Source organism: Myripristis murdjan, chromosome 12, assembly GCF_902150065.1.
Source record: "Myripristis murdjan chromosome 12, fMyrMur1.1, whole genome shotgun sequence".
Taxonomy (NCBI): domain Eukaryota; kingdom Metazoa; phylum Chordata; class Actinopteri; order Holocentriformes; family Holocentridae; genus Myripristis; species Myripristis murdjan.
Genome location: NC_043991.1, coordinates 2422171 through 2483118, shown reverse-complemented (window position 1 = coordinate 2483118; position 60948 = coordinate 2422171). Strand labels below are relative to the sequence as shown.

At 42.2% G+C, this 60948-nt stretch overlaps 2 protein-coding genes across 2 annotated transcripts; both read left to right on the top strand.

The window, feature by feature from the left end:
* Nucleotides 1-4274: 4274 nt before the first annotated feature.
* Nucleotides 4275-15533, top strand: LOC115369194 (NACHT, LRR and PYD domains-containing protein 12-like; the record flags this gene model as incomplete). Its single annotated transcript, XM_030065762.1, has 7 exons — nucleotides 4275-6265; nucleotides 6667-6840; nucleotides 8452-8622; nucleotides 9661-9831; nucleotides 10855-11025; nucleotides 12572-12737; nucleotides 14576-15533. Coding segments are annotated over 7 exons (3387 nt in total), but the record flags the coding sequence as incomplete, so codon positions are not given.
* A 14781-nt stretch (nucleotides 15534-30314) lies between these two features.
* On the top strand, nucleotides 30315-32878 carry LOC115368739 (protein NLRC3-like; the record flags this gene model as incomplete). Its single annotated transcript, XM_030065066.1, is given in 4 exon segments — nucleotides 30315-31756; nucleotides 31856-32206; nucleotides 32598-32678; nucleotides 32680-32878. Coding segments are annotated over 4 exon segments (2073 nt in total), but the record flags the coding sequence as incomplete, so codon positions are not given.
* Nucleotides 32879-60948: the final 28070 nt, after the last annotated feature.

Genomic DNA, 60948 nt, shown 5'->3' with positions numbered 1-60948 from the left:
GAACAGGTGCGCCACCAAAACTACTGAAAGAAAGATTTGCAGGTTTCATGACGACACCAGGATTTGCTGGTGAGCGCAGCGTCTGGAGCGCAGCCTCTGGACTGAAACAGAAACAGGGAAACATGTCCATGAGCTTTGCTGCATTCACACTCTGTCATTTGTGCTTTCCTAAAGGGAATTTGTGCTTCAGAAATTATTTGTGAATCTGCATTTATTTGTGCAGATCATCAGCGGCTCCCGGCTCCTTTACAAAGACCAAACGCTGCATGCATGAAACTGGTCGCCATGACAAATTCAAATTAAAATGTCAAATTTCACTGTAAGGTTCGGGCCTCAGTGTGTGTGTGTGTTTCAGTGTGTGTATTATTAACCCTCCATCACCTGCGTAAATTACAGCAAATTATTAGCAAGACATTAATAACAAAAAATTACATGAGATCCATATAAAGAATGACCAAAAAATAACAATAATAAAATAAAAAATACATACGTTTGCAAAATAACAGTATTTGAAATGAAGAAGAAAAAAACAACAAAAACCTCATTATAAATATACACTTAATAGTAGTGATCAAACATGGGTCTGCAAGTGTGAATTAATAATTGTACTTTATATTATGGGGTGGGTGTCACGATGTCTAATTAAGTATTTTTCTATGATGTTTTCTTTTTATGCTATTTTCTCTGATGTTTTCTTATGCTGTGTTTTCTGTGATGTTTTTATGCTGTGTTTTTCTCTGTCGTTGCTGTATTCTGTATTTATTTTTACTGTAAGGCGACCTTGAGTGCCATGAAAGGCGCCATAACAAATAAAATGTATTATTGTTATTATTATTAATATAAAATAGCAACAAAATAAGTGACGTTTCCACAAAAATATGTTGAAACACACATTATTTATGTGCAGCTGCACTGACTCGATTTAATACAGCTAATGCCTGTTGACCATTAGGAAACTAGAACATTAACCCATATATCATCCCTTTGGTGTGTGTGTGTGTGTGTGTGTGTGTGTGTGTTTGCACCTCTTAGACTGACTTAAATCAGAAGATGAGTGACTGTGTGGAGGAAGAGGAGGGCAGAGCAGAGTCTGCAGTGTCCAGCTGTCTGTCCATGAAGAGTGACTGGTCTAAAGGAGAACCTCCAGCCTTCAGTGCTGAACCTGGACCTTCAGACACAAAGTAAGACAGCTGTTAGAGTGCAGTGTGTGTTCACTGTTTTCTTGTGAAATCTGTTTGTGGTGCATGGAGAAAGTAGACGTGACCCCAGAACTGATGCATCAGGTCATGAGCCACATCCGCTCTTTTAGCTGGACCCCCCCTCACAAAAAAAGGGTGCCACCAAATCATGAGCTGCTGGGAGCGACTGGGAAAGCTGGGAGCACCAGTGCTGCCAGTGGAAAAGTTAGTCTGGAGCCCTGATTTACAAGAACTAATAACATGTTTCAAACATTTGTGTTTCCAGAGGTTCCTGCCACAGAGCAGAGTCTGCAGTGTCCAGCTGTCTGTCCATGAAGAGTGACTGGTCTAAAGAAGAACCTCTAAGATTCAGTGCTGAACCTGGACCTTCAGACACAAAGTAAGACAGCTGTCAGACTGTGAGCCTGATGGAATATGATGACATGAGATTATATAGCAGAGCAAGTAGTGAGGATATCAAGAAAAGAGACTGCAAAGAGAGAAATGACTGCTCCCTGCTCTGCAATCCAGCTGTTCAACCAAAACACATCTGGGTCTGTGCTGTTTTCCACAAACTGTGATGCTGTTTGATGTTTTGCACCAAAACACCTGAGAACGTTTCCACTTGTACCTGCACTCACAAGGTCTTCACACACCTGTGTCTGAAGTTTAGATTCACATTGACTGACAGATAAATCTGATCCTGTGCTGCTCAGACTGATGTGGATGTGATGCACCATGGCTCACGTCACACACACACACACACACACACACACACACACACACACACACACACACACACACGTCAGCATGGAAGTGCTTCACCGTGAGCAGTGGTGGCCAAAGTCCACAAGCCCATGACTTGAGTTAAAGTGTAGATCCTCCTGGTCAAATATTACTGCTCTGCCAGTGGAAGTTGCTCAGTCAAATGTTTTACTTGAGTTAAAGTAATCTCTTTTAAAAATACTTAATTATTCAAAAGTACATTTTCATTTCAACATCAAGGTTCAAGGTAAAAAACACCAGGTTCAACACATTGCTGTATTATTTTCACAATGCATTTACAGAACCTGAGAACTCTCTGAAAAAAATATTGTTTCTAACTTTGGCTAAATGTTAGCTTTTTTTAACCTCTGACCTCCAGATGTGTGAATGAAAATGGGTTCTCTGGGCAGCCACGGCTCTCCCCTCTGGAGAAAATGACCTCTAGTGACCTCTAGGAGAATCACAGCCTCATCAAACTTTACAGACACAAACTAGAGAGCGAGGCCGTTCAGAGGAGCTCTGCTTCTCCAGCTGGACTGACAGTGAGGGCCAGTTTCTGACACATTTACACAATGAGGATAAGAGGATTCTTAAGAATTGCAATATGTATCAGTCGGCTCCCAGGTGTCATGATAGTATCGGATCAGGAGATAAGCATATTGTCCCAGCCTGAGTGTTGTAATACCTGACTTCTGGTCCTGGAAGCAGACAGGAGCACTGGAACCCAGCATGAAAACCCACTTGGATGTGGAGGGGATTCAGACATTTGTGATGGGGTCTTCACTGGAGTCGTAACCATGGTGACTAATCTCAGGGTTGTCAAAGGGGTGTCGCCCTCTTTTGCTTGTTGAAAGCTTGTTGCAGTGAGTTTCCTCCTCACTCTGTATTGTGGAGATTTTTTGCTTTTGTTGTTGGTCAACTTTTCTTTTACGGATTAACAATAAAAAATAAAAATAAAAAAATAAATAAATAACAACTAAAAAACATGAACTGTCAAGGTCTTGGATTGTATTTGTCATAATCTGCTGCAAAAACTCAAAGTGGATGTCATGCTGCTTACATGGACATTTAGGGCCCTATCTTGCGCCAGACTCCCTAAACCCGCTATTTGCAGGTTTAGGATTTAGGAAGAGGCGTTCCCCCGTAAAAGTTGCTATCTTGTGCACCTCCCGCTATCCGCAAAACACCTGCGCTACCCGCTATATTATGCGTAGGCGTGTTTTGGGCGTTACGCCAGTTAAACCAATCAGTGTGCCAGGTGCCATTGCCTTTAAGGGCAGGCTGCGCTATCCTAAATCCTAAATCCTAAACCCGCGATGGAGAGAGGGAGGTCGATTTTCTCAGGGCTTCTACTGAGGCTAAAGCAAGTTGGCTTTATATATATATATATATATATATATATATATATATATATATATATATATATATATATATATATTATATTATATTATATTATATTATAGGCGAGTTAATTCGGGAGGTGGAGCCACATGTGTCCAAGTGGACGTGTCACAAGGTTGTACTGATTGAGTAAAATCCCCGGGTCACACCACACACACACACAAGAGGCAGAGGTGGAACTATGTGTAAACTAATTTATTGACAAGGTAGATTGGGCAAATAAAATATTAAAAATAAAAATACAGCACAGCTGCTGGCTTATGATAAAACAATAAAACGTGCTGGCGTAAGTGTCCAGTTAAAACAGTCTTTCCTCTAAACAGTCTATATGAGTAATATACTCAGTCCATTCCGGCGGCGTCCCGGTATCAGTCAGACCGTGTGTGTGGCGAGGCTCCGTCGGGGCGCGCATTGAAGCCGCCTGGGTGCGCTCTCCTAACAGCCCAAACTTTAGGGATAGCGGATAGCGGGTGGTCAGGACCACCCGCTATCCGCTTTCCCTACAGTGTGTGCGCAAGATAGCAACTTTAGGGATAGCGCATGAAACACGCCCACGGACACACCTCCAGGCGCAAATGACGGAGTCGGCATAACGGATAGCGGGTAGCGGGTGGCGCAAGATACCGTTTAGGGATAGCGGAAGTTCCTAAATCCGCAATTTGCGGGTAGCGGGTAGTGGCAGCGGATACCGGGTGGCACGAGATAGGGCCCTTAGTCTTCTAAATACTATCTTAATTGCATTAATATTAGAATATTGCAATCCATGTAAGTGTAGTCACAGAAAGTGATGTAAGAGACCGCTTATGGCATTTTAAAAAAAATGTAAGATTTCAGTTAAAAGGTAATGTTGTCTAAACATAAACAAGCTGCTTTCATCTCCACAGGGACAGGAAGAGGAGTCGAGGTGATGAGAAGGAGCAGCTGTCCTGCTGTGCTTTGTGTCTGGAGCTCCTGAGGGATCCAGTCTCCACCAGCTGTGGACACTGGTTCTGCAGATGGTGCATCACCTCAGACTGGGACCAGTCTGATCCATCAGGAGATCCTGCCTGTCCCCAGTGTGGAAAAAGATCCAGAACAAGACCTGGACTGTGGACACCCAGTCAAACCAGCCCAGTGGATGGCGGTCTGCAGGAGGTTTTAGACAAGCATAAGATCAGTCTGAGGAGGAGATGTGAATTTGTGACAGAAGGAACTACTGCAGCTGGAAGTGGAACCCCCCTCAACAGGATCTACACTGAGCTCTACATCACACAGGGACAGAGTGAAGAGGTTAATACCCAACATGAGGTGTGGCAGCTGGAGACAACATCCAAGATGGAGACCCTCAGTGACACTCCAATCAAGTGCCAGGACATCTTTAAACCCTTACCTGGCCAGGACACACACATCAGAGTAGTTGTGACGCAGGGCGTTGCTGGCATTGGAAAAACCTTCTCAGTGCAGAAGTTCACTCTGGACTGGGCAGAGGGCTTGGAAAACCAACATGTCAGTCTTGTGGTTCTGCTTTCATTCCGGGAGCTGAACTTGATCAAAGATGAGCGCTACAGTCTTCTCCAGCTGCTCCGTGTTTTCCATCCAACATTACAGACGGTCACAGCAGAGAAGCTCGCCGTCTGTAAAGTCGTGTTCATCTTTGACGGCCTGGATGAAAGCAGGTTTTTATTGGATTTCCAGAACAATGAGGTCGTGCCTGATGTCACACAGACATCATCAGTAGACGTGCTGTTGACAAACCTCATCAAGGGGAATCTGCTTCCCTCAGCTCTCCTCTGGATAACTTCCAGACCTGCGGCGGCCAATCAGATCCCTCCTACATGTGTTGACAGGGTAACAGAAGTGCGAGGGTTCACTGACCTCCAGAAGGAGGAGTACTTCAGGAGGAGGTCCGGTGATGAGGAGCTGTGCAGCAGAATCATCTCACACATCAAGGTGTCCAGGAGCCTCCACATCATGTGCCACATCCCAGTCTTCTGCTTGATCACTGCTACAGTTCTGGAGCACATGTTGACTACAGAGCAGAGAGGAGAGCTGCCCAAGAGCCTGACTGACATGTACTCACACTTCCTGCTGGTTCAGACACAGAGGAAAAAGAACAAGTACGATGAGAGACATGACAGGAGTCAGCAGGAGCTGATGGAGACTGACAGGGAAGTTCTTCTGAAGCTGGGCAGGCTGGCGTTTGAACATCTGGAGAAAGGCAACCTGATGTTCTACCAAGAAGACCTGGAGGAGTGTGGTCTTGATGTCAGAGAGGCCTCAGTGTACTCAGGAGTGTGCACAGAGATCTTCAAAACCGAGTGTGTGCTCTTCCAGAGAAAAGTCTACTGCTTTGTTCATCTGAGCATTCAGGAGTTTCTCGCTGCAGTCTACATCTTCCACTGCTACACCAACAGGAACACAGAGGTACTGGCCAGAGTCATGAGAACACGCAAGAATAAAGGTGTTGACAATGAGCCATCGCTGGATATCTTCCTGGAGACAGTCATGTCTGAAGCCCTGCAGAGCAAAAATGGTCACCTAGACCTCTTTGTCCGTTTCCTTCATGGCCTCTCACTGGAGTCCAGCCAGAAGCTCTTAGGAGGCCTGCTGGGTCAGACAGAGAGCAGACCAGAAGACATCAAGAGAGTCATCAACAAACTGAAGAAGATGAACACCAGTAGTGTCTCACCTGACAGAAGCATCAACATCTTCCACTGTTTGATGGAGATGAACGACCTCTCAGTACATCAGGATATCCAAGAGTTCCTGAAGTCAGAGAACAGATCGGAGAAGAAACTCCCTGAGATCCACTGCTCAGCTCTGGCCTACATGCTGCAGATGTCAGAGGAGGTTCTGGATGAGTTGGACATGAAGGTATACAAAACATCAGATGAGGGACGACGGAGACTGATCCCAGCTGTGAGGAACTGCAGGAAGGCTCGGTTAGTCCTAATGTGAAATCAACATCATACAAACAGTGTATAGCTGCTTCCATACCTGACACCATCAGAAATACATTAAAGATATGTAGTTCTCTAAATATTCAGGATAAAGGATTGATTCTGTCAGAAAAAATATACTTCAGGAGGTCCAGGGTAAAAGGAGGCAACATGATGGTGATGCCCAGAGCAGCTCACCCCTACAATACCTCAAAATCAGAAGCAAGTTTTTGCTGTGTAATTGAACTTGAGCATCAGGTTTCTACTGATTGGTTTCTTCTGATATTATACATGAAGCACCTTTCAAAAAATTTGTATCCTGTAATACAATTTAATATTATTATAATATAACACTATATAAACTCAAGAAAATCACAGACTTGACATTAAATCTGAAATTACAGATTTTCTGGCTGTGGACTCTCAGAGACTCACTGCGAAACCGTGGCCTCGGCTCTGAAGTCCAACCCCCATCTGACAGAGCTGGACCTGAGTGAGAACCACTGGCTGCAGGATTCAGGAGTGGAGCTGCTGTCTGCTGGACTGGAGAGTCCAAACTGCAGACTGAAGACTCTCAGGTCAGACTGCACTTTTTAATGATGTGTGAACATGTAATATTCTGTTAGCTGAACAGGAGTTTTACAGGCTTACATCTCAAATTGTTGTCAAACTGTATTTTCACACAATTCTTTTGTGTTGAAGTGAAAAACTGTGAACTTCAGTCGTGATATTGTACATTATTTCAACATGCAGGGGTCCAAATGGCCTCCCTCTGTGGGAATCTGATATTTATTGTGCTAATTCCACAGAACGTATAGAGGACACCATCATGGAGGTCTTGGTCCAACTATGGATTCACAAAGGATTCCAATATTTTCTTTGATGAATCATCAGGGACAAAAATCCCATGTGGGCATATCAGAGCATTCTGGTATCTTTCACAGATTAGGCATGATGGTATGGAGTCTAATATTGGGGGTCTAAACAAATAGTACTTGCATATGTTCCGTGCTTGAATACAGTACACTTCCCCCACTCTGGCACGGTTGGAAGGGGTGTTCTCCAGCACGGTACGGGCGTTCATGCACGAGCACATGCACGGTCACGCACGCAGCGCGTGAACGTGGATACAACGTAAATCATGCAACTTTCCTCCTGCCTCTGCAAAATCGTTTTACACGATTACCGGCAAATGGCCGTGTTGTGCAATCAATAATCAACCATGTTGTCTGTGTCGCTGTCCATGGTGCTGCTGCAACCGCATATAAACAAAAGTTGATTCATGATGAAAGGTATATATGGCAGTCTGTGTGTGCGGCACACCTGTCAGATCCAGCAGTCCTGACCGGGTGGGTGCGGTGCCGGCCGGCATCAGGTGGGCCGGCCGGTGTGCGCCACCACCCGGTTGAATGTTGGACGCTTTCTGAAGTTACCTCCGAAACTGTCAAGGTAAATAAACATCCCTTAACCTGTGTCTGATTAAAAGAAACAAAAACGTATTTTAGTTAAAAGGAAGACATGATGAATGTATTTGAACTATATTGATTTATGATGACGTCGGACCATGTCTGTTGTCATATTTCAACGTGATGAGGTGCATACCGGGGGCAATCGCGCTTGGGTGCGTTTGGGCTTTAGGTAATGTGAGTGCAGGCCAGCCAGGGACTGGGGAGGGGGGCATTTTTGCTTTAGTACTAGGGGTGTCACGATTTCGATTTTTAATCAAAATCGATCGAAATTACATGATGGTCTTGAGCATCGAAATCAAAGAGAGGATCAACGATCGTGGTCCACAAACTGGTTGATTCAACGAGATTGACAGGAGGGTGTACGATTTTGTGAATGAGAAACGTAGTGAAGGACTGCCCATTACGAGGGCTGTGATGCAGCAAAAAGCACTCGAAGTTGCCACAGAGCTCAACATACCCCACACTGAGTTTAAGGCTAGCATGGGCTGGTGTCGCAGAATGTTTATATAAAAAGCATTTTTCCAAAAAAGGGTCTTGAAAAAGAGGGGTCGTCTTAAAATCAGGGTCGTCTTTTATGCAGGTCAATACTGTAATATAATTGTTATAATAACTATTCAATTGATTTGTCCTGCCTGCCTTTTTGAATATTTTGAAAAATCTCTGACTGATAAATATCCAAAACACTGGAAATTATAGTTACATATTTTATTCTTTATTCAGATTGAGGCGCTGCGAGTTGTCAAAGAGCTGCTGTGCTTCTCTGGCCTCGGCTCTGAAGTCCAACCCCCATCTGACAGAGCTGGACCTGAGTGAGAACCAGCTGCAGGATTCAGGAGTGGAGCTGCTGTCTGCTGGACTGGAGAGTCCAAACTGCAGACTGGAGACTCTCAGGTCAGACTGCACTTTTTAATGATGTGTGAACATGTAATATTCTGTTAGCTGAACAGGAGTTTTACAGGCTTACATCTCAAATTGTTGTCAAACTGTATTTTCACACAATCCTTGTTTGTTGAAGTGAAAAACTTCAGTGATGATATTGTACATTATTTCAACATGCAGGGGTCCAAATGGCCTCCGTCTGTGGGAGTCTGATATTTCTTGTGGTATTGTTAGGATCTGAGGATATTGTTAGGATGACTGGTTGGTGCTTTCATGAAAGTGTAAATTAGTGCTGAACAGTCATTAGTAATATGGATATGATGAGCGAGCAGGCTGAGGCCAATAACAGAGCAGCGAGGAGCGTCTAATAAGTTGAGAAAACTGCATCCCTTTACTGTAATGCAGCCTTTAAAAGCAGGAGAGGACAACACTGATGCCACAAGATATTACCATATCCCAAATCCCACATGATATCTGATCTCATATCACAGCATCATATTATATCAGTATATTGATGGGCCCACCTCTACTGCCATCACCTGGTCAGTCTTTTGAAATGCTCATAACTTTGGCCCTGATTGGTCCAGAGACTGGGTGCTGGTGTCATGTGATGCAGAAGCTCTTGTTCTCCAGTTTTACTCTGAGAAGATGGTAGACTGCAGGCATCTGAGGACTTTTCACTGAGCCATTCATTTGTTATTTATGGACGCACCTATGGCTGTTTTCACATCTACCGTATTTAGCACTGAATTTGAATCATTTTGGACCTTTTATCATTTCTTGCTTTCATTGTCTGTTTATTTGTGTTTTTAATATTTTATCTTTATCTTTTCATTTACTCTGATTGTTTTGTAAAGCACTTTGGAACTTTGCTGCAAAGGTGTAATATAAATATAAATTAGTGTAATCATTATTATTATTAATATAACTGTTATAATAACTTTTTCATTGGTTTGTCCTGCCTGCCTTTTTGAATATTTTGAAAAATCTCTGACTGATAAATATCCAAAACACTGGAAATTATAGCTCCATATTTTATTCTTTATTCAGATTGAGTGGCTGCGATTTGTCAGAGAGCAGCTGTGCTTCTCTGGCCTCGGCTCTGAAGTCCAACCCCCATCTGACAGAGCTGGACCTGAGTGAGAACCTGCTGCAGGATTCAGGAGTGAAGCTGCTGTCTGCTGGACTGGAGAGTCCAAACTGCAGACTGAAGACTCTCAGGTCAGACTGCACTTTTTAATGATGTGTGAACATGTAATATTCTGTTAGCTGAACAGGAGTTTTACAGGCTTACATCTCAAATTGTTGTCAAACTGTATTTTCACACAATCCTTGTTTGTTGAAGTGAAAAACTTCAGTGATGATATTGTACATTATTTCAGCATGCAGGGGTCCAAATGGCCTCCGTCTGTGGGAATCTGATATTTCTTGTGGTATTGTTAAGATGTGAGGATATTGTTAGGATGACTGTTAGTTCTTTCATGAAAGTGTAAATTAGTGCTGAACAGTCATTAGTAATATGGATATGATGAGCGAGCAGGCTGAGGCCAATAACAGAGCAGCGAGGAGCGTCTAATGAGTTGAGAAAACTGCATCCCTTTACTGTAATGCAGCCTTTAAAAGCAGGAGAGGACAACACTGATGCCACAAACTGGGTTGCATGATATCTGATCTCATATCACAGTATCCATATTATATCAGTATATTGATGGGCCCACCTCTACTGCCACCACCTGGTCAGTCTGTTGAAATGCTCATAACTTTGGCCCTGATTGGTCCAGAGACCGGGTGCTGGTGTCATGTGATGCAGAAGCTCTTGTTCTCCAGTTTTACTCTGAGAAGATGGTAGACTGCAGGCATCTGAGGACTTTTCACTGAGCCATTCATTTGTTATTTATGGACGTACCTATGGCTGTTTTCACGTCTACTGTATTTAGCACTGAATTTGAATCATTTTGGACCTTTTATCATTTCTTGCTTTCATTGTCTGTTTATTTGTGTTTTTAATATTTTATCTTTATCTTTTCATTTACTCTGATTGTTTTGTAAAGCACTTTGGAACTTTGCTGCAAAGGTGTAATATAAATATAAATTAGTGTAATCATTATTATTATTAATATAACTGTTATAATAACTTTTTCATTGGTTTGTCCTGCCTGCCTTTTTGAATATTTTGAAAAATCTCTGACTGATAAATATCCAAAACACTGGAAATTATAGCTCCATATTTTATTCTTTATTCAGATTGAGGCGCTGCAGGTTGTCAGAGAGCAGCTGTGCTTCTCTGGCCTCGGCTCTGAAGTCCAACCCCCATCTGACAGAGCTGGACCTGAGTGAGAACCTGCTGCAGGATTCAGGAGTGGAGCTGCTGTCTGCTGGACTGGAGAGTCCAAACTGCAGACTGAAGACTCTCAGGTCAGACTGCACTTTTTAATGATGTGTGAACATGTAATATTCTGTTAGATGAACAGGAGTTTTACAGGCTTACATCTCAAATTGATGTCAAACTGTATTTTCACACATTCCTTGTTTGTTGAAATGAAAAACTGTGAACTTCAGTGATGATCTTCTACATTATTTCAACATGCAGGGGTCCAAATGGCCTCCATCTGTGGGAATCTGATATTTTTTGTGGTAATTCCACAGAACGTATAGAGGACACCGACATCGAGGTCTTGGTCCAACTATGGATTCACAAAGGATTCCAATATTTTCTTTGATGAATCGTCAGGGACAAAAATCCCATGTGGGCATATCAGTGCATTCTGGTATCTTTCACAGATTAGGCATGATGGGATGGAGTTGATATGTCCAACTTTTCCCATCCTGATCACATTCCCTCATGGTAACTGTTGTCTTGTAACTGTTCTGAACCTCAACTAAACCTTTAGGACCTCTTGTTTTTCATTGATTATTATTTTGATCATCTTCACACACTTTTTCACAGCTCACCTACTTCCCATGCAAAACTTTGTTTAAACTCTGCAGGCTGACAGACGACCACACCAAATGAACATTTTGTATATTTCAGGATATTTTCTGTCTCTAGTCCCTCAGACTGAGCCATATGAACACAGTGGACTGTCACCATGTTTTTGACTGAATACCGTGATATCCATATTGTGAGGATCTTGTCAGGATGACTGGTTGTTGCTTTCATGAAAGTGTAAATTAGTGCTAAACAGTCATTAGTAATATGGATATGATGAGCGAGCAGGCTGAGGCCAATAACAGAGCAGCAAGGAGCGTCTAATAAGTTGAGAAAACTGCATCCCTTTACTGTAATGCAGCCTTTAAAAGCAGGAGAGGACAACACTGATGCCACAAGATATTACCATATCCCAAATCCCACATGATATCTGATCTCATATCACTGTATCCATATTATATCAATATATTGATGGGCCTACCTCTACTGCCATCACCTGGTCAGTCTTTTGAAATGCTCATAACTTTGGCCCTGATTGGTCAAGAGACTGGGTGCTGGTGTCATGTGATGCAGAAGCTCTTGTTCTCCAGTTTTACTCTGAGAAGATGGTAGACTGAAGGCATCTGAGGACTTTTCACTGAGCCATTCATTTGTTATTTATGGACGTACCTATGGCTGTTTTCACGTCTACCGTATTTAGCACTGAATTTGAATTATTTTGGACCTTTTATCATTTCTTGCTTTTATTGTCTGTTTATTTGTTATATGATATTTGATATTTTGATGTCTTTTCATTTCAGGTGTTATCTTTATCTTTTCATTTACTCTGATGGTTTTGTAAAGCACTTTGGAACTTTGCTTTAAAGGTGTAATATAAATATATATTATTATTATCATCATTATTATTAATATAATTGTTATAATAATTATTTCATTGGTTTGTCCTGCCTTTTTGAATATTTTGAAAAATCTCTGACTGATAAATATCCAGAACACTGGAAATTATAGCTACATATTTTATTCTTTATTCAGACTGAGGGACTGCAGCTTGACAGAGAGCAGCTGTGCTTCTCTGGCCTCGGCTCTGAAGTCCAACCCCCATCTGACAGAGCTGGACCTGAGTGAGAACCAGCTGCAGGATTCAGGAGTGAAGCTGCTGTCTGCTGGACTGGAGAGTCCAAACTGCAGCCTGAAGACTCTCAGGTCAGTAGAGGGGTGGAGTCAGACCTCTCAGGTCAGTAGAGGGGTGGAGTCAGTCCTCTGAGGTCAGTAGAGGGGTGGAGTTAGTCCTAGAGGGGTGGAGTCAGTCCTCTGAGGTCAGTAGAGGGGTGGAGTCAGTCCTCTGAGGTCAGTAGAGGGGTGGAGTCAGTCCTAGAGGGGATGGAGTCAGTCCTCTCAGGTCAGTAGAGGGGTGGAGTCAGTCCTCTGAGGTCAGTAGAGGGGTGGAGTCAGTCCTAGAGGGGTGGAGTCAGTCCTCTCAGGTCAGTAGAGGGGTGGAGTCAGTCCTCTGATGTCAGTAGAGGGGTGGAGTCAGTCCTCTCAGGTCAGTAGAGGGGTGGAGTCAGTCCTCTCAGGTCAGTAGAGGGGTGAAGTCAGTCCTCTCAGGTCAGTAGAGGGGTGGAGTCAGTCCTAGAGGGGTGGAGTCAGTCCTCTGAGGTCAGTAGAGGGGTGGAGTCAGTCCTAGAGGGGTGGAGTCAGTCCTAGAGGGGTGGAGTCAGTCCAGGCGGAGCAGCTTGGTTGCTTGGTTCTTGTGCTGGACACAGTCAGTGCAGGCAGCATTTCCTGGGAAATGTCCAAAGTGCTCAGTGGCCTCAGGACTGGACAGAAAGACAGAGAGAGATCAGCCAATCAGAGCAGCCACAGGTGTGTTGGGATCATGTGACATGCAGGTGATGAAGGTGATGAAGGTGATGATGATGAAGAGGATGATGATGAAGAGGATGATGGTTTTGTGTTCATCCCTACAGGCTGGAACATGTAGAAGACTGGATTCCAGCTGGCAGCCTGAGAGGATGTGAGTACTGAGACACACACACACACACACACACACACACACACACACACACATACACACACACACACACACACACACACACAGAGAGAGAGAGAGAGAGAGAGAGAGAGAGAGAGAGAGAAAGGGAATTTAGAAAACATATATTGAATAAAATTTTGTATATCACGTGGTGCAGAGCTGCAGTTTGTCCAGGCTGAGTCGTGGGTTTGAATCCCACCTCAGGCCCTTTGCTGCAGGGCGGCCCCTCTCTCTCCCCGGCCTTTCCTGTCTCTCTCTGCTGAGTCCAATCAAAGCTACAATGACAAAAAAAAACTTTAAAATTACAGAGAAAAATGAATTTTCCTCTGTCGATTTACTTCATACATAAGCCTGGTATTTTTTTTCCTTTATTAGTGAAAGAAAGGTGAACAAGTCGAGTACAGAGAGTGACAACATTAGAAAACATATTAGAAAAGGAGAAGACAGGACTGAACAGATGTGGAAAGAAAGAAAGAACCAGACAGGAACTCAAATAAAACAACACAGAAAATATGAAGAAGAAAAAAATTAAGAAAGCAAATCAATTGTAGTTTACTTTTGGTGTGTGTGTGTGTGTGTGTGTGTGTGTAAGGGGGGGTGTATGATGAAGGTAGGGTGCAGGCAAGGACAGAGAGGGGTAGAGAAAAAGAGAGGGAGATATAAGAGGGAAAAAACCTGAAGGAGAAAAAGGAGAAAAAGTCTCATTTGTTTAATTGTTGATATGTATTTGTTTTTCTCTGGTATTTTGGGTGGATATGAAATCTGCCTTACAAACTAAACCAAAAATGAGCATTAAAAACAATAAACTAAACAAGCAAATCCTCTTTAAAAATGAATTAAAACCAAACTCAAATTGAAAACACAAAGTGTAAAATGACATTAACAATAAAAACTAATGAAAAATGCAAAACTATAATAACCTTATGAGAGCCAAGAGAGTGTGAGTGAATGATGCTTTCTGAGGTGTGTTGTGTGTCTTCTCCCCATCAGATGCCTGTGATCTCACACTGGATCCAAACACAGCGCACAGAATCCTCCGTCTGTCTGAGGACAACAGGAAGGTGACGAAGGTGTTCGAGTGGCGGCCGTATCCTGATCACCCAGACAGATTTGACTGGGCGTCTCAGGTTCTGTGTAGAGAAGGTCTGACTGGGCGATGTTACTGGGAGGTCCAGTGGAGTGGAGGGGTTCATATAGCAGTGACTTACAGAAGAATCACAAGAAGTGGTGCTGACTCTCTGCTTGGATTCAATAAACAGTCCTGGAGTCTGGAGTGCTCTGATGATGGTAACAGCTACACTGTCAGTCACAACAGTGAGTTCACCTTCATCTCTGTCCGTCCCCGTGGATCTCACAGAGTAGCAGTGTATCTGGACTGCTCTGCTGGGACTCTGTCCTTCTACAGAGTCTCTTCTGACAGACTGACACTCCTGCACACCTTCAGCTCCACCTTCACTGAGCCGCTCCTCCCTGCGTTTGGTTTGGGGTCATCTGGTTCTTCTATTGTGGTTGAGCTGCCAGTTTCTCAGAAACAAACTCTGACCTGAAAGTGTTTAGAACATGTTTGACTGATTTGTGGTTTATGGTTGATTTTTTTTTTTTTTTATTGTATCAGGCATCTTGGTGGATAATTGTTAATTGATTGATTGGACAGGCGCGTAAATATAATAAGTCATTATAATGTTTGTATATTCAAATCTTAATGTTGTGAAAAAGTGTCATTTAAACCTCCTCCTCCACTGATTGATTTTTTTTGTATTTCTAGTCACTAAACACAGACGTGAGAATGACAGCACATTGCTCACTGGAGAGCTGTGACTGGAGCCCCTCTCCTTTTGTGCCCCTCCCTTCACCTGTTGATCTCCAAGTCACATTAAGATGTTTAACGGTCTATACCTGATGTTTTACTTTCAACAGATTTGTATTTCATTTTGGACAGTGCACATTAATAAACACATGACTGTAAATGTGTCAAAGGCTTTTCTCACCTGCAGCCCCTGGCCAGGTGTTACACAGGTTTCCTAAAACTGAAGACGCTGGGTGGGTGTGTGTGGACATTATTTAGGCAGCAGGACTTCATAAAGCAAGGAGATAATAAGGTGCATTAATGCAGGAATGCAGCAAAGCTAATGGCTGTGGAAGGTGCAGGAGTAAGCAGGGCCAGCAGGGGGAGCTGGACTGAGGACAGCAGAGAGACAGAGCCGGGAGCCACATCCATGCAGCAACACACACACACACACACACACACTTTCTCTCTGCAGCCCCTCTCTGTGTTTTACCTAACGTATGAGTGGAAGAGTCTCCCTCTCCACATTCCCACTTGGGAGCCGCATATTACAGCCAGGGTCAAAGGCCATGCTGAGGAGCATTTTGATATTTATTAATGCGTTTTTCCAGCTGCTCTGACGATTTTATCCAGAACCTTCAGTTCATAAAAGCTGAGAGAGGAGAGTCAGAGAGCGACTCTGCCAGCGTCTTAGAAAGCAATTTCTCCAAACGGGGCCATTTCCACGGCTGTCCTCGGGGCTGTCAGGAGTTCAAACACTAATTCCAATACGAGGGAAAAATATGTGGAGGATTTATAGCGGCTGGAGAATTTTATTACCAGATAAATAAAGAAATAAAGAAATGGCTGCAGCAGGTCAGTTATGTCGAAGCTGCACTCCACTGCAAGCAACCTGTTAATGTACTGGTTTAATGTCAGGCCTAACCCTAAAACAAATGTATGTTTTGTTTTGATTTTCAAAGTGGGGCCCGGGGACCCACAGGGGGCCTCGAGGGGCCTTGAGGGGGTCCTCAGTCAGACGTGGACAGGTTTAATTTCACTGTAATGTAATTCACTGTAAACTGTTAGAACAAGGAAAATGTATGAGCGCTCATTTATCAACAATTTGACAAAACAAAATCAGAAAAAAATCAAGTGTTCAAGTGTGACATTGTGACTTGATTTCTCTCAGAAACATGGGCAAAATTAGGGAACTGGCAAAAAAATAATCCTGCAAAAATGGTAAAAAAAAAAAAAAAAAAAAAAGCTAACAAAGATAGATACATGTTTATATAGACATAAAAATGATGAAAAAATATATTTATGATGATTAAAATGTATCATTTAAATATTTTTTCAGCCAGTTTCACCTGAACAATTCAAATGTTTGTGAAGCTGAACACAAACCAAAGCTTCTCTCTTTTTTTATTTTTATTTTTATTTTTATTTTTGGGGGGTAAAGTGTTGTGTCTGCTCCAGCAGCGTCATCCTGTGTGTCAGTGTGAGCATGAAGTAATTAGGAAGCCGGCGCTCTAATTAAACTGCAACAGGTCGTCTCCGTAATCTGTAATCTGACTGATCAAAGACACGGCCGAGCAGCGGGATGATTCCCATAAAGCACAGCTAGCTGGGGGATTTAGGGAGGGGTGTGTGTGTGTGTGTGTGTGTGTGTGTGTGTGTGTGTGTGTGTGTGTGTGTGTGTGTGGTGGGGGGCTGTCAGAGGGTGCATGTGCGATGCCCATTTACGGTCACTACTTTAACCTGAAAAGCAGCCATGGAATAACTGGCATACCACACAATATGATAGAGAGAGAGAAAGAGAGAGAGAGAGAGAGAGAGAGAGAGAGAGAGAGAGAGAGAGAGAGAGAGAGAGAGAGAGAGTGGGAGAGAGAGAGAGAGAGAGAGGGAGGAAGAGAGAGAGGGTGGTATATATATATATATATATATATATATATATATGTATAATGCAAATCATGCAAAAATTGGCCAGTAATTTAGACACCAACACAAAACTCTGAGGTAAAGTCAATGTTAGCCCAATGGCATATTTATTTACAAATAAAGGGTTATTCAACATAAATGCCAAGAAATTCAAGAATTCAAGAAATTCAACTTCCTAGTCCTCGTCAAACTTTCCAAAGCATCTTAAAATGCAGAGAAACTGTGCAGAAACTTGCCATTCAACTACCCAGCTGTGTCCCAATAACAGTAAGAGGATGGGAATGAGGCCTACATGGCAAGGTAAGAGAGGAAGAGAGAGAGCGATGAAGGGATGTCGTGAAGGGGTCAGGCGCTCCTCTCAGTCTCAAACATTCTATAATCCACACGCAACAGAGTTGTACAAAAATCTCATCATCCTTCATAATCTTATCATATGCACACTCAACAGTTCAGTAAAAGCATAATGTACAGTATTTAGGTATTCAAATTTAAATAATAAGATCAGCTGTGGTAAATAGCAAACGCTAACGTTAGCTAGCTAGCGTTAGCTAGCCTATATCAGACCACACGGGCAAATCCTACAGCTAGCTAACGTTAGCTAGTTAGCTAATAGAGCTAATATCATTTAAAATACCATGGGTGTACTGTAGTTTTTACAGGTATTCATTGGGATATTACAGGGGAACTTAATTACAACAACTTATTGTAAAATAATACTGTTAATAATTGTGAAATGCTGGTAATTTATTACAGTGTAGGGACCTCTGATTGTGCTTAAAAATAATGTGGGAGGAGGGCGCCGTTGCCTGTCCTATTAGCAAGTGCTTAGGGTCCAAATTGGGACGGCGGCCAGTTCATAGCCAGGCTTTTTGACCTCTTTCCCTGACATAACATGGTCCAAAACACCGATCTTCCCCGAAAGCACCAACCGTCTCCAAAGCAGCTAAGACATTTGACATCTTTATCAAAAAAATTCTCCCCAGGAATCAATACAGTATTTCTGATTGTGATTTCATAAACTCACCGGCAGATGTTTTATTTCAGCCGCACATCTTCCTGTGAAATCTTACGGGTACTGTCCGTGGTGCTGAATCTGCCTCAGCAGGTACTGTCCGTGGTGCTGAATCTGCCTCAGCGGGTACTGTCCGTGGTGCTGACTCCGCTGAGGCATTTCACGCTCTTTATTATAGAAATTAAAGCTCCATAAAATTCTTGGAGGATCTTGTTTAGCTCTTCTTTCCTTACAGCTGAGAAATCAGCTGTTTGCCCGGTGTTTGTCAGGTAGTCTTGTAGACATTTGACGGCCCAAGACGTTGACCGGGCCGTACCGGTTTCATTTCCTGACCTCTCCAGCTGATCCAGCTCTTCACTCGTCACTCTCGCGTATCTCTCCTTTTTCTCTTCTGTCTTGTCTTCGTCGTTCAGCCATTTATCCAAACTTAGGTCGCCAAAGAAATCAAAACTGATGACAAAACGGTCCATTATGCAGGGGAACAAAGTTGACAGCTGCTTTTGATGCATGTTTCAGTGAAACGTTTCGTGTTGCCATGGAAACCACACAGACCCACAGCAGTGTGTGAGCAGGCCGGTGAGCAGCATGAGGAGGAGGTGCCAGGCTGCTGTGGCTGTCTGGTTCTTCCACACGCTACTGAGGCTCCTGCTTGTTACATGGATCAATTGTTAAATTGCCAATATGTCTTGTTTCTTCAAACTTCAATCATCCAATCCACCAAACACCAAAAAGAGTCAATAGCAGAATCAGCTGTTTGGCATTGAAGACTTGGCAAATTTTTCATGGGCACAGCCCACATCCTCAGCTCTGCTGCTCATCCCACTAATGTTCCACCATTTTAAAGGGTAATAAACAGACTTTCTAACAGTATCAGATTTATTGCCAAGAAGCATTGTTACAACAAAGAAATAATCTACCAAACACAAATTTCCTTACTTTTTTTACGATGTTTATAAATACGGTTTTATGGACAGTTTTGTGGTTGTTTGATATTTTTTAGAAATTTTGAGACTCTGTGTGTGTGTGTGTGTGTGTGTGTGTGTGTGTGTGTGTGTGTGTGTGTGTGTGTGTGTGTGAGAGGGAGAGAGAAGCCCCCTCAGGGTTCACGGGCCCAGACTTTCCCATCCCTGTGCTCTGCTGGGCCAGGCCTCCAGACTCTGACAGGTTTGGTGAACTTATGGCCATTTCTTTTGTAAAATAAAATTCATTTTGTTTTCCTCTTCATCTGTTGCTGGTTACAAGTTTTTGTAAAATCCCAGCATGCAATGCGTCACAGGCGCTCTCCTGAAGGGACGGAGCTCCATTCCTCCTCAAGATCCTGGACATAGAGAGAGATTTTACATTTTAAAATCATTACATCAGTATATTATTAAATGTTATTGCACGTATAATTATTGTCACAAGCTGCTCAACACCAAACGCACTGCATGCTGGGACGTTCTGACCGCAGCGTCTGCCAAATGTCAAATGTGTAATCATATGAACATGTGATATTGTATATATGATTTTGTAGCAGGGCTGTAGGCAGGAGCACAACTACCTGCTTTCTGAGGGGTATGCAGACACATTTCAGACACACAGTTTTTGTCTTTTTATTCTATTTTTACGTGTATAAATCTTATTTATTCATGGACTTATAAAATATAAGACTTTTATTACAGACTTTTAGCAGATGCCATCACCAACCTCATGTCTGTCTCCTTCACCCCTTGCCTGTGTTCTTCTCCGCTAAGTCATACAGTCAAACAAGCATTATTTCATAGCTTTGAATAAATTACACATCTTGGTAATGCAGTTTTCAATAGAAATAATATTTGGAAATCACTTGGTATCAAGTGGCTGTTCCTACACTTCCACCTGATATTAGACCAATCTGTGGCCTTCCCCTGTCTGCCCTGATTCTTTCTCTCTCTTCTTCTCTTCTTTCTCTCCATCCTCACACCTGAATGACATGAACTTTGTGTTAAGAAGATTTCAAAAATACATCAGTCAAACCACATATAAAAAACATGAAATTTCCAAGACGGATATCAGTTAAAATTCAAATGATATCCTTCTTGTATATCAGTTACTGATTGGACGCTGCATCTGATCAGACTTATCAGATACATCACAACAGCACTGTAGTGTTATATCCGAGTGAAGACATTTAAACTCAAGTGTATCCCTCCCAGGTCCTATCATTTGTTTTATGATTCACCGTCTTTTTCAAAAAATGACAACTGTCTGAACAAAAAATAACCACAAACAAGTTCCTTTATTTTTCTTGTCATGATCTGTTATATTGTAAATACTGACCAGTACACAGTTGCAAGACAACAGTAACCTGTGGTTTTACTAGGAGTAGCTTTAGCTAACCTGAATATTTACAAGGCTCCTCTTCATACACTGACATAACTTACCTACTGTCTTTGAAGGAGCGGAGGTGCGCCTAATCAGTGACGTCCATCGCTTTAGCACCACCTCTAGTGCGGCGCCCCTATGCACTGCATATAGTGCATACCCACTTTTTGCGCCACTGCCATTAAGTATGAAGACTTTAACAGGGTTTATCACTGCAGGCCTGTAACTTTGTGCTGATCTTTCTCTCATGTGATCCCTAAAATCCCTAAATCATTAAAAACCTCATATGCCCGCTCAGGGCTTTCTGGACATTTTCATATTTGTCTGTTGTCTTAATTTCTGTGTGAAACCTCGACGCCTGGTCATGTAATCTCTTTAAAAGCAGCTGGTTCATTCAGCAACAAACTGTGTAACTCTGTTCACAACTATATCCTCTCTCATTTTCTGCACTTATGTTGCTGCTACATGTGTATTTTATTGTATTATTATATTTTTCAGTATTCAAATTACCTTATTATTTATTTATTTATTTATTTAAATGTACTGTTTTGGTCTCTTATTTTAATAAAAGCCCCTCTTAGAGGCAGGCGTTGCAAATTAGCATCCGCCACAAGCACTGTTGCTGTGCTCCTTCCTATTAAATACATCAATACATAAATAAACTGCCTTACAACTTGGGGCTACAGGAAACTTTAGCCATTCTAATAAATAAAAAAAAAAAGAAAGGAAAAAAAAGGTAAACCATTTTTTGTTTTCAATCAGTTCAACGTTTGACTTGCTGCAAAGATGTCAGATTAGTTGCGAGAAACTTAAAAAAAAAAAAAAAACATCTCCCACTCCTTTGCCTTGCCTCTGCTATCATCTGTTTAAATGTACACACACACACACACACACACAAACCTATAACTAAAGTCATGTGTGCATTAGTAGAGAAGGGCAGAGAAGTCTTTTCTTTTTTCTCTTTATCTCATATTTTTCTTTTCTTCCTTTCCCACACAGTCATGTTCCGTATTGACTACAGTCACACTCTGTTTACTGTAATGCAGGTCTGTAGAGTTTTATTTCTGTATGTGATGGAATGTAACGTCTGTCTGCGTTAAATCACGAGTTATGAATTCGTCTTGATTCACAAATTCACACAGAAAAAGGCAGAAAAGGGGCGGGGAGGGGAAGAAAAGAGCGCTGACAGAGATTTAGGACTTCACGCTGAGCTGCTGTTGTTGTCAGAGGCTTGAAGGAGCCGAAACAACTCGACTCACTTTGTCACCTGTTTCGCCCAGCTCTGACCGGCAGCGCCCTCTGCTGGACATCCTGCATCAGTGCAGCTGCAGTCCTTTGCCTTTGCAGCTGCAGACAGATCAGGAGTCTGTCTGCAGGTTGGTTCCAAAAACAAAATGAAATAAAAAGTGAGAGTAAGACCTGAAGTGCTGCCTTACTTTCAGTGTTGCTCAGTTAGAAAATAATAATTTTCCCCATCAGAAATCCAGGATTCAAGACCGACATCCAGCAGAAACGATCCTGTTCAGGTGTTTAGACGTGCAGATATCTACGACAGTGGATTCGGGCCATTTTAGAGGGAAAAAAATATTATAGAGGTGAAAGTTATGAGTTTTTTCCTCAGAATATTAATAATATAGCTGCATTAGAGAACAACCTCACCATGGGAGGAGATTGCATTATGGGAAAACTGCATCTGGTGCTGTTTAATGTTGATTTAAAGGGGCTGCAGCTGTCCTTAACTGAAAATACTACAACACCCAGCATGCACTGCAAACCTTCTCTCATCACCCACTCCACAGTCTTGATGGAGTGAGATTTTTTTTTTTTTTTTTACTGTAATTTCATTTTGGACCATCATCAAGTCACTTTCTTACTAAGGACCACTAATCATTTATAATAGCGTTTACTTATTTAGACTAATACCCGTAAAGTTAATGTATCACTTTAAATGCCTGGAATCTAATATTTTGATATCAAATGTCCACAAAAACATCATTAAGTCCTATTATCGAAATGGTTGCTGATTAATTTTCTCTCAGCTGTTTGGGTTCACGTTCATGTTTTCCAACCGACCCTCAATAATTTGATTTAAAGTGCTCAAAGAGCCTTTTAACAGAAATATTTAAAAAGGCTCTTTACTGAACCATTTGGGTCCACGAAGAACTTTCTTTGGAGCCTTTTTTGATGGTTCTTTGAGGAACCTTTGGAGGTTCTTTAACACAAATGGGTCTTTAAAGAACCGCTTGCCAAAAGGTTCTTTGTGGAAGCAAAATTAGTAGAGGAATCATTTTTGGTTCCAGGTAGCACCTTCATTTTTTCGTGTGTAGGTCGTCATGGTAACGGTGCAGATCCTGGACCCTTGTTGGTCCACACCAACACCTCCTGCTGAATCTGAGGAGTGAAACCTGGGAACCTCGAGCCGCAGCGTCTCCAGGTGGGACGCTGCAGGCCGAGGAGAGGTTCAGCTGGACGAGGCCTGGAACAGCCTGGAAGAAACAACAAAAAGCTGGTTTTGACTTTATTTCCTTGTTTTTCTTCTCTTCTTTCAGTCTTTAAGGACATAAACACAGATTTGATTCAGTCACAACAAACTCAGTCAAGCCAGTCACATGAAACCACAGAGATCTGTCTGACTGAGGAGGAGCCGCCGGCAGCCGTCGCTCATCACATCACGATAATATCAGAACCGCATCTGCAGATATTGGCTTTAAATGAAATATTGTATCGGCACAAAATGTAAATTTACTGGCCTGGCTGTGTCTGCTGTCAGGAGCGCCTCACAAAAATAAATATTACATGTTTTACATAACCAAAGTTGAAGTGGTTTTCTTATTTTGCCCAGTGAATGTGCACATTTTGAAAAGCATTGTATTTTTACATTGTCACAATAGGAGCAGCCTTAATAATAAAATGTTGATTCCTCTCTACAGGAGAGACTTGATTTTTTCTGCAGTCAGGTGAAAAAAAAACATGTGCACACATCAGTATCAGCATCTGCAATCGGCCTGAAGAGATGGAAAATACCAGTATATCAAATATCATCAAAAAATCCAAATCATGTATCCCTATTTTGTCAGAATATAATTTTACTACTCTTCCCAAATTTTAATTATTGGAGAGAAATACAATGAAATATATAAATAAAAATTTAATAAATAAACAATCCAAAAGTGCACAATAAAAAAAACAGACACAGACAATTTAAAATCATCTCATAACATCACGCTGCATTATTGATCATTGATTGTGTTTTGCACACAGAGGGAATCAGATCTCAGTTGTATTTGTAGTGTCACTGTAAATCCACTAGATGGTGGTACGCTCACGGCCGGCTCTGGGCATAGGCAGTATATGCGGTTGCCTAGGGCGCCATCTGCTGGAGGGGCGCCGCTAGCGGCCGGAGGGGCGTCGGCAGCTGTTGTTACCTGTGGATGCAGGTGAGAGTGAATTCTCCCATGACTCCGATGAGGACGTGAACGCAGCACAAGTGAAAGTGAAACTTAGGTTGAAGGTTTGGACGAGCCGCGACCAGGAGGCTCATCATCATCATTAATGTTGGACTTCTGTCACACTGTCATGATCTAGAAGAGCTGCACACGTTCAGACGTCAGAAGAGGATTTCTGTTCCATCTCTGAGTTCAAGTCCAAGAAGAAAGAATGGATGAATGAATGAATGTTCTCCCCCTGTTTGTCAGGGGGAGAACAGGCCTCTGGTCCCTCAACTAGTGATGGGAATTCCGGCTCTTTTGGCTTGGCTCACTAAAAAGAGCCGGCTCGTTCGGCTCCCAAACGGCTCTTCAGATTTTTTTTGTTTCTTTGATTACCAACAATAATGTAAAATAATAAATAATAAATTACTAATGTCATGTATATTTATTACATAAATATGCCTTTATTTATTAATGTCCAGCTGCCAGTTGTTAGACAAACTGCTGTGGCTTTTTTAACCCTCTCTTGCAGTGAAGCACATTCTCTGTCATATAGGCCTGGGATGATTTTTTGGGACAGTGTTTTCCTGCTTGGAATTGCATCAACAACAACAACAACAAAAAAAGCAAATAATTAGCAAGACGTTAATAACAAAAAATTACATGAGATTCATATAAAGAATGACCAAAAAAATAATAATGATAAAATAAAAAATACATACATTTGCAAAACAACAGTATTTGAAATGGAGAAATAAAAAACAACAAAAACCTTATTATAAATATGCACTAAATATAAATAGCAACGAAATAAGTGACGTTTCCACAAAAATATGTTGAAACACACAATATTTATGTGCAGCTGCTCTGACTCCATTTAATACAGTTAATGCCTGTTGTCCATTAGGAAACTAGAACATTAACTTCTATATCATCCCTTTGGTGTGTGTGTGTGTGTGTGTGTGTGTGTGTGTGTGTGTTTGCACCTCTTAGACTGACTTAAATCAGAAGATGAGTGACTGTGTGGAGGAAGAGGAGGGCAGAGCAGAGTCTGCAGTGTCCAGCTGTCTGTCCATGAAGAGTGACCGGTCTAAAGAACGACCTCCAGCCTTCAGTGGTGAACCTGGACCTTCAGACACAAAGTAAGACAGCTGTTAGAGTGCAGTGTGTGTTCACTGTTTTCTTGTGAAATCTGTTTGTGGTGCATGGAGAAAGTAGACGTGACCCCAAAACTGATGCTTCAGGTCATGAGCCACATCCGCTCTTTTAGCTGGAACCCCCCCTCACAAAAAAAGGGTGTGACCAAATCATGAGCTGCTGGGAGCGACTGGGAAAGCTGGGAGCACCAGTGCTGCCAGTGGAAAAGTTAGTCTGGAGCCCTGATTTACAAGAACTAATAACATGTTTCAAACATTTGTGTTTCCAGAGGTTCCTGCCACAGAGCAGAGTCTGCAGTGTCCAGCTGTCTGTCCATGAAGAGTGACCGGTCTAAAGAAGAACCTCTAAGATTCAGTGCTGAACCTGGACCTTCAGACACAAAGTAAGACAGCTGTCAGACTGTGAGCCTGATGGAATATGATGACATGAGATTATATAGCAGAGCAAGTAGTGAGGAGATCAAGAAAAGAGACTGCAAAGAGAGAAATGACTGCTCCCTGCTCTGCAATCCAGCTGTTTAACCAAAACACATCTGGGTCTGTGCTGTTTTCCACAAACTATGATGCTGTTTGATGTTTTGCACCAAAACACCTGAGAACATTTCCACTTGCACCTGCACTCACAAGTTCTTCACACACCTGAGTCTGAAGTTTAGATTCACATTGACTGACAGATAAATCTGATCCTGTGCTGCTCAGACTGATGTGCATGTGATGCACCATGGCTCATGTCACACACACACACACACACACACACACACACACACACACACACACATCAGTATGGAAGATCCTCCTGGTCAAATATGACTGCACTGCCAGTGGAAGTTGCTCAGTCAAATGTTTTACTTGAGTTAAAGTAATCTCTTTTTAAAAATACTTAGGTATTCAAAAGTACATTTTAATTTCAGCATCAAGGTTCAAGGTAAAAAACACAAGGTTCAACACATTGCTGTATTATTTTAACATTGCATTTACAGAACCTGAGAACTCTGAAAAAAGTATTGTTTCTAACTTTGGCTAAATTTTAGCTTTTTTCCCCCTCTGACCTCCAGCTGTGTGAATGAAAATGGGTTCTCTCCCCTTTGCAGACACGCCCACCTTCTGCTAATCCCATGCAGTTTGGGCCCCAAAGCCTGCAGGCCACATGTGTTCTTGTGGACTGTTGTAAAATGGTGTGTTTGTGCAGACTGGGGATCAGGAGATAAGCATGTTGTCCTGGCCTGAGTGTTGTAATACCTGACTTCTGGTCCTGGAAGCAGACAGGAGCACTGGAACCCAGCATGAAAACCTACTTGGATGTGGAGGGGATTCAGACATTTGTTATGGGGTCTTCACTGGAGTCGTAACCATGGTGACTAATCTCAGGGTTAAATCAAGGGGGTGTCGTCCTCTTTTGCTTGTTGAAAGCTTGTTGCAATGAGTTTCCTCCTCACGCTGTATTGTGGAGATTTTTTACTTTTTTTGTTGGTCAACTTTTCTTTTACGGATTGTCAGAGCTGGCTCAGATCTCTGACAAAACAAACTCAAGAGGGAATATTACCAATAGGGATGAGCGAGTACACCACTATCTGTATCTGTATCTGTTTAACCATCTACATTATCCGTATCCGTACTCGGAGTGGGCGGGGCCGAAAACGGAAGTGGGCGGGGTTTCGCCAGGAAGTCGGCTGCGTTTGACCGGAAATGGGTGGGGCTTTTCCAGTAGGTTATTTTAAGCCTGAAATTGATACAGGTTGATCAGAAGTTGCTATATTTATTGCTTATTATATTTACAGAACAGCCTCAGAAGCTTCAGATCAAAGTTTTTGACCACAACAGTAAACAAACTATTTACCGAACAAGTTTTTTATGAACACAGAACATGAGTATTCTTAAGTGCATCAATGAATACAACACATGCATTAGGCAATTATGAAGTACTAGAGAGTGTATATATATATATATATCTATAGATATATATCTATATCTATCTATCTATCTATCTATCTGTCTGTCTATCTATCTATCTATCTATATCTATCTATATAGATATAGATAGATAGATATAGATATAGATAGATAGAGATAGAGATATATTTATATAGATATAGATATATAGATAGCTTAACTTGTACTATTTATACTACTACTATATTTATTTTTTATGAACTACAGTGAGAAAGTGTCAGACTCTCAGTGCATGCGGCCAAAATAAAATCAAAATAATTATATACTTTGTGTGTTGAGCTAATGTATGTGTGTAAGTGGTGTGTGTGTGTTAAGACTGTGACTCTGTACCGTGTCCGGTGCGAGCAAAGTTTTCCAACTAACTTTATATCAGAAACCAGCCAGTAAGAGGGAGCAGACGGTAAAGAAAAAAAAAAGAAAAAAAAAAAGCGCTGTGTCGACAGTGAGAGACACGACGCCAGTCGCATTCAGCCCCAACCCCAAACCCTAATATAATATATAACTCTGCTCAAAAGCAGCGCGTCTGTTACCAACCAAGTTTAGTAGAAACTCTACTGACTATCAGTGATTACAGACCGAGGGAAGAGCGAGCTGGAAAAACCCTGACTGCTACTGAAAAGAGACGCGACTGACACCTGAGTGAGTGACCGCTGAGGTTGTCCCTGTGTGTGTGTGTGTGTGTGTGTGTGTGAGTGGGGCACACGGCGTAGGGGAGGGTCGCTGTGTGTGATGTGTGTGAGCGGCGCACCGCTGTACTGTGTGTGTGTGTAGGGGAGGGGCGCTGTGTGTGACTGGCCTATCACACAACATGGACACAGTCAGCTACCTAATGAAGATTTTCATTCATCACGAGCACAGATATTGACTCATATTACTCGGATCATACTCATACTCGGCAAAAGTGCTATATCCGTACCGGATACTCGTTTCAGCCGAGTATCTGGCTCATCCCTAATTACCAATCAATAACATTTCTTAATCAGACGCGGACAGTGAGAATACACAACAACAAAAAACAACCTATATCTGTAATGCAGAAGGTCAGTAGTCACTGATTCTTGGGAATTTGGATAAAACAGGTTTTAATTTTGAAATAAAAAAGTGCGTTAAATTACAAAATCTGAAGGTATATCATTATAGGCCAAGGTCTTGGCTGTTCAGCAATGTACCGGTGCAACCTCCTCATTTTGCATTTTTTTCACAAAATAGGTTTTTCCAGTTATTAGGCTACTTTGTTTTTGTCAACACTGTCACTGTAATGTTTTTTTTTTTTTTTTAAATTTGAAAAACATATTTTTGTATTCAAGAGACTATTACTTTAATAACTCAACAGCACCAAAGAAACATATTGTAAGCATATTCATTTAAAACCAATATAACTGCCTCTGACGGTGGTGACACTAATCTGACGGTGGTGACAGTCGCCTCATTAAAACATACATTTCCAAAATTTATACCACTCAAGTCAATGGCTTCTTGCGTAACAACTTTATTTAACTATTTGGTATAAAAAGTAACAATCCTGAGCACTGTTGTAAGCATTTTTCAGACTTCAGTCACCAACCTGACGGTGGTGACGTCTGACGGTGGAGACAAAAACCTGCTCTTTCACATGATAAGCATGAGTTGTTCACATTAGCCAGCTTGTTTTCCCCCTGTTGCTACCTACATCAGACCTCTTCTTAAAAAGTATACATTTATTCCATAATCTAATTTAATATTTTTTATACAGAAGTGACGGTGTTGACATATTATGGTTGTGACAGTAGCAGTGTCCAAAAATACGAATAGACTTAAGAGAAAATAGCAAACTTCCAGGAGCCTGAGCGGTCTTGAAGCATGCAGTAGAGCTGAAGGTTTGAAAAGGGCTCCTCAGGAATGTAATTGACCTTTTGGTTTTTTTATTATTATTTTTTAAATGTATATCTGACGGTGGTGACGAATATCTGGGACACATTTTGAGCAACCACAAAATAATAGTAAATATTGTTCAAAACCCATCGTTTGTAGTTTTTAATACATATTGTGATGTACTCTTTCATGTGGTAAAGATATTATTCAATGAAATTATTACTTTTTGTTGTTTTAATCAAGTTGAAATGATTATCTCCTATCCGAGGACAACTGGTTTTGTAGGGCATGGGCCAACATATAATCATTAAATACAAATTAAAAATAAACCTATAAAAGAACCTTACAAATGTGCAAAGGACCCCCTGATTATGCCCTTGATTCTTTTTATTCATTAAAATGTTGTACATTTCCAGCAGAAATAGCATTTTTCTTAGTGGGACATGATTTATCCAAATTCTCAAGCATCAGTGTAGTGTATGTGGGTGCATGGCTGTGTGTGTGTGTTGGATGCAGTCTAAAACGAAAAAGGACAACAGGTGCGCTGCAGGGCTAGGCCGGGAATGGAAAGGAGCGGGAGAACGGGCGGACTCCACAGGTGCTTTTATAGACGTGGCCCCACCCCCTCCGAGACACACACCGGAGGCCCATCATCAATTACGCCCTGTGGAAAAGAGGGGAGAGGGCGAGCAGGACATCACACACAACCCCACCCACTTGGGGTTGTCACAGGATTGAGAATAAAAAATAAAAAAAGCATGAGCTGTCAAGCTCTTGGATTGCTGTATCATCATTTAAAAACTGTATTTTGTATTTACTCTGGTTATCTTTGTCTAATATTAATTTTTTTTTCTGATCTGAAACATTTAAGTGTGACAAATATGCAAAAAAAAATAAGAAATCAGGAAGGGGGCAAATACTTTTTCACAACACTGTAAATGTAGTCAGAAAGTGACATAAGAGACCACTTAAGACATTTTATAAAAGATTTTAAGATTTCAGTTAAAATGTAATGTTTTCTAAACATAAACAAACTGCTTTCATCTCCACAGGGACAGGAAGAGGAGTCGAGGTGATGTGAAGGAGCAGCTGTCCTGCTGTGCTTTGTGTCAGGAGGTCCTGAGGGATCCAGTCTCCACCAGCTGTGGACACTGGTTCTGCAGACGGTGCATCACCTCATACTGGGACCAGTCTGATCCATCAGGAGATCCTGCCTGTCCCCAGTGTGGAGAAAGATCCAGAACAAGACCTGGACTGCAGACACCCAGTCAAACCAGCCCAGTGGACGGCGGTCTGCAGGAGGTTTTAGACGAGCATAAGATCAGTCTGAGGAGGAGATGTGAATTTGTGACAGAAGGAACTGCTGCAGCAGGAACTGGAACCCTCCTCAACAGGATCTACACTGAGCTCTACATCACACAGGGGCGGAGGGAAGAGGTTAATACCCAACATGAGGTGTGGCAGCTGGAGACAACATCCAAGATGGAGACCCTCAGTGACACTCCAATCAAGTGCCAGGACATCTTTAAACCCTTACCTGGCCAAGACAAACACATCAGAGTCGTTGTGACGCAGGGCGTTGCTGGGATTGGAAAAACCTTCTCAGTGCAGAAGTTCACTCTGGACTGGGCAGAGGGCTTGGAAAACCAACATGTCAGTCTTGTGGTTCTGCTTTCGTTCCGGGAGCTGAACTTGATCAAAGATGAGCGCTACAGTCTTCTCCAGCTGCTCCGTGTTTTCCATCCAACATTACAGACGGTCACAGCAGAGAAGCTCGCCCTCTGTAAAGTCGTGTTCATCTTTGACGGCCTGGATGAAAGCAGGTTTTTATTGGATTTCCAGAACAATGAGGTCATGTCTGATGTCACATGGACATCATCAGTAAAGGTGCTGTTGACAAACCTCATCAAGGGGAATCTGCTTCCTTCGGCTCTCCTCTGGATAACTTCCAGACCTGCGGCAGCCAATCAGATCCCTCCTACATGTGTCGACAGGGTAACAGAAGTCCGAGGGTTCACTGACCTCCAGAAGGAGGAGTACTTCAGCAGGAGATCCGGTGATGAGGAGCTGTGCAGCAGAATCATCTCACACATCAAGGCGTCCAGGAGCCTCCACATCATGTGCCACATCCCAGTTTTCTGCTGGATCACTGCCACAGTTCTGGAGCACATGTTGACTACAGACCAGAGAGGAGAGCTGCCCAAGAGCCTGACTGAGATGTACTCACACTTCCTGCTGGTTCAGACACAGAGGAAGAAGCACAAGTACAATGAGAGACATGACAGGAGTCAGCAGGAGCTGATGGAGACTGACAGGGAAGTTCTTCTGAAGCTGGGCAGGCTGGCGTTTGAACATCTGGAGAAAGGCAACCTGATGTTCTACCAAGAAGACCTGGAGGAGTGTGGTCTTGATGTCAGAGAGGCCTCGGTGTACTCAGGAGTGTGCACAGAGATCTTCAAAACCGAGTGTGTGCTCCACCAGAAAAAAGTCTACTGCTTTGTTCATCTGAGCATTCAGGAGTTTCTCGCTGCAGTCTACATCTTCCACTGCTACATCAACAGGAACACAGAGGTACTGGCCAGAGTCATGAGAACACGCAAGAATAAAGGTGTTGACAAAAAGCCATCGCTGGATATCTTCCTGAAGACAGTCATGTCCCAAGCCCTGGACAGTAAAAATGGTCACCTGGACCTCTTTGTCCGTTTCCTTCATGGCCTCTCACTGGAGTCCAACCAGAGGCTCTTAGGAGGCCTGCTGAGGTCCAACCAGAGGCTCTTAGGAGGCCTGCTGGGGTCCAACCAGAGGCTCTTCGGAGGCCTGCTGGGGTCCAACAAGAGGCTCTTAGGAGGTCTGCTGGGTCAGACAGAGAGCAGACCAGAAGACATCCAGGGAGTCATCAAAAACCTGAAGAAGATGAACACCTTCAGTGTCTCAGCTGACAGAAGCATCAACATCTTCCACTGTTTGATGGAGATGAACGACCTCTCAGTACATCAGGATATCCAAGAGTTCCTGAAGTCAGAGAACAGATCAGAGAAGGAACTCTCTGAGATCCACTGCTCAGCTCTGGCCTACATGCTGCAGATGTCAGAGGAGGTTCTGGATGAGTTGGACCTGAAGGCCTACAACACATCAGATGAGGGACGACGGAGACTGATCCCAGCTGTGAGGAACTGCAGGAAGGCTCGGTTAGTCCTGATGTGAAATCAACATTATACGAACAGTGTAGAGCTGCTTCCATACCTGACACCATCAGAAATACGATAAAGATATGTAGTTCTCTAAATATTCAGATAAAGGATTGATTCTGAGAGAAAAAATATACTTCAGGCAGTCCAGGGTAAAAAGGAGGCAACATGATGGTGATGCCCACAGCAGCTCACCCCTACAATACTTCAAAATCAGAGTTTTTGCTGTGTAATTGAACTTGAGCATCAGGTTTCTACTGCTTCGTTTCTTCTGATATTATACATGAAACACCTTTCAAAAAATGTGTATCCTGTAGTACAATTTAATATTACTATAATATAACATTATATAAACCGAAGAAAATCACAGACATTAAATCTGTAATTACAGACTTTCTGGCTGTGGACTCTCAGAGACTCACTGCGACACCGTGGCCTTGGCTTTGAAGTCCAACTCACAATATCCAGAACACTGGAAATTATAGCTGCATATTTTATTCTTTATTCAGATTGAGTGACTGCAGGTTGACAGAGAGCAGCTGTGCTTCTCTGGCCTCGGCTCTGAAGTCCAACCCCCATCTGACAGAGCTGGACCTGAGTGAGAACCAGCTGCAGGATTCAGGAGTGGAGCTGCTGTCTGCTGGACTGGAGAGTCCAAACTGCAGACTGGAGACTCTCAGGTCAGACTGCACTTTTTAATGACATATATACACTATATTACCAAAAGTATTCGCTCACCTGCCTTTACTCATACTATGAACTGAAGTGCCATCTCATTCCTAACCCATAGAGTTCAATATGATGTCGGTCCACCTTTTGCAGCTATTACAGCTTCAACTCTTCTGGGAAGACTGTCCACAAGGTTGAGGAGAGTGTTTATAGGAATTTTTGACCATTCTTCCAAAAGCGCATTGGTGAGGTCACACACTGATGTTGGTCGAGAAGGCCTGGCTCTCAGTCTCCGCTCTAATTCATCCCAAAGGTGTTCTATCGGGTTCAGGTCAGGACTCTGTGCAGGCCAGTCAAGTTCATCCACACCAGACTCTGTCATCCATGTCTTTATGGACCTTGCTTTGTGCACTGGTGCACAGTCATGTTGGAAGAGGAAGGGGCCCGCTCCAAACTGTTCCCACAAGGTTGGGAGCATGGAATTGTCCAAAATGTTTTGGTATCCTGAAGCATTCAAAGTTCCTTTCACTGGAACTAAGGGGCCAAGCCCAGCTCCTGAAAAACAACCCCACACCACCATCTGCATGCCTGAGTGCTTGATTTTATACACCTGTGGCCAGGCCAAGTGATTAGGACACCTGATTCTGATCATTTGAATGGGTGAGCGAATACTTTTGGTAATATAGTGTATATGGATATTGTTTGAATCATAGCACTAAATGCAGGGATTAAAGTTCTCCGTCTCTAGACAGATTTCCGTCAGTTGGAAAAAGAAAAAAAGGGGGGGGGGGACAAAAAAAAAATTGCATGTGCATTTTGTTGTGGTACAGTTGACTATCCAGTGAAATGATGTTAGGCATTAAACTGACGCTGTTGTAAACCAATAAAGCCAGCCAGAGCCTTGGTATTAGCCAATCAGAAACAGAGGAGGGCAGGTTCAACCCTGCCCCTCAGGAAAGGATCTCTTGTAACTTGTCAGAGACTGGAGGGGATAGTTGCATGATTAAGCAAAAAACCCAGAGAAGCCGTGGGTTACAGTGATTTTACAACGGCTGAGGGGCGTTCCAAGGCACGACGCGCATATAACGTGGATTTTTTTACCAAGTCAAAATGGATAGCTGATGGATAACAACATCTGAGAGCAGCTTCTTTGGTAAGTGTCTATTCCCTGTTGAGGTTCGGGTTTACTTTACAGGGTTTTCCCTGCCTTATAATTTCTTAGGCGCACCGCCTAGACGTTTTCACCAACCGCTGAGATCAAATGAACGAGGAAAGGGGGAAAAAAACGCACATCGACATATTCAATGTGCGGCTCCTTTAGGAATCTGTTGTTGATGCTAGCTTGGATTGTCCGGAGGGAGTTAGGCGGGTACTGGGCCATACGTCATGAAATACTGAGTATGTTTACATGCACACCATATTCCGGTTCGGGTCAATATTCCGGCTAAGGTAACTGCGCCGCGGCAACTGGAATATTCCGTTTACATGTGACTTGGCATGCCCCCGTGTTTCGGCGTATTCCACTCTCTGACGTAATGCGACACTCAGCCTGCGGGGGGCAGCAGCACGCGTATAGGCGTCTGGTCTGCCGGAAAAACAGACGAAGAAGTCTTCTTCCTCGTCTTCTTCTTCTTTTTCTTCTTCTTCTGTCGCTATTTCTATGTTTTCTCCCATCGATATACTCCGTGATATTTAAGTCTTTCATTAGCTGAAGGTGGACTGCAGTCTCCTGGCTCTTGCTGCTGTTCGCCCTGCCGTTTTCCCCGCTTGCAGGTAACCATAGCAACAAAGACGCCTTGTGAGTCGAGCATGCGCAATCGTGACTGAATATTCCGGTTCGGGGAGTTTTCCGACTAAGGTGGTTACATGCTCCAATATTCCGGTTGGAACAGGAATATTCCAGGGGGCTTATTCGGAATTCTCTCCAACCAGAATATGACCTTAATCGGGTTCGGTGCGTGTTTACATGACACGTGCGCAACCGGAATATTGCGAATATTCCGGTTAATACAGGAATAAGGTGTGCATGTAAACGTGCTCACTGCACTGTAAAAATTCTGAAGTTGAGAAAACTTAAAAATGTAAGGCAACCAGCTGCACAGCCTTTTTGAGTTTCTTCAACTTCTGGGGTTGTAAAGTTTAAACAACTTAAATTTGTGAGTTAGACTGCTTGTTTACTCAAACTGTTATGTCAAGTTGAAAAAACTCAAAATTACTATTGTGATGTACTAACATACATAGGTTAACTTTACTTAAATTCTTAAGTTTAGCCAACTTGAAGTTGTTTGTTCAGTAAAATTATAATTACAGGTACACTGGACTGTATATGTCTTGTTGAGCTAACTTTTATTTAAACTCAAGATTTGCAGTTAATGCAACTTGGGTGCCCAGAAGTTCAGTAAACTCAAAAAGGATGTGCAGCTGGTTGCCTTACATTTTTAAGTTAGCTTAATTTACTTACATAAACAGGTTTACACAAAAAAGCATGCTTTTAAGTTGGGATAACTACAACAAAACTGACTGCTGTATATGAGCATTCCACCTTAAGTCTGAAAGCTGCTGCTGGACCCTTCTCAGTAACAGACAAGAACACTCAAGAACACATCACTCTTTTTTAATAACAATGAAAAACATTTGCTGTGACTAACTCAATAATTTAATTTTTTAACACCTTTTTTTTTTTTTTTAAAGTGCTTTGTCAATAATTGTACAAGTACCTCTTTCTTTTTTGCACAATGATTTAAAATATTCTATCTCTTTAGGGGGGAAAAAAACATGACAAACCAGCACCAAAACTCACAAATTATAACAACTTCATTCATGTAACAACGTTTTCTTTTAAAGGTTAAACATTACAGTCACAGAGATTTACTATATTTAGCAGATGTGCAAAGGTCTTTGAAATCACACAGTTCACAGAAAAAAGTGATATGCTCTTTAGGTTTAGAGGCCTGTTTGTGTGCTCTAGTGAGATGGGACTTCAGTGCACCAGTTGTCTTGAAAGTGCAGACGCAGTCTGTGCACAGGCACGGCAGTGGCCAGAATCGCCCCTTGGCAATGTCGAAGTCTGTAATGCTTGAAGAGGACCTCTCGATCAGGGCGTGAAAATTTGCACTCCTTACCCTGCATTCAACTCCTAAAAATAGATCAAAACAACAAAATAGTTAAAACTGTACTCAAAAAAGGGTACATGACAAATTCAAATACATAGAATGTATTGTGATTAGGGATGGCTCGATACCACTTTTTCACATCCGATACCGATACCGATGCTGCAGCCTTGAGGATCGGCCGATACCGATACCGATCCGATTCTTTTTGTCACTTTAAAAGTTGTTAATAATACGTGGATGTAATTTGCTTGATACTGACATCTAAAAACACCACATTCACCTTACAACAACTATTCTGGTCCCCTAAAGAAAGAAGGAAAATATGTGACAACAACTAAAGTCATGTGTAACACTAAATAAAAGTGCAACTTGGTGCAAATTTTTCATTTGAGTTAGTTTTATCAACTCGGAGTAGTTTCACCTGGAGTTAAGCACGTGCACAACAGCTATAAGTTATAAGCTATAAGCTATAAGCTGTAAGAGTCACCAAGGCAACAGGGAAGCATCGGGTGTTTTTCACCCCAATTGAATTGGAAATCTTAATGCATTCATACAGCAGTTTGAACATGTTATTTTTTATTTATTTATTTAGCAGCGGCAAAGGAGAGGGAGACGGCGTGGGAGGGTCAATGCGTAAGTTTAAATGTAGTCCGTTGCAATCAATAATATTACAGGGGAAAACTGCTTGAATTACTGCTGGCCTATTAATTTATTTCATTTAGGTGACGTGGAACGGTAACGCTCAAAAAGATAATTGTCTGGAAATGCTAAAACTTATCTTATAACCATCTCCCGACGGATATTTAATTCTCTGCGCAGTAACACTGCACCTTCATCCACGGGATCGTTGTCGAAAGGACATGTCATGTTTGTGAAAAAAAAAAGACGCCATCTAACTACTAATGGACTTCTAATAAAGGTCTACTGACTGTTTTTAAAAATCATTTATTTATTTTTATTTTTTTTTTTTTAAAGTAACAGACGGCAGAACTAATACGCCACGCCAAAACACGCCTGCTGACTGAATGAATGAGGAAGTTAAATACGGTGTGTGGCTGAAAGAGGGCGGACACAGAGAGAAACTCGAGGTTTCATGAGAAAAACCTGGTCCCGACCAGGTTAGTTTCATGGAGTCTGTTACTGCGGTAACTGACCGAGAGCTTAAGTTACCTCCCCCTGTGAAACAGACTAGAGTTACCCCTCTTTCTCTGCTTTGTGTTACCTCCCTTTGTGAAACGGAAAACCTGCTTTGGGAAACGAACCCAAGATTGGCTGCACCAAAACAAAAACGGTTCGCTTTTCTTTGTACTCGCCTGTAAAAAGTCTCCGTACTCCTTTCCATGATGCTTCTTCAGATGCTTTATTAAGTCCGTTGTGTTAAAACGTCCGGTTTTGCTACCACCCCTTGAGACACTCATATAGTTAACGGAGGACATGACTACAGCTCTGCAGGCTTCTGCTCACGTGATGAAAACACAGGCACATGGCAACCATGGCAACAGTTCGTCTGTGTTACGGCATGTCGCGCAAAGTGAAGTTGAGGATATATGCGATAGCTTGGGCTTATGGATCGGATCGGACGGGTTCTAATAAAAAATCCGATACCCGATCCAGTCATTTTGGCCTGGATCGGACCCGATACCGATCCAGTGGATCGGATCGGACCATCCCTAATTGTGATCAATATTCATTCAATCACAGATTTTTCTGTTTGTCTTATCTTTTTATGTATATTATATAATAATTGATAACACTATCAATTTTATGGCTGGCAGATTATACCTGCTGACAATATTATTGTTTCTGTTAATGTCTAGTTATCCATCAGAGTTAACTTGCAATTTAGTAATCAAACAGACCTAACAATTCAGCTACCAATGAATGAGCAGTAGTATGCCTAACACAGATTGAAAAATAAGCCGAAGTGATACCTCTTCTCTGAATAGACAAGCTAAGCCAGTGTGCTGCTGTTAGCCAGTGATCGATAAGTCCGTGGACCGTTGCGCTCCGACATACAGAGCTAGCACACAAATGGATAGTTTCTGATTCACTGAATACGTCATGTAGCACGTCTTCGATTTTAACTGACAGGAAACTACAGAGAAGCTGTAACGTTAGCTGATACAAAAGTAAATATAGTTGACAACACTCACCTTATTCATGCATATTCATGCCGAAAACATAAAACCTCTGTGTTCTTCGTCTTTTATCCCATCTGTGGCACGCATCTCCTTGGAAATCTAAAATGTGGCGTGAACAAGTGGGAGTGGGAGGCAGGTTATAGTTGTTTTGTTTTGTTTTGTTTTGTTTTCTTCTTCTTCTTCTTCCGGGAAGTATTTTTCTTCTTCTTCTGTTGAGTTTTATGGCGGAAGTACATACAGTACAGGCCAAACGTTTGGACACACCTTCTCATTCAATGCGTTTTCTTCATTGTCATGACTATTTACATTGTAGATTCTAACTCAGGGGTGTCAAATTCGTGCCATGGAGGGCCAAGAGGCTGCAGGTTTTCATTCCAACCAACAACTCCACCAGGTGATTTCACTGATTAGTCCCGCCTCTCTGTTTCGAGGTAGGGTGATCAGTGAAATCACCTGGTGGAGTTGTTGGTTGGAATAAAAACCTGCAGCCTCTTGGCCCTCCATGGCACCAGTTTGACACCCCTGTTCTAACTGAAGGAATCAAAACTATGAATGAAAACATGTGGAGTTATGTACTTAACAAAAAAAGGTGAAATAACTGAAAACATGTTTTATATTCTAGTTTCTTCAAAATAGCCACCCTTTGCTCTGATTACTGCTTTGCACACTCTTGGCATTCTCTCCATGAGCTTCAAGAGGTAGTCACCTGAAATGGTTTTCACTTCACAGGTGTGCCTTATCAGGGTTAATTAGTGGAATTTCTTGCTTTATCAATGGGGTTGGGACCATCAGTTGTGTTGTGCAGAAGTCAGGTGACTACCTCTTGAAGCTCACTGAGAGAATGCCAAGAGTGTGCAAAGCAGTAATCAGAGCAAAGGGTGGCTATTTTGAAGAAACTAGAATATTATTGTATATGTGTGTGTGTGTGTATATATATATATATATATATATACACCAAATGGTCAAATGGTCGTTCATTCCACTTAAAAAATGGGTTAGAATTACAGTTCATAAGTTGGAGTTTTTATAGTGCTGTATAACTCACAAACAATAGTTGTCTGAACTAAACTATTCACATTGACAGTACTATTTTTGAGAAACATTGCGTAAATTTGTTTTTTCAAGTTAGCTCAGCAAATTGCCCAAGTGGTTGTTCACTTGACTTAAAAAAACAGGTTAGGATAACAAATCATAAGTTGGCGTTTTTACAGTGTGACAACAGAATTAACCAATCACTGCAGAGAATAGTTTCTGCGTGCACGCTGAGAGGATGGCTTTCACATAGACATAATATACGTAGACGCCTCATAGGCTGCCGCTGCCTATTGGAGCTGACATAGCAGCGTGGCTGCCATCTTGGATGGGTCCCTAATGCGCTCCCAGTGCATTTATTTCTGCTGCAGAAGGTGTTTCCCCAACTTTAATAATCCATAACTCCCCGAATTTTTACCCGATTTTCCCACGGTTTGGTTTGTTACAAACAGCAGAGTTTCAGTTATGATACAGGATGCTGTCACACATTAAAAATATGTACTTTCATGCTGAAAGACTTTGTATTATAACAAAAACATATGGTATGGCATATAGATAAATGTATAAATGAATTAATTTTATAATTTAAAAAAGAAACAAGTTTGATTGTTAATTTGAATTTATTTCTCTCTCTTTCTCACACACACACAGAGGACATCACTGACAGTCTGACCCGTCCTGCTCACTACAGAGCTTTGACGACTCGGTCACAACAAAACCCTCCCGTCTTATAGCAACTTCCCACTGCCTCCTCAAGCCTGTATCACTGGAAAACCTTTAAAAAGAAAAAGAAAAATAAACAGCAAGAGTCAATGAGAGAGAGAGTACCAGTTCCTGCTGTAATAACGTTCATGTAAGTAACGATGATATAATATTATGTGTGTGTGAAATTCTGCCCTGCATGACTGGAAAAGATGGCGCCTGTGGTGGCAAGCCGTCAGCCTCATCTCCCTCATCTGCTCAGTATATTGTTTGCAGTTACCTTACTGCTATGTGTATTTTGCCAAGATGCCTCCACTTTGATTGTCTACAATCGCCAGGCTCTCTTTAACATTAAAGCTCTCAGTGATTCGCTGTTATTGTCAAAGCCCGGTCTGGGAAAGCAACACACTAGACTCCCACCTGTGCTTGCTGAAATCCCTGCACACCTGCTCCGTCTCCCCTGTGCTCTTCCTCGGAGAAGGCGCTTCAAAAGACGTGGAAAACGAGGTGGTGTGATCGTGAAATTCAAGGCCTATCTGGCGGCTTCCTTTGGAGGGTCTGAACCTCGACTCCTCCATGACGGACGCTATTTCCCCGCGGTGAAGCGCTCACTTCACATGAGGGGCTGTTGGATCCGTCCTATCCTCACCGAGCTGCCTCCGCTGACGGGACTGACTCCTCCGATCGCCGGCTTCCCGACGCCACCCAACCTGTGCTCGGCCCCGCTGAAGTTTCCTGCTACTCCTTTTAACCTGGCCACGGAGGCTCCACGCCGGTGCTGTCAGCTCCGGGCCCGCAGAGACGGCGTTACACCTGAACTCCTTCGGCCACTGAAACGCGCCGTGACGCCGGCCACTGAGGAATTCCATCTTCGCATGGCTTTACTAAATACTAGGTCACTAGTAAACAAAACGTTTTTATTGAATGACTTCTTCTCTTCACGGGATCTGGACTTCATGCTCCTAACAGAGACTTGGCTTCGGGATGGTGAGTCCACACCGCTTTCCGAACTCCTTCCTCCCGGCTGTTTATTCCTCAGCTCCCCTCGGAGCACCGGCAGAGGTGGCGGTCTGGCCTCGGTGTTCAAATCCAGCTTTCAGTGCCGTCTTATTCCATCTGTTACCTACTCCAGTTTTGAACTGCAAACGTTTGAGCTTCAACTTTCCTCTTTCTCTGCTATGTTTGCGGTTGTTTATCGTCCTCCAAAATTTAACAAGGACTTCATTCGTGACTTTGCAGATTTTCTGTCAGGTGCCACTATGAAATATGACCATTTTTTAATCTCTGGAGATTTCAATATTCATGTCTGTTGTGAATCAAGACCACTGGTCACTGATTTCTTAAACCTTATTGAATCATTTAATCTTGTACAATGTGTTAAAGACCCGACTCACGAGAAAGGGCACATTCTTGATCTAGTTTTATCGTATGATTTATCTGTATGTGTAAATGAAATTTGTGAGTCAGCATGTATTTCTGACCATCTGCCTGTGCTTTTCACTGTCTCAATCCCCTGTTTGGGGGCTAAAACCTATGCTTCTACGCGCCGTCTGCGCACAGTTAACCCCGAAACTGCAACACAGTTTTCAGCTATGTATAATGACTCTATCATGCCCGATATACTTAGCACTTTGGATGATAATTATGCTTTCAACGCTGAAGAACTTATTAGTAACTTCAACTCTACATGCGCGGATATCCTTGATTCTGTTGCACCTTTTAGAATAAGGCGCACAAAAGCACTCTCAGAACCGTGGCTTAACGACTCCACACGCGCTCTCAGGCGCTCATGTCGGCGCGCTGAGAGAAAGTGGAAAAAAGATAGGCTCTATGTCTCTAAAGAAGCTCTTCGCGAAAACCTGTCTGTCTACCAGAGTGCTGTTAAGGCCGCAAAAATGGAATATTTTTCCAATCTTGTCTCCTGTAATAGTCACAAACCCCAGGTTCTTTTTAACATTTTTAACTCCCTTGTAAATCCTTGTGACAACTCTCCAGTAGTACCCTCGCTCACCCTCTGTGAGAGTTTTCTCAAATTTTTTATTGAAAAAATCTCTGCTCTTAGGCCATTTGCTTTCTCTTCTGCAGGCTCTAGCTCTGATCTCACCGCTCCTCCGGTACATGCTGTTTTTGATCAGTTTGACTCTGTATCCCTCCCCTCACTGGCCAATGTAGTTAAGCATCTGCGACCTACGAACTGTCCCTCAGACAGCATTCCCTCTCGTCTTTTTAAAGAGGTATTCAGTACGGTAGGCTCTGTTATTCTTTCTTTTATTAATTCCAGCCTCAGCACCGGATGTGTTCCGACTGCTCTCAAACATGCCATTGTGCAGCCTCTTATCAAAAAGAAAAACCTGGACCCCTCTGTGCTGTCTAACTTCAGGCCAATCTCGAAACTGCCATTTTTGTCCAAAATTTTAGAGAAAGTGGTTTTTATTCAGATCCAATCATTCTTGGTGGCCAATGATATCTATGAGAAGTTTCAGTCTGGATTTAAACCATGCCATAGCACTGAGACAGCATTGTTGAGAGTTTTTAATGATCTAATGGTAACTGTTGACTCAGGAAACCCTGCTATGCTAGTGCTCCTCGATCTGACAGCTGCTTTTGACACCGTGGATCATGGGATCCTCTTAGCACGACTGGAGCAGTGGGTGGGCATTACAGGCTCTGCTCTCTCATGGTTCCAGTCCTACCTGACTGATCGGAGTTTTTCTGTGCAGCTAGGTGAATTCACCTCATCCTCAGCCCCTCTCACCTCTGGGGTCCCCCAAGGCTCCATCCTTGGGCCGATTCTTTTCCTGCTGTATATGCTACCATTAGGGTCAATTTTCAAGAAATATAATCTTTCTTTTCATTGTTATGCTGATGATGTCCAGATCTACCTGCCTTTAACATCAAAATCCAGTGACTCTGTGCAGACTTTGCTTGACTGTCTAAATGATGTTAAATCCTGGATGAATGTAAACTTTTTGAATCTAAATGATGACAAAACTGAAATCATAATGTTTGGATGTGGTCCAGCTGATTTTCCTGCTGGTTTTTTGGGCCCCCTTACACCAAACATACGGTCATCAGTGAAAAATCTTGGTGTAATATTTGATGACAGGCTGAAATTTGATCGCCAGGTTAGCTCAGTTGTGAAAAGCAGTTTTTTCCAGTTGAGGATCTTATCAAAAGTAAAAGGGTACTTGCCACGGAAAGATCTCGAGACTGTAATCCATGCTTTTATTAATACACGATTGGATTACTGTAACTCACTGTATTTTGGCCTGGACCAGTCACTCTTGCACCGCCTGCAGCTGGTACAAAATGCAGCTGCCCGTCTCCTCACTGGCAAACGCAAGCATGACCACATATCCCCTGTCCTAGCCTCGCTGCACTGGCTCCCCGTCGCGTTTAGAATAGATTTTAAAATTTTGTTGTTTGTTTTTAAAGCTCTCAATGGCCTGGCCCCTCAGTACTTGACTGAGCTCCTCCATATCCACGCCCCTGCCAGAACACTGAGATCTTCCAATCAGCTGTTACTGGTCACCCCCAGAACGAGACTAAGATCTAAAGGTGACCGAGCCTTTGTGGCAGCGGCCCCTAGGCTCTGGAACAATTTGCCCTGGCACATCCGCTCCGCGGGATCGATTGAGGTTTTTAAATCCTCGCTAAAAACACACCTCTTCTCCCTGGCTTTTAATCGAGTCTAAGTGGACTATTGGCAAATTTTTTAAATTTCTATTTAATTTTAATTTGTTTTATTCTGTTTTATAGTACTGTGTTTATGTATTTTTAGTATTTTATTTTATTTTATTTTATTTGTATTTTAGTATTTATTTTATTTATTGTAATTATTGCTATCATCTGTGCTGCTTTTAATCTGTACAGCACTTTGGTCAACCCCGGTTGTTTTAAATGTGCTCTATAAATAAAGTTTGAGTTGAGTTGAGTTGAGATAAATGGTAAAATAACCAAAATTATTGTTCAGTCTTACTTCTGAAAGGTAATCCCACGCGATCTGGTTTAAATCCTGTGCGAGTTATTGCAATAATAAGCTGCACAAAATACCGGCATTTTTGCTAGCTCTCCATTGACTCTGGTTGACTCTGGTGCTAGCCTAGAGTGAAGAGACCCAATATGGCGGCGACGCAGCTCACGTTCCAGCACGTCATGAGGCGTCTACGTATATTATGTCTATGGGCTTTCAGCCGCAGCACGTCCACTGTAGGCTCGGCGGAGGTGGAAGGTATGAATCGCCTAGCGTGAAAAACACAAGCACTCGCAAATACCAGTGATACAATGGCAACATAGCGACTTTCTAAACTATCCCAAGTGACTTAATAACCTAACGTTAGTCAGAAACGTATTTGTGTAACGTTTGTTGTGTTCGTTTTTGTGCCAATATGCCGTGTGCTGGCCGCACATCTCTCCCTCGTTCCACTTGCTGATACAATGACAACTTAGAGAATTTCCAAACTCCCCCAAGTGACTAAATGCCCTAACGTTAATCAGAGACGTATTTGTAAACATAAACAATCAGCTGTACATACTAGTTTCCAACCACTTGGTTTTTGTATTAATTTCTGTACTTTATTTCATTTCCTGCTACTGTTTGTGTTTGTTTGTACCTATTTTGTCAGTATCTTAGATCTTGCCATTTGTGTGTGGAGACATTTGAGAAAATAATTAAAATATTAAAGCTGCAAGCAGCGTTGGACGGGCCCTCGCCCCCCCCCCCCCGTGCACGCCGGGGACGGCGCGCGTGTCGAAGCGTAGACAATTCGTCCGTTTGTGCCAGTTTTAAGGGTATTTTTCGGTGCTTTTATTGTGAAAGAGTTTTGGGCTTTTATTTTGAAAGGCCGCAGAAGTCCTAGTGTGTGACCGACAGGACTACTGGCAGCTGCTGCATGATCACACCAAAATGCAGGCACACACACTCACTCACTCACTCACTCACTCACTCACTCACACAAACACACACACATGCACGCACACGCACGTACACACACACACACACACACACACACACACATACGCACGTGCACACACACGCACGTGCACACACACACACACACACACACACACACACACACACACACGACACCAACAAAAACCCACTGGTAGTACATTCGCTGCTGGTGCCCCTCTGGCCACTAGCAGCGCCCCTCCAGCAGATGGCGCCCTTAGCATGTCCTAGTGTGTGACTGACTTGAGTACTGGCAGCTGTGGCATGATCACACCAAAATGCAGGCAGACAGAGAAATCCTCATTCAATCCAATGGAGAAATCCAGAAAACCCACCCCTGTTTGAGGTGTCACAGCTCGGTCACCGTTTGAGTTACAGACTTGATTCAAAGTTTAAACGAGTCACGAGACTTGGATCTATAAATCTCCTATATACATGATTTTGCTATCTTTTACTGTTTTTGAGTTATGGCAGTTTCACATTGAGAGTGTTTTCTGCTCCCTCTGAGCTCTTACAATGGGTGTGTATTGCGCATTCCTGAGGCAGCTAGAGTGAGTCACATGTCCAGGCAGAGTGCAGAGTAGGGATGGACTTTTTAGCCGATATGCAATCATTGCACCGATGCAAGGGTCTACGATGTGTTGCATCGGTTGGAATGGTGTGCATCGGACAGAATCTGGGCTGAAACCACGATGCATCGCCTTGTCAAAGCTTTGCATCGGTAAAATCCGATTCATTATTAATATAAATATTTTTTTAAATGATTATTTTCAGTCAATTCACTTCCATAATTATCTCAGCAGTTCTCACAAGTGGACTATTTGTTGCGGAACGACAAACACACTCTGATTCATCTGTTCACCACTCCGCGTCACTTCTCACTGAATATCAACCTCCGGGCAACAGGCAGACCGCTGCAGGCAACAAGAAACCCGTGTTGACTCGACTCCGCCAAGCGCTGGACATGGCAGACGCACAAGTTCATAGTTTGCCTAGCCATACATACAAGTCGCATGTTTGGCGTCACTTTGGATATTTTAAGAGGGATGGAAACCTTGACAAGTCCCAAGCCATTTGTAAGATATGCCGTCTTGTTATCAAGCACACAGGCAGCACGACCAACCTGAATACTCACCTGAGGCGACGACATGGACTACGTTTACATGCACACCATATCCCGGTTCTGCGCTGCGCCAACTGGAATATTCCGTTTACATGATACTTGGCATGTTCCCGTGTTTCGGCGTATTCCACTCTCTGACGTAATGTGACACTCAGTCACTAGGGGCAGCAGTACGCGTATAGGCGTCTGGTCCGCCAGAAATACAGAAATAGCGACAGAAGAAAAAGAAGAAGACTACTACTTCTTCTTCTGTCGCTATTTGTTTTCCTCCCATCTTCTTCGTCTTCTCCTTCTTCTTCTTTGGCGTTTAACGGCAGCTGGCATCCAATTTGTTGCATTGCTGCCATCTTCAGTATTATTTGAGCATTACATTGATGATTAATTTACACAGATTTGCATTGTTATTAGATTGTATTGCATCGTGACTGCATCGTGACTGCATCGTGACTGCATCGTGACTGCATCGTGACTGCATCGCGGTGGGAAGATAAATCGTATCGTATTGAATCGGAAGATGCTTCATGTGAATCGTTAGCGTATCATACCGTAGCCTACATATCGAGATGCATATCGTATCGTCCCGGGGATGAAGATTTCCATCCCTAGTGCAGAGCAGAGCACACCAGAGTCAAAAACGTTTGAAAACTCTTCACAGCTCCCACAAACTTGGTCCAATCCACATCAAAACTATATATTTTTGTAGGAATTTTTGTCCTCTTTCCATCTGCATAGTTTTCAAAGCTGACAGACTTTTACTTTAGACTCCAGGGGCTTAATTAGTGCCAAAAGTCAGCCTCTGCACATCAAACTCCATGGGAAAAAATGAGGTTTTGGCTCTGGCCACTCTGACTTTGAGGGCTTATAAAATCCAAACGAATCGAGTAATGATGGAATCTTGAGCAACTTTTGTTCAGCACTGTGTCCTCTGTCATCTGTTAAATTTTCAAGCCGCTGACATTTACGGCCTGGGAGGAGATAGATTTTGTTCAAAGCGGAATTTTGGGCGAGAACGTGACTTTGCAACGCAAATTGTGGACTTCCTGTTGGTTTTAGAGGGGGGGTGTCAGCGCGTGATTTGTAGGGCTTGATGAGACCTACATTTCGGCAGTGGTTTGGTCTTTCTAGCACATTCCTGTGGGCCACAGCGGCTGCCTATGTGTGCCTAGGTGGCGCTACCGAGGCCATTTTTGCACTTAGAGGGTCCGTTTGTCCATTTTATCAAATTTTTTGCCAGACCTGGCCTGCGTGCCGAATTTGGTGAGTTTTTGAGCATGTTTAGGGGGTCAAATTAAGGTTTACTTTGACGTAATAATAATAAGAAAGGAGAAGAAAAAAGAAACAGTACAATAACAATAGGGCTTTGCACTGTTCCAGTGCTCGGGCCCTAATAAAATGTTAATCTAATGCCCAAATAAATCAGTTAATCAATATCTGTGTTTGCCAATAACTGTCTTTTATCAAAATGCAGTTTGTTAAACACTCTGAAATTGTTATACTAGTTTCTTGATTTGTCTCAAAGAGTGCGCCAGATTGATGCTTTTCAGTTCCATATATTCAAAATTTTAGGTCAGGGGGCTCAGCACCCCGGACCCCCCGGACACCCCGGACCCCCCTAACCGCTCGGGTGGGCACCCCCCGCACCGCCCACCACCTAAGACCTAAAATTGGCCAGGGAAAAAGCTGCATTATACTTTATACTTTATTTGAATAGGGACAGAGCATATTAATCATAATGTAATGAAAGTTGATTGTTAATCTCCGTGTTACTACAGCTGTTGTTGCCGAGTTTTGCGATTGGTCATTTATCTTTAACACGAAGAAGATTCCAGTAAATTTCCACATGCCAACATGGACCCATTGATAGTGAAGGAAGGCTCCAATGTTTCAAAAATAGATCAAACTTTGAAAAACAAATGGAGATGGGCATGGCTTAGTGAAACGGGGGACGATGGAAAGCCCGTTAGCTCAAAAAAAAATTTCAGTCAAAAATATTTTTTTTTGCTTTAATCCCTGTAAATGTCTATAAGGCTGATATTGCTGTGAAGTATATGTTGTGCTTTTTTAAAGTCGGGGCTGCTGGTTATTTTAGTTTTTGTGAGGATGGTTGGTCAGGTTCTGTATCATGGATGCATGCGTGCTTTGTGAGAGAGAGAGAGAGAGAGAGAGAAACCTTATTCTTAATTTAGATTTGAGTGTTTTTGTATGTTTGAAACATTGGTGAATAAGTAAGTTGTGTGTCCTTCCCTCTTGTATGTGGTTGAAATCAAATGTTGCCAGGCCTGAATTGTGCATTCATTAATTGCTTGTTAATTTTATACACCACTTACATGGATCGCACACTATTGTTGTAAATGAATGCAGAAGTGTGCCGGGGAAAAGGTAAAAAAGATAAGGTTTTTTGACTCTGACTCTGTTATGCAGCGCCCTGATTGGAGGAAAATGTTGAGCCCATGATTGCATGGAGATGCAGCACAAGACTCATTCCATTCCTAAAAGACAGGAAGTGGTTTGAGCTTCACCTGTCAGGCTGCTGCTCTTCAGAGACAAGCAGCCAATCAGACGCAGCTCTGTGAGGGAGGCCTGCCACAGATCTGCACTCTGCTGGTCTTATAGTTTATTTTTTATTCTTCATTCAGATTGAGTGACTGCAGCTTGACAGAGAGCAGCTGTGCTTCTCTGGCCTCGGCTCTGAAGTCCAACCCCCATCTGACAGAGCTGGACCTGAGTGAGAACTGTCTGGAGGATTCAGGAGTGAAGCTGCTGTCTGCTCTGGTGGAGAGTCCACACTGCAGCCTGAAGACTCTCAGGTCAGTAGAGGGGTGGAGTCAGTCCTAGAGGGGTGGAGTCAGTCCTCTCAGGTCAGTAGAGGGGTGGAGTCAGTCCTCTGAGGTCAGCAGAGGGGTGGAGTCAGTCCTCTCAGGTCAGTAGAGGGGTGGAGTCAGTCCTAGAGGGGTGGAGTCAGTCCAGGCGGAGCAGCTTGGTTGCTTGGTTCTTGTGCTGGACACAGTCAGTGCAGGCAGCATTTCCTGGGAAATGTCCAAAGTGCTCAGTGGCCTCAGGACTGGACAGAAAGACAGAGAGAGATCAGCCAATCAGAGCAGCCACAGGTGTGTTGGGGTCATGTGCTCGAGTTGACCTGCAGGTGATGATGATGATGATGATGATGATGAAGAGGATGATGGTTTTGTGTTCATCCCTACAGGCTGGAACATGTAGAAGACTGGATTCCAGCTGACAGCCTGAGAGGATGTGAGTACTGACACACACACACACACACACAGAAAAGGAATTTAGTAAATATATATTGAATAAAATTATGTATATCACGTGCTGCAGAGCTCCAGCTTGTCCAGGCTGAGTCGTGGGTTTGAATCCCACCTCAGGCCCTTTGCTGCAGGGCGGCCCCTCTCTCTCCCCGGCCTTTCCTGTCTCTCTCTGCTGAGTCCAATCAAAGCTACAAGGACAAAAAAACAACTTTATTAGTGAAAGAAATGTGAACAAGTCGAGTGCAGAGAGTGACAACATTAGAAAACATATTAGAAAAGGAGAAGACAGGACTGAACAGATGTGGAAAGAAAGAAAGAAAGAACTCAAACAAAAATATGAAGAAGAAAAAAAAATTAAGAAAGCAAATCAATTGTAGTTTACTTTTGGTGTGTGTGCGTGTGTGTGCGTGCGTGCGTGCGTGCGTGCGTGTAAGGGGGTGTATTATGAGGGTAGGGGACAGGCAAGGACAGAGAGGGGTACAGAAAAACAGGGAGATGTAAGAGAAAAAATCTGAAGGAGAAATAAAGGCTCATTTGTTTAATTTTTGATTTGTATTTGTTTTTCTCTGGTATTTTGGGTGGATATGAAATCTGCCTTACAAACTGAACAATAAAAAAAGCATTAAAAACAATAAACTAAACAAACACATCATCTTTAAAAATGAATTCAAACCAAACTCAAATTGAAAAGACAAAGTGTAAAATGACATTAGTTTTTATTTTAAATGAAAAATGCAAAACTATAATAACCTTATGAGAGCCAAGAGAGTGTGAGTGAATGATGCTTTCTGAGGTGTGTTGTGTGTCTTCTCCCCATCAGATGACTGTGATCTCACACTGGATCCAAACACAGCGAGCAGAAAGCTCCGTCTGTCTGAGGACAACAGGAAGGTGAGGTGGGCGAGCGAGGAGCAGCCATATCCTGATCACCGAGACAGATTTGACCAGCCTCAGGTTCTGTGTAGAGAAGGTCTGACTGGGCGATGTTACTGGGAGGTCCAGTGGAGTGGAGTGGTTTCTATAGCAGTGACTTACAGAGGAATCACAAGAAGTGGTGCTGACTCTGAGCTTGGAAACAATAAACAGTCCTGGAGTCTGGAGTGTCGTGACTACAATAACAGCTACTCTGTCAGACACAACAGGAAGTCCACCAGCATCTCTGTCCGTCTCCGTGGATCTCACAGAGTAGCAGTGGATCTGGACTGCTCTGCTGGGACTGTGTCCTTCTACAGAGTCTCTTCTGACAGACTGACACTCCTGCACACCTTCAGCTCCACCTTCACTGAGCCGCCCCACCCTGTGTTTGCTTTGTGGTCATCTGGTTCTTCTATTGAGGTTGAGCTGCCAGTTTCTCAGAAACAAACTCTGACCTGAAAGTGTTTAGAGCATGTTTGGCTGATTTGTGGTTTATGGTTGTTGTTTTTTTTTGTTTTTTTTTTTTTATTGTATCAGGCATCTTGGTGGATAATTGTTAATTGATTGATTGGACAGGTGCATAAATATAATAAGTCATTATAATGTTTGTATATTCAAATATTAATATTGTGCAAAAGTGTCATTTAAACCTCCTCCTCCACTGATTGATTTTTTTTTGTATTTCTAGTCACTAAACACAGACGTGAGAATGACAGCACATTGCACACTGGAGAGCTGTGACTTGAGCCCCTCTCCTTTTGTGCCCCTCCCTTCACCTGTTGATCTCCAAGTCACATTAAGATGTTTAACGGTCTGTACCTGATGTTTTACTTTCAACAGATTTGTATTTCATTTTGGACAGTGCACATTAATAAACACATGACTGTAAATGTGTCAGAGGCTTTTCTCACCTGCAGCCCCTGGCCAGGTGTTACACAGGTTTCCTAAAACTGAAGACGCTGGGTGAGTGTGTGTGTGTGGACATTATTTAGGCAGCAGGACTTCATAAAGCAAGGAGACAATAAGGTGCATTAATGCATGAAGGCAGCAAAGTGGCTGTGGAAGGTGCAGGAGTAAGCAGGGCCAGCAGGGGGAGCTGGACTGAGGACAGCAGGGAGACAGAGCCAGGAGCCACATCCATGCAGCAACACACACACACACACACACACACACACACACGCACACACACACACACACACTTTCTCTCTGCGGCCCCTCTCTGTGTTTTACCTAACGTATGAGTGGAAGAGTGGAACCCCTTTTTACCGTAAGTGTTGCAATATAGGGACCTCTGTGCTCAAGCCCGGAGTGGCTAATCGGGAGGACCGGGAAAAAGTCTGATGTTTGGTCCGCGAGGGCCGGTGCTCACTTTTTTTATTTTTTATTTTTTGGGGCTGGTGTGCAGTCATGGCAGTGGGTTGATCACCTATGCTGCTTACCGCTGTCCCTGTTTTTTTTTTTTTTTTTTTTTTTTTTTGGCAGACGCACCCTGACGTAACACGTCCGTGCACTCAGTTAGTGGTGTTTCAAAGATGGAAAATAGAAAGGAGGCGCGGAGAAGGCAAGAATTAAAAAGAGGAAAGCTCCGGAAACAGACGCAGCCAAATGTGCAAAAATTGGCGACTTTTTCACTAAAACGAGCTCGCGGTTTGAAACGACAAATGAGGACGATGAAACGGGTAAGGCAAGATGTTGAACTTTGCCTGCAAACCACCGTTCAACTTAATTAATTATCAAGTCAATGAATTGTGTGGCGTTGTGGCATATAACATAAGGTATAATTTAAATAATAGTATGATGCGACGCCACATAACTGGGAGACTTTGTCTTGTAGCCCCTCAGAGTCAGAAGCAAGATCCAGCACCAAGCACCAGGCATGAGCCCACAAGTCCAGAGTGGGCAGGCAGGATTGCTCATTGAATGAATATTATTAGAATTAATAATGAAGAGTATGGTGTAGACCTGCTCTATATGATATTGGGGAGGTGAGGTGCCTGCGCAGAGCCAAAAGGATCCTAAAAGACAACACCCACCCCAGCCACAGCCTGTTCACCCTGCTGCCGTCTGGCAAAAGATACAGAAGTATTCGCTGCCGTGCCACCAGACTACAGAGCAGCTTCTTCCCTCAGGCTGTGAGACTACTAAATGCACCATCTGCACTCCTCCAGGCTTAATAATTCTATTTTCTACACAATCAATCAATTAATCAATCAAGAGGGAACCACACTTTAATTTCATTATTCAACCTGTTGTATAATGACAAATAAACTTCCTTGTATCCTTGTATCCTTGTATATGAAAAGTGTCCTGAGATGCTAGATGATTCAGCACTACATTAATGAAACTGACCTGAATTGATCAGAAGGCTTTGTAAAAAGGGGAGATTTATGCTGAGAATTTTTAAAATGTGATTTGGTGTCAGAAGCAGAGCCAGGAGCCAGTAGTGATGAGGGGATTGCTCCTGTCAGTATGGAAGGAACAGAGTGTGTGAGTGTGTGAACAAGCAAGCATTAGTTCCAATATAACCACTTTCTATGCCTAAACAATAGTAGAGACCCGTTATATTTTTTATCATTAAAAGTAAGATAGTAAATACACAAAGCCCACAATTGAAAGGGAGTAGGATGAACGTAATATGAAATAAGCCTGCATATTTTGCCATTGAAAATATCTTAATTGGTTAAGTCAAAATGTGTTTTCCATATCAAATGTCATTTTTAAGGTTTGGATATCTGTGAACACTTATCTGAACAGAATATAGATTCTGATATTGTTGAAAAGGATGTGTTGTAAAGAATAATGTTGGAGATGTGCACTCATGTTGAAATAAATCAACATTGTGAAGCAACCTTTACTTGCACTGAATTGGAAATATTTTAGAAAAATAAACTGAATTACAAGGCTTTACAGAGCAGTGCGTTATTGTAGACTTAACATGTAAGGTTATAATTACATGATTTTAATAATAATAGGTCGTGATCTAAAGTGGGCGGTCGGATGTTTTTTTTTTTTTTTTTTTTTTAAGAGCAGGAATCATCTGGAGGCCTGAAAACTACCTGAACCCTTTCCCCTTAGAGGTTCCCTGGTCTCGCTTCAGACGCTCTCCACATTCCCACTTGGGAGCCGCATATTACAGCCAGGGTCAAAGGCCACGCTGAGGAGCATTTTGATATTTATTAATGCGTTTTTCCAGCTGCTCTGACGATTCGATCCAGAACCTTCAGTTCATAAAAGCTGAGAGAGGAGAGTCAGAGAGCGACTCTGCCAGCGTCTTAGAAAGCAATTTCTCCAAACGGGGCCATTTCCACGGCTGGCCTCGGGGCTGTCAGGAGTTCAAACACTAATTCCAATACGAGGGAAAAATATGTGGAGGATTTATAGCGGCTGGAGAATTTTATTACCAGATAAATAAAGAAATAAAGAAATGGCTGCAGCAGGTCAGTTATGTCGAAGCTGCACTCCACTGCAAGCAACCTGTTAATGTACTGGTTTAATGTCAGGCCTAACCCTAAAACAAATGTATGTTTTGTTTTGATTTTCAAAGTGGGGCCCGGGGACCCACAGGGGGCCTCAAGGGGCCTCGAGAGGGTCCTCAGCCAGACGAGGACAGGTTTAATTTCACTGTAATGTAATTCACTGTAAACTGTTAGAACAAGGAAAATGTATGAGCGCTCATTTATCAACAATTTGACAAAACAAAATCAGAAAAAAATCAAGTGTTCAAGTGTGACATTGTGACTTGATTTCTCTCAGACACATGGGCAAAATTAGGGAACTGGCAAAAAAAAAAATAAAAAAATAAAAAAAAAAATCTACAAAGATAGATAAATGTTTATATAGACAGATAAAAATGATGAAAAATTATATTTATGATGATTTAAATGTATCATTTAAATATTTTTTCAGCCAGTTTCACCTGAACAATTCAAATGTTTGTGAAGCTGAACACAAACCAAAGCATCTCTCTTTTTTTATTCTTATTTTTATTTTTATTTTTGGGGGGTAAAGTGTTGTGTCTGCTCCAGCAGCGTCATCCTGTGTGTCAGTGTGAGCATGAAGTAATTAGGAAGCCGGCGCTCTAATTAAACTGCAACAGGTCGTCTCCGTAATCTGTAATCTGACTGATCAAAGACACGGCCGAGCGGCGGGACGATTCCCATAAAGCACAGCTAGCTGGGGGATTTAGGGAGGGGTGTGTGTGTGTGTGTGTGTGTGTGTGTGGTGGGGGGCTGTCAGAGGGTGCATGTGCGATGCCCATTTACGGTCACTACTTTAACCTGAAAAGCAGCCATGGAATAACTGGCATACCACACAATATGAGAGAGAGAGAAAGAGAGAGAGAGAGAGAGAGAGAGAGAGAATGACAAGCTGAGCTGAAACAGTGTGTGTGTGTGTGTGTGTGTGTGTGTGTGTGAGTGTAAACATGTTAAGTGTGTGTGACGTCCAGGCATGTGAAGCATCTCATGACCTTCAGTCCGTCCTCTTAGCCGCCGAAAGACGACTTCCCCTGCTTCAACACCAAAACAACAAACAACAAAACAACAAAACAACAAAACAACAAAACAACAAAACAACATGCTGAGAAATTCAACCTCCATCTAATTCCTTTCCTTTCCTTCCTTCCTTCCTTCCTTCCTTCCTTCCTTCCTTCCTTCCTTCCTTTCTTCCTCTGTGGGGCAGCTTCACTTCTTGCAACAAACCTTCATAGATTATAACTGTGGTTCTCAAATGGGGGTGCACATACCCCTAGTGGTATGTTGGAGTACTGCAAGGGGTATATATATATATATATATATATATATATATATATATTTTTTTTTTTCTTTTTCTTTTTCTTTAACGTTTATATAAAACTCATCAGTCATGCATAATTAATGAAGTATTTTGTGACGGTGTATTAGGGCCACTTTTGCATTGTTGGGGAATATATTTATATGGTGTTGGGGGGGAGGGACGGGGGGTTAATATTCACTGTACGTTTATGAGAAAAAAAACCCTGGGAAATAGTTTTTCTTTTTCTGTAACTTTTTTTTTTTTTTTGGTTGAGGAACCACATCGCTTCACTTTGCAAAAAAAAAAAAAAAGTAAAAGAAAGATATATTTAAGTCGGGTCTGTTATCCCACAAGAAAACAAGGGAACAAACAAAAACGAAACAAAAACAATAAGTTCATTTGTGAAACACATGTATCTTCACAGGTCAGAGCAGTGAAGGTCGCTTCAAGAAAGGCGAAATGTTTTCCTTCCTCACTTCCGTCCCTGACTCCTGTCTGTCCTTCTGTTCATCCATCCTCCCTGCCTTCTCTTCTTCTGTCTTTTCATCCTCCCTCCTTCATTTGTTCCTTCCTTCCTCCCTCCTTCATTTCTTTGCTAAAACCATCTCTCCCTCCCTCCTTCCCTCCAGTGTGGAATGAACACATTTCTCCAAACTGCATCTTTACTCCCAAGCAATTACCTCTTTGTTTTCTGACATTCTGTGTGTGTGTGTGTGTGTGTGTGTGTGTGTGCCTGCAGCTGTTTACAGTATGCTAAGCCAGGAGGCTGCAGATCCAGTAGCTACAAAACGCTGCTGAGACTCTTGTGAGGCTAAATATGTGGGGCGCGTCCCCGCAGGCCTCGCCACGCTCACACACACACACACACACACACACACACACACACACACACACACACACACACACACGCACCAAGGAAATGATTATTTACATCTCACATTTTGACATGGATTCACTCGCAAAAACTCTGAAATGTGTTTGTGTTTTTCTCACAGTAGCGAGGGGAGGAGTTTCTGTGTATTTTAATACGCCGCAGCTTCCAAAATCAACACGCAAACAGACAAAACAGCAGCAAATTAGAAAAAACAGCCTCGTTAATCTGACAACACGTGCAGCATTTAGAAAACACGCTGCAGGGACGCTGAACAGCAGAGGAAGTGTTTCCAGACGACACTTAAAAACACGTCTGAATACTGCACAGTGAGTCCAACATCACTTTACAGAACAATTTAAGAAGACTGATATTAATAGTAGAGGTGGGAAAAACTGATTCACATGATTCTTTCTTTCTGTCTTTTTTTTTAACCATTTTTTAATCCTTTTTTTTTTTTTTTTTATCCTTTTAAGGCCTTGTTCAGACAGCCAGCCCAAATCCGTTTTTTGTTGTATCCAGATTGATTTTAGAGAGTCTGGAAAAACACACAGAATCTGTTTTTTTTTTTTTTTCAATCAGATCCAAACCACATCTGGAGGAGATCTGAAATGCGACTCCAGTCAAATTTGTACAGATGTGTCTCGGTCGGGACGCTCAAACAGGATTTCAGAGTGTCTGTCGCGTCACACAACAGATAGATAGATAGATAGATACTTTATTCATCCCGAAGGAAATTCGCAGTTTTTCAGCAGTATCCACAGATTACAGATTAAATAAATAAAAAATAAAAAATAAAAATAAAAAAATAAATAAAGAATAAAAAAATAAAAAATAAAGAATAAAGAATAAACCATCAGTTCAAAGTGCATGATAGCAGATGCTGTTACCATGGATACGTTAATTAATCTCAGCCTCCTCCATCGCTGAATTTGTCCAGTACAATGGAGACGTTCTGCACCGCGACTCGACAGCAGGATTATTTTTTACTCCATTCCTCATGCCTCCATGTTGATAAACCGCCTCTCCATCGTGTAGAAACTGATGCCTACGTCGTTACCATAGCAACCCGTGCCGATAGCTCGGCGACGTCTGGACTACACAAATCCGATCTGATCCATTGTGAATAACCGTTTGGACAGTCGGTACCAAGACAACCAAAACACGTCAAGCTAGGTTGTCGTCGTTGGGGCTCAATATTTCTCCAAAGTTCAGCTCAATTTTGTTTAGGGGAAAATCTTTCATGTCTGACTCCAGCAGGTCCCTTGACCTCTGACCTCCAGCTGTGTGAATGAAAATGAGTTCTCTGGGCAGCCACGGCTCTCCCCTTTGCAGACACGCCCACCTTCTGCTCATCCCTGCTGAAAAGATTAGCAGCTACTCTTCCTGGGGTCCCCAACATCATCAAAATTATAACACATACACACATTGTAGACATAATACAAAACATCTTCCACTCAAAACAAACAACATCGACATCTGCTCTGTTCTAATACAAACAACTTGCCTATTCTAGCTCTATATATGACAAATCTTGTCAAAAATGAATTATTTAAACATAACATTCATCATACCCACCAAGATAAAGGACAAAAACCACTTCATTTCATTGTTCCTTGGTGAACAAAAATAGCTTAAGCTTTTTCTTAAAGCATATCATATTATTTTCTGATACAAGAAAAGATGGTAACCCATTCCATGTCACCATTGCTCTGTAATGCGTAGTCTTCTGTCTAATATTTGTCCTACATGAAGGTAACAAAAAGCGCTCCTCTGACACCTGCCGAGTAAAGTGACTATGTGTACCTGAAAAAAATGATAAACCTCTATACGACATTTCTGACATTTTTGTCATAGTAATATTTTTGATAAAGCAACTTATACTGTAGAATACTGCACCCTGCCTTTGACACTTAGCCAGGCTAAAAGATTATTCATTATACACTATTCACAAAAAGTTAGGGATATTTGGCTTTTGGGTGAAATTTATGGAAAATGTAAAATGTTCATGCTACAGTGATATATCATGAAAGTAGGGCATTTAAGTAGAAGCATACACTGGTGATTTCCTCATCTCAAACAATTTCTTGAAACAAAAGCCAACAACAGTGGTGGATATATCACAACAAAAAATGTCAGTGTCAATAACTTGTCATGTGCCCTTGAGCATCAATTACAGCTTGACAGCGACGTCTCATGCTGTTCACAAGTCGACTTATTGTCTGCTGAGGCATGGCATCCCACTCCCACTTGAAGGGCGGCCCTCAGGACATTGAGGTTCTGGGGTACAGAGCTCCGAGCCTCTACACGGCGACTCAACTGATCCCATAGGTTTTCTATGGGATGCAGGTCTGAGAAAGTGCAGGCCACTCCATTTGAGGTACCCCAGTCTCCAGCAGCCATTTCCTAATGATACGACCTCGATGAGCTGGAGCATCAAACACCTGATGTGAATTTTGCCGTTGAACTCCTTGTTAGAGAACAGCAACTTGTGCAAAAAGTACTGAAACACTGAACAGTTGGACATTCAAAAGTTTACAGAAGGTCACATTAAGTTCACCTGTAAAGGTTATAATGCATTTTAGGTTCATCCTGAAATTTCACCCGAAAGCCGAATATCCCTAACTTTTTGTGAGTAGTGTAAGAACACTTGCTCGGTATGGGCACTGAAGGACCAGACGAGCTGCTTTGTTCTGGGCGATCTGTAGCCTGGACAGATTACTTTCTGAGGTACTGGACCAAATCACTGTACAATAGTGTAGATGTGACAACACAATTGCCTGTACAACCTGTTTAATCAAATGCTTTGGCAGAAATGGTCTGCAGTGCTTGATTACTGCCATACCTCTAGCCATTTTTTGGACCATATGGTCAACTTGTCTGTTCCAGGACATACAACTGTCAAGCGTTATTCCCAGAAGTGTTACTTCTGATAGCTGTTCTATCTCTGTGTCACCCATAGTTAAGTGAAGCATGGGTGCTTCTCTTAATGGGTGTTTTGTACCTATTACTATGCTTTTTGTTTTTCCTTTATTTAGAACCAATTGATCTATCCTCATCCATTTTTCTGCTAACTCTAATTCCTTATTCAATATATCAGTCAGTACGTCAGGTGTACGTGCTGATGCATACACTGTTGAATCATCAGCATACATGACAACAGTGGCCTGGTTCAAAATTAAAGGTAAATCATTTATAAAGATGGAAAATAAAAGTGGCCCCAAAGAACTTCCTTGAGGCACCCCACAGCTCACAGTTCTCAGCTCAGAATAACTTCCATTGAAATAAACTGTACATTTCCTGTCTGTTAAATAACTTCTGACCAATTCTAAGGCAGATTGTTCAAAACCATAGCAGCATAACTTATTTAGTAATATTCTGTGGTCAAGAACATCGAACGCTGCACTCAAATCTAGCAATACTGCACCCACTATATTTTTATCACCAACTTCCTTCATCCAGTCATCAGTCATCTGAGCAAGTGCTGTTGCAGTGGAGTGCCTTTTCTTGTATGCATGTTGGTAAGGCGTGTCTAAGGCATTCTTACAAAAATATCCCTGAATTTGCTCATACATTATCTGTTCCATTATTTTACTGAGAGCAGGCAATAAACTAATTGGTCGGCTGTTTTTGCCAGAAAAAGATCATCATCAGGTATCGTGATATTACTGAACTAGGAGATAAATGTATAATCCCAGCCCGAGTTAAGAGACCAACATTGGCTATTTTAGTCTAGTTTTTTTTTTCTTTCTTTCTGCCTTTCTATTTCTCTGCACTTTTGTAATCTATTTATTAACTGTAATGATTTTAATTGTTATTATTTTCTCCTGAAATTGTTTTTTTTACTGTATGGATTTTCTTATTTCTTTTGAATGTTTGTTTTTGCTTTTCTTGTTTTTATGTAGCTAAAGCACAATGAGCTGCTCCGTCTATGAAATGTGCTACAGAAATAAAATTGCCTTGCCTTGCCTTGCCTAAAAACATTAACAGCTCTGTTCAAGAGTGTCGGTCTCTTCGTTACTAATAAATCCTTTGCATGCTTTGTCAAATCGACGAAGGTGTTTTTTCTTAATGTGCTTGTGTTTTGTCTGCTTGCTTGTCGTTTTCTTTGTGTTGCGGTGTGTTGAGCTCTCAGGACCGCTGCAGATTCTTCACATTCAGTGATTTTGCACGTTTAGGGTAAAATCTATAAGTTAACATGAAGAAAACATGTTGCTTTCCACAGCCAGTTATCAGCTGTGTGGTGTCTGGATGTTGAGGACTTTGTTGAGAACATTATAAGGCGGCTGCTTCAACCACAAACTCACATTTGAAATCGGAGGGATTTTGATTCTATGTTGGGAAATCTTTAGTGCAGCCACATGATTTGCAAACTTGTTTGTTGTAAAATGTGTAGAAATTGATAAATGGACCAAATACTCAGTATCACTGCTATGTAGTCCAATCATTTTATGACTCAAGGTCAAACAAATTGCAACAGAAACAAACTCAATTGAAAAGCCCAGAAGAATCCCACTGGGGGAAAGTTTCAAAAAAGATCAAAATATAGCCCATTCAAACGCCTATTAACTTTCTTTCTCATGTGAATAGGGCAAAAATTTTAACCTTTAGGTATCACCATGAAAATTGCTGAGTTGATTACTTACCTTAAAACAAATAAAAAATGTATTGCAAGTTTGTTAAAAATGTTTATTGACATGAGCAAATGGTGCATATTTGAATTATGTACACACTAATTTGCATAAATGCTACAACAGATATAAACCTTGGGTATAGCCAGGGGAAAATCTCATAATCAATCCTGTTGACATATAACAGTCAAATACTAAACATTAAGGTCTGAATGGAACCCATTTAGGCTACCAATGAACATTAAGGAAGAAGGAACTTACAACCAGTCTTTAGCAATTATCATTCCAGCATGTCATAACTGCTCCACTAAGGTGGTAGCAATATTGAAAAATGGCAGCCATTTTGAAATTTCTAAGTGGTTACTTGTCAAGTGACCTATGGAGACATGCTGGTATCATAAGAAGACCACTTTATATGCCCTCTGTAGTAAAGCTGTGGAGTTTATGCAAATTTATGCAAATTAGCTAAACAATTACTAAACTACTGTTACTAAACAATTTCAAAAAACTTGCAATACATTTTTTATTTGTCTTAAGGCACGTAATCAACTCAGC